At 42.6% G+C, this 60948-nt stretch overlaps 2 protein-coding genes across 20 annotated transcripts in view; both read left to right on the plus strand.

Moving 5' to 3' along the window:
* Positions 1-2035, plus strand: part of LOC138919423 (butyrophilin subfamily 3 member A3-like) — a 22465-nt gene extending 20430 nt beyond the window's left edge. Inside the window, exon 9 of the mRNA XM_070244194.1 lies at positions 1328-2035. Coding sequence (XP_070100295.1) covers positions 1328-1365 — 38 coding nt within the window. The 3' untranslated portion in view covers positions 1366-2035. The remainder of the gene's footprint in view (positions 1-1327) is intronic.
* A 17374-nt stretch (positions 2036-19409) lies between these two features.
* Positions 19410-60429, plus strand: LOC138919426 (butyrophilin subfamily 3 member A3-like). Of its 19 annotated transcripts, XR_011429588.1 has the most exons (14): positions 19448-19615; positions 20592-20667; positions 24008-24138; positions 24385-24732; positions 27652-27807; positions 27986-28006; positions 28096-28122; positions 29001-29027; positions 29498-29524; positions 51445-51506; positions 53931-53957; positions 54611-54637; positions 54971-55129; positions 58673-60429. XR_011429588.1 is itself a non-coding variant. In XM_070244197.1 (10 exons), the coding sequence occupies exons 3-10, from the start codon at positions 24054-24056 to the stop codon at positions 31553-31555; spliced, it is 1221 nt and encodes a 406-aa protein (XP_070100298.1). In that variant the 5' UTR covers positions 19410-19615; positions 20595-20667; positions 24008-24053; the 3' UTR covers positions 31556-32916. The 19 variants fall into 19 exon arrangements, 18 of the variants coding, with proteins under 18 accessions (XP_070100298.1, XP_070100309.1, XP_070100312.1 ...); XM_070244197.1 differs by lacking the exons at positions 51445-51506; positions 53931-53957; positions 54611-54637; positions 54971-55129; positions 58673-60429 and adding an exon at positions 31026-32916 and having other exon boundaries at positions 19410-19615; positions 20595-20667; XM_070244208.1 differs by lacking the exons at positions 51445-51506; positions 53931-53957; positions 54611-54637; positions 54971-55129; positions 58673-60429 and adding an exon at positions 42620-44791.
* The last annotated feature ends 519 nt before the right edge of the window (positions 60430-60948 follow it).

The following is a 60948-nucleotide window of genomic DNA, read 5'->3' on the forward strand; positions in this document are numbered from 1 at the left end:
GACAGATCTGAGGGCACACATCCCCTGTCTTCCTGCAGATTGATCTCACAGAATAAAACTGATTTCTCCCACAAAAACTGATGCCATAATTAATTGGCTCATTTATGTACATCAGGTAGGAGAACCCCATTTTTGTGTGGTGACATCAACATTAAATAAAAGAACTCAGAGATGAGACTTCCCAGAGAAGATGGGATCACAGTTGAATTAAATGAGGAGAGCTCCTTCTAACAGATGACTGAATTGGAATTTCTGAGATCTAACTGCATTTAGCAGGAAATAGAGAACTGACCCAGCTTCTTTCTCCATGGGATAATGTAGAAAGACATGTTTATCAGAGAGAAAGGCAGATATCGGAGTGACATTTGTATAGGCCAAAATACACCAAAGACTGCAGGCCAACCACCAGAAGCTGGGGAAGAGGCCTGGAGCAGATTCTTACTTCTCACTCTCAGAAGGAACCAGCCCTGCTGACACATTGATCCCAGACTTTCAGACTCCAGAACTGTGAGATGATAAATTTCTGTTGTTTACGTCACCCAGTTTGTGGCACTTTGTGCATCTCTGGGAATCTAATATTCACCTGTACAATAATTTGACATAGATGTGTGGTTTGCAGTATTTTATATATATGAGGGGGGAGGGGTGGGCAAGAAAACACTAAGAAATGTTAACCCATGTGTTTATCCTTCTGCATCAGAAAACTCTCTGCTCTGCCTCATGTTCAAATGAAAGGGTTCTTACAGCATTAATATGAAGAGAAACAAGCGCATTTTTAACTTTAAAAATTATTTTTTAAAACCAATGTCAAAAACTGTAATTTGAAAGTAAAGTTTTGAGTCTCAAAACTGTCCTTTGGGCAACAAAAGCAGAGCCCAGCAGGACTTGGGACATAATGTTTATGGCATAAGACGATAATCACAGAACAGGGCTTTTCAACCTGGTCCTGATCCATTAACAGATTGTGAAATCAATATATTTAGTAGTGACTGACATTTAAAATAATCAAATAGAACAGAATAGAACTATAAGAGCATACAGTATATACAAATTTGAATGTGTGTCCTGAGTTATCATATAAAATGTATTTCTTACTGTGGGTCCCTAGGAAAAAAAAGTAAAAAAAGAAAAAGTAAAAAAAAAAGCATAGAGTTTACTAGTGGAAATACAACTGTTACATTACATCATGCTCACAAACAGTCAGCAGATGGCATAACACATTTCTGCATTACTTTCATAAAGTCAAAATGTTTCCCTTCCTGGTTTATTTGTTTTATAATATCTATAACCTGAATAATTATCCACTGTTTTCTCTCTTATCATGCAGATTCAGAAGAGCACAAAGGTCAGGAGAAGAAACTATAGGATGAGACATCTGGCTTTAAATCTCAGCAATATGTTCCTCTCTTGAATGACCTGGGGCAGGTTGCTCAGCTTTCTGAGCCTCAGGTGTCTCATCTGCAGAATGAGTTCATCATTTACGGTTGAAAAGTGTTGTTTTCAAAATTATGTGTGATAATGCCTATAAAACACTGGCACAGTGCCTGTGAAAGAATAAGTTGGTAATCAGCAGTTAATAAAACTAGTTATCCCCATTCCCCACACACCACAGACTATGACACGCACTAAATGGCAATGATCTGACCTTTTTTGGACCCTGATTTGAATAAGTCAATTGCAAAATACATTTTTTAAATAATTGGGGAAATTTGTGTATGACTAGGTTTAGATTACTCAAAGAAACTACAAGATTGTTAATTTTTACTAGGCATAATAAAGGCATTGTGCTTATATAAAAGCACCCTTATCTATTGTAGAGTTATCTTTATGGATGAAATAGTATGGTGTGTGGGGAGAAAAGTGAGGGTGGAGAGATAAAACACTTTCCATCTGGCAAAATGTTAAAGTTGCTGAAGCTGGGGATGGACACGTGAGGGACTCGTACTATTTTCTCTACTTCTGCATATGTTTAAAAGTGTTCATAATAAAAAGTTTTAAAATATACTAAAAATAAAACGACATGAAAATCTTGCTAGAACATTGCTAAGTATAAAAAAGCAGTCCACAAAACATTAAGAATTCATTTGGAAGACAAGTACATGTATTCATTGATCCATTCCACAAATGTTTGCCAAACACCTACTATGCGTCAGGTATTGTTCAAAGTGCCCAGGACAGAGGTGACCAGGACATACATAAGTTCACACTCTAGAATGACAATAAACAAGTAAACAAGATAATGACAGAGAGTGATAAACCAGAGGTAGGAAGGAAATAGAATGCTGATGAGAAAGAGCAGTGGTTATCAGCTGGGGATCGGGGATGAATGACCCTCCAGGGAACATTTGACAACATCTGGAGACAGTTTTGATTATTACAAATGGGGAGGGGAGGTTATGCTACTGGCATCTAGAGGGGACAGTCCAGGGATGCTACTAAACATCCTACAATGTGCAGGACAGCTCCCCACTGTCAATAGTGCTGAGGCTGGGAAACTCCCAAGCAGAATGGGGCTGGGTGCTTGGGTGGTCAGGAATAGTCTGCTTGAGGAGATGATGGTTGAGTTGAACATGAAGGACAAGAAGGGTTAAGCCAGGTGCAGAGCTGAGAGGGGAGCATCCAGGCAGAGGAAGCAGAGTCCTTGGAGCAGGAAGAGATCTCTGTGGGAGAGGGATAGAGAGAAGGTCTATGAGGGGATGTGGCTGAAGAGGAGGAAGCGGGGGGCAGATCAGATAGGGTGTTCCACTAGGGTCCATGAACCAAAATGACCAAGATCACTAGAAACGTCAAATCTCGGGCCCCATCTCAGACTCAGTGAGTCAGTCTTCATTTTAATAAGCTGCCTACCCAGATGACTGATATCCCCCTAACAGTTAGAGAAGCACTGCTCTAGAGTATGGTAAGGAATTTGGATGTTATTTGAACTACAAGAAAGTGGAGGGTATAGGTAGGAGTCTGACATGGTAAAGTTCACTGTATCTGTTGTGTGGTGCGTACATGTTGTGTCTGTCCTGTGGTGGGTACATGCTGTGTCTGTCCTGTGGTGGGTGCATGCTGTGTCTGCCGTGTTGTGGGTGCATGTTGTGTCTATCCTGTGGTGGGTCCCTGGGGCAGGAGCAAGTGTGGAGGAAAGAGACCAATTAGGAAACAATTGCAGCTGGCTATGCCTGAGATGATGATGCAGCTTTGGACCATGGTGGTAACCATGAAGTTGCAGAATGTAATAGATTCGGAATTTCTTTGGAGCTAGGACTTGCTGATGGGTTAGATGCTGGGGTGAGAGGAGGATAGAAGCAAGGATGACTTTTAAGTTTTGGCTTGAGCACCTGGGTGGATGGTAGGAGACCAGGAGAAAAGTATTTCAATTGTGTTTCCTGTGTTAGTGGGATTATGTATGCTCTGTGTGCTTGTGCACGTGTGTCTATTTCTGGTTTTCTGTGTTTGGCTCATGTTACTTTTCTGGTCAGTGCTCTCTCCTGTGGTGGATAGGCTCACTGCCCCCAGTTCGTCTGTTGTCAGCCCTCAGTCATTGCAGTGCCACACCTCATTGACTTTGGATTTGGCCATGTGACTTGCTTGGTCAATGGGATGTCAATGGAATAGAGGCTCTAAATATGCTTGTGTGGTTTGTCTTGGTCCCTTTGATACTGCCATCTGCCAGCACTGGGAGAAGCAGATGTCTTGTGGCTCCTGGTCCCAGAATAAAGAGACCTCTGGGGTTGACAGGAACCCAACCTCCAGCCTGGAATCCAACCTAGTCACCCAAGCCCAGGTGAGCTCACCCAAGACCAGCTGTACTCCAGTCACCCTGCAGACCCACGAAGGAGAAAAGTAAATGTTGATATAATCTCCTGAGACGTTTGGTGTTTGTTCTGAGGTATGATTGCAATAGAAACCTGTCTCATACACATACACCCAGTACAGAGTAAATGTTATTACCGTTATTATTAGTTTTCATAATAGTGGTATCTCCTTGCAACAGATTGTTTGGAGGACTATTTTGGCTGGGTCTGAGGTTCCCCATTTTGTGGATCAGAGCAGCTTAATCATCTTGCTAAGCATGAAGGTGAGGAAGGAACATGAGGAGGAAGGGCTCTTGCTCTCCCTCCCTCAAAGGGAAAGTGTTGAAAACAGAATTAACTCCAGGGCAGGATTTGGATAAAGGATAATCCAGGGGTGAGGAGACTCCCTTGCACCAGAAGACTCCCACCTGCTTCCTGTTGCCTGAAGTCTGTCTGAGGAAGGAGAGAGCCTTCATTCCACAAGGAGAAAGAAGAGACGTCAAATGCATGTAAAAGACTTAGAGCAAATGAATTATTAAAGTAAACAATGATCATAATTTCTCTCTGTCTCTTTCTCTTTTTATTCTACAAATGCTTTGGGCACCTACCCCTGTCTTTCAGGCACTAACTCCACTCCTTCCGGTATGCAAATGTGAAATGGATAAGGACCTTGCCTTGGAGCAGCTTGTCTGACACGGGACGGGGTTAAAAAGTCAGCAGGCCTTGGGCATCTGAAACTGAGTACCAAGAAGAGACTGGACATCCTGCAGTCAAACTTCACAAATTCCACAAAGTGGCCTCTGGTACGGTCTACTTTTGAAGCAAACATAAGTTGGGTTTAAAGGCATGTGCTTCGTTCAGAGCCTGGAGCAGCCTTTACGAGCGCTCTGTCAGTTACCATCCCTGGAGCAGAGACTTATATGCCTGGAGAGCACCTTCCTTTTGGCTAATAATGGTCCCACCGGGAAAAAAAAAGCAGAAGATATTATCTGCAACATTTGTTTGCTTTCCCAGTGTAATCAGAAAGTGGGAGTTGCTCTTTTTGTGTGGTCTGAACACAAAAGTAGAGCTTTCCCTACTAAGGCTGAGAAATCTCCCTCTCCACCACGATTCATGTTTTTTCCTTCCATAATATTGTTATCACTGGTAATCAGTGGTCCAGCCAGGGAATACATTTCCCAGCACCCCTTGCATCTAGGTGGGCCCATGGACTGTTTCTCAACAATGGAATCTGGGTGGAAGTGAGGTGTGTCTCCTCTGGGCCAAAGCCTTTAGGAGCTGGCCACTTTCTCCTCATTCTTTCTTGCTAGATGCAGACACTCTGTACTCTGGGGATGGGGAGTCAGATGAACGGAGTCACACCCATCAAACTTATGTGCCAGCCAGGAGTAACTGCACTGACAATTTCCTGAGCAATAACTCAATTACTGTTGGGTTCAGCCCCTGACAATTTGTAAGATATTTGTTGCAGCAGCTGGCAATCCTTTAAGCAACGTGTATACCTTGCATATTCTAGAATATATAGAAATAGCAACAGTTCTCTAGGAAGGCTGTATCCCAAAATGTTTCCTCACTTTCCCCGGTGTGGTAGCCCCTCCCTAAAAGGCTCTGATGAAAATGGCATCAGAGGAATTGTGTAACATTCACACTGCAATCAAGATGCCCAGGCCTAGAGCACATGGCCTTATCAGCAGGTCTGGGGCTTGGGTGTGTATGTTATGCGGTATCTGGGGAAAAACAGTGCCTTCTGGGGCCCTGAAGCTTATATAATTTTCAGTCCATTTTTAAGGAAAGATACAAAATTATGTGTATAAACTAAGCAGAGGCCCTTGGAACGAGCTCTGAAACTTAAGTTTTATTTGCATCCCTCTAAATCCACCTCTCATGCCTGCAGAAAAGGATGGACAGCAGGGGAGGCTTTCAGGCCAAAAAGAAATAAGGCTGCCTACACATTTTTTCCTCTCTCAGCTAAGATGTTTGGTAGCAATACTGCGAAACCAAAAGAGTTTGCAAGACTGTTTAAACCTCGAGAGTGCTGCTGCAGCAGCGGAGGAACATGGAGCCATGCAAAGTGACTGTGTAGAGGGCTTCTTGCCAATCTTTCAAATGGGATCCAAGGCAGAATTTAATTTATTTAGAAACATTAAAAAATATGACATTTCTTAAACCTGGAGTGTTGTGGTCAGGTCCTGCCCTACACATGAGGTTCTACTTCCACACTGCTCCTCATTTCACCTGGAGTCTCCCCTCAGAGCTCTTCTCTGTCTGACAGCTCCCTGGATGATCTTCACCATTGGCATGAGCCCCTGCTTCTGTGGACAACCCGTCTCTCTCATAAGTTCATGCCTGGCTCTCCATCTGCCTGATATGTCTCTCTAAATGTCCCACAGTCACCTCAAATGCAACATTTACTGAGCAGTCATCATTATCTCCCCCTGCTCTTCCTCCTGTCTCCCCTGACCCAGTAATGGCACTGTCATCGCAGTCACCAAACCAAGACCTTCAAATCATGCCAGAAAACTCATTCTCTCTAGCCCACCTCTAGCAGGTGCCATTTCTATCTGGGGCTGGCTACATAATTTGATGGGCTCATTACATAATGACAATGTGGGGCCTCTTGTTCAAAAATCAGGAAAAAGTGCCTTTAAAACTACTAAAATGTAAAGTTTTTCCCTTTCTCCTACGCTCTTTCTCTCTGTCTCTCTCGACTTGTAATAGTGGCTTTTATCTGCTAGTTATCACTCTTCTAAGGAAAGAAATATTGGGATTTTTAACTATTAGCATGAATTTTACCACTCATCTTTATAATGTGCAATGCTAGTTTTAAAATAAGAGCTAAAATAAGAACATTTGATGCATGTTCAGAACTATTAAACTTGCATGAGTTGTATTTCGTAGCTTGTACATGTATTCCATTCTTACCAGAACAGTGGAAACTCTGCACAAAACTAACTCAACTGTTTTTATTTCTCTTCTTGGTATGTGCACATCTACTAACACTTTCTTTGGTATTGATAAGCAAGGAAGGAACAGAAGGAAAAGGAACTGTGGGTTTCCCCATCTTTTCTTTACCATTTATGTCATTATTTTCAGCATTATTTTTTGGCAAATACAGGGAAGTAACACATGAGAGGGTATGATAGGATTATGTTTCTTAGAACTCCATTGACTTCTTTTTGCATTTGGAGCAAGGTTTTGTTCAAAAGGGAAGCATGACTTCTTGGGGCTATCAGCATTTTATGTAGATATTACATTACTCAGTCATAGATGTAACTGGCTTACCCTGTACACACCCTGAGTTTTGCTAAACTCCATTGCATGTGGATCCACTGGAAATCTGTGCTCATGGAGCATCACAAATGCTATATGTGAATGGAGTGGCAAGGAATGGTGGACATGCATATAGGGCATATATCCTCTGTTGGTCCATTGGATTTCACTTAAAACACGTGAGTTTACTGGACAGCCACGTGCAAAAGGATGAAACTGAGCCACTATCTTAAACTAAACACAAAAATTAACTCAAAGTGGATTAAAGACCTGAATGTAAGACCTGAAACCATAGAACTCCTAGAAGAAAATGTAGGTGGTAAGCTCCTTGACATCAGTCTTGGGGATGTATTCTGGACTTGACACCAAAAGCAAAGGAAACAAAAGCAGACATAATCAAGTAGGACTACATCAAACTAAAAAACTGCAGAGCAAAGGAAACCACAAACTAAATGAAAAGGCAATCTTCTGAATGGGAGAAAATACTTATAAATCTTATATTTGAATGGGATTAATATTTAAAATATATGAAGAACTCATACGACTCAATAGCACAAAAAAAAAAAATCCAATTTAAAAATGGGTAGAGGAAGTAATTAAACATTTTTCCAAAGAAGAGATACAGTTGGCCAACAGGTACATGAAATGGTGCTCAACATCACTAATTATCAGGGAAATGCAAAGCAAAACCACCTCACACCTCTTAGCCCGATCATCAGCAAAAAGATCAGAGATAACAAGTCTTGGCGAGGAGATGTAGAAAAGGGAACGCTTGTGCACTGTTAGTGGGAATGTAAATTGGTGCAGCCACTATGAAAAACAGTTTCTCAAAAAATTAAAAAGAGAACTACCATATGATTCAGCAATTCCACTTCTAGGCATTTACCTGAAGATATAACACTAATTTGAAAAGGTATATGCACCCCCATGTTCATGGCAGTATTATTTATGATGGACAAGATATGGAAACAACCAAAGCACCCATCAATTGATGAATGGATAAAGGAAATGTGTTGTGTATATATATACATAATGGAATATTATTTATCTGCGAGAAAGAAGAGAATCTTTCCATTTGCAACAACATAAACGAACCTCATTAAGCTAGGTGAAATAAGTCAGATAGAGAAAGGCAAATACCATATGACCTCACTTGTATGTAGAAACTTAAAAAAACCCCAAAACCCAAACTCATAGACATAGAGTACAGATTCGTAGTTGCCAGAGGAGGGTGTGGAGAGTGGATGAAATGTGGGGAGTGCATGACACTAGTGAAAGGAGTCAAAAGGAACAAAGTTCCAGTTATAAAATAAGTAACTCCTTATCTCAGCACCAACACATTGCTCCTTGTTAGTATTGCACTGCTGGTTGGCCCCCAGCAGACTCTGGGATCCAAGAGCCTGATTTCAAAGTCTAGAAAGAGTCACTCTTCTCTAATTGTGACAAGTTCCTTAATCTCTTTCTGCCTCACTTCCCATGTCTGTAAAATGAGCATGATGAGGATGGTGGTGATGAGGGTAACAGTGCTTGCCTCTAAGGGTTGTTGTAAGGACTCAGCAGTTCACACGTGTATAAACCACTTAGAATGACATCCTGTACATAGTAAATGGTATTATTTACTGTTGGAATGACTTAGCTGTGAATTCCTGGCCAGCAGGAACTGTGTTCTATTTATTGCACCCCTCATATAATCCCTGGCACACAAATGAGGTGTGCTTATTGAATGAACTTGTCTGCTTTACTTTTTCATTTATTTATTTTTTTGAGGAAGATTAGCCCTGAACTAACATCTGCTGCCAATTCTGTTTTGTTTTGTTTTGTTTTGTTTTGTTTTGCTGAGGAAGACTGGCCCTGAGGGACTATCCATGCCCATCTTCCTCTACTTTATATGTGGGACGCCTGCCACAGCATGGCTTGACAAGTGGTGTGTAGGTCCACAGCCGGGATCTGAACTGGCGATCCCTGGGCCACTGAAGCAGAACCTGTGAATTTAATGGCTGTGCCACCAGGCCGGTCCCTGAACTTGTCTGCTTTAAACTCCAACCTAGAACCTTGAGGAGGAAGATTATAAATCCTTACCTGGCCTATGGCCTTATCCGGGGTCACGAAGGCTCCTGTTGACAGGCATCTATCTTTCCCATGCCCCCTGGGTGTCCTTCCTGGTGCACCTCTCCACCTGGATTTGCTACTTCCACACATACACCTATTTCTAGGTCTGATCGCCTCCCTGGCTCTGTCATTCTCTCATCTCAGCGGCCATGGTTGCTGGATCTTGGAGCTAAGCCATCTCTGCATGCAGAGAGAGGGGGCTACTCTGCAACCCGCTGCCTGGCCTCTCCTGGTGCAGCCTCTGAGCCAGGCTCTTCAGCTCCTATAACCCAACTCTGACAAACTCCAGAGAATAAACATTTCGTATCGTTCAACCTGAGGTGCTAGAAGAAGGGGAAGTAGAAAGGCAAGGAACATTCTGTGTAAGTATGGGGGAAAGCCTGAGAGAGAAATAGAAACCCATATTATCGCTTTTGTGTTACCCTCTTTGGGCTAATAAACTCTTGGTGGGGGAGGGGAGGAAAAAGACCTCCTGCGCCCTGGCCAAGGACCTTTGCACTGTTGTGTGATGGTTCTCAGCTGGACAGCAATTTCTCTACTGTTTTCATTGGCCAAGTGTGGTCATCAGGGGCCTGCACCAATCTCAACTGAGGTCCTGGTTCCCCAGTCAGTGCTTGGGGCCACGGCAGTCTAGGACAATGAAGACAAGTCCTACTGCACAGCAGACATGGTCCAGAGGTCAAGCTTTGTGGTCAGACAGAGCCGGGTTCAACCCTGGCATTGCTGCTCGCTAGCCAGGTGACTTTGATCCAGTCATTCACCTTCCCTCAGACTCAGTTTCCTACAAAAATTGGGATCATAATACCTGCCTGGTAGGTTTGGTGCAATGAGAAGGATAAACAAGAACTCATACCCTGGGGCTTGCTTGAGTCATGGGGATGCACACAGCCCCTAGAACAGGGGGAGCACTGAATAACCACTGGGTGTTATTATTGGGGTCCTAGAGAGAGGGCACAACAGCATTCTGGAGTGTGATCTTTTCCCAGGAAGGAGCAAAGAGTGGTGAACTGAAGGAGAGATTCTGTCTCTTCTCTTTTGTCATCTTCCTCCTCACTTCAGAGAACTCTCTAATTTTCAACTGAGAAGGTGATGGGAGGCTCAAGAATTCTCTACAGAGGGGCAGGTGTGTGTATGTGTCTTGGGTGCCCTAAAGCTGCATATGCACAGCACTTCTCATGCAATAGAAGAAAGGGTCAACAGGGTAAAGAATGGGACATGATGAAGATTTTGGAGGCATGGATGTCCTCCACAGTCACCAACTTTGTTAAGTATGTTTTCACATTACAGTATTTAGGAAAGCAGTGTTGGGTGTAAAGAACACTAGCAGTGAGTTGCAATAACAGTAATTAAGTTTAGTCAGAAAGCTCCAGAGCTGTCACTGTGTTAAAGGATGTAAAGGAAAATAGTTATTAAGCCACCCTGGATCTGGCTGTTTGCTTTGTTTATGTAAGTCTAGGGGGCAGGGATTGGATGGAAGGCTGACAAGGATCCTAGAGTCTCAGCATTCACAGACCCACAGTAGCAGCAGGGTTGAATGAGAACATCCTAGAGACATGTTCTTTCTAGGAAGAATAGCCTACAGCCAATTGTGGGAATGTTCATCCCATTCTTGGAGTGCAGCCTTTCTAGCTGCAGAGGAAATTATTGGGAATGGGGCCTCTCACTTCAAAGCTTTATGAGCAAGGAAGAGGTGGGAAGAGAGGACAGAGGAGAAGAGAAAGAGTTGAGACTAGATGCAGTTTGAAAGGAGACTAGTGATGGAGATTAAGGAGTGCAGCCCACAGAAAGAAGAAGCACCCAGAAGTGAGCACCTGCCCTCCACTGTCTCCCCCACTTCCTCCTCTTTAGAACCAGCCTCTCCTGTCAATTTTGGTGCATTCCTTTCCTGTGCCCAGGCATCCCCTGTCCCATCATAGGCGCCTGCCCTTGCACCATCCAGGAGATGCCTTCATCTTCTATGCATAGATTGGTCCTTTGTAGAAGAATCCTCTCTGCCTGAATGCAAAGACAAAACTGCCAATTAAGTTGTCCACATACCTGGGACGAGGGATTACTTCCCCCTAGGGAGCCTCTCAGAGTAAAGCATGAGTAGTTTAGGGCCAGGGAAAGATCACTAAGCTAGAAATCAGAAAATCAACTAGTTCTGAGCTTGCACAAGTCCATTAAAGCATCTTAGAAAAAGAAATAAAAAGTCTCTAGGTGATTCAAGGTAATTCTCAGTGGAAGGCTCCTCTTCCCACGACTTGAGGAAAAGGGAACAGCATCCAATGATTCCTCCAGATCTCAGATTCAGTTTCAAATTTCAGAGGTGATTTATGCCTCCCTGATTTAAGTCCCAGGTGCTTTTTGTTTGTTTGTTTTTTTCACCAGGACTTTCAAGGTTTCTTGGTTTCCCCACCATCTGGTGGGAGAGAAGGGAGAAAGGCTGGAGTCACTATCCTAGCAAGGCCCTTCCCTGCCTTTGGGTTGGACCAGGGACCTTGGAGATTCCTTGAGGCATCTCTGTATCCCAACACCAGGCTATCATTGGCCGTCTCCTGCTATTCTCTGCAAGAATAACGCTCAGCAATTCCTGCTCAGACAACCTCTCTCTGAAAGATTCCTTGGGCAGCAGCTCAGATTTCACTCTTGCTTCTTCTGGGATTTATCCTGATGGGTGTCCTGGGTTTCATCTGGAAACCTCACCAGGAGAAAGAGTGAGAATGGCTGACCAAAGGTAAAGCAATCAGAAGACAGAGGCAGTGAGGTGCAAGGAAGACTGTGGAACAGGAGGTTGGACAGATGGAAAGGGAGACAGTAAGGATCAGAGGATCAGGGGATGTTTTAATTGAAGTTTTTAATGCAGTCCTTCCAACTCAATTCCTCATACTCTGCTCCATTTCCTTCCCTACCTGTGACCCTGACTGTGCCCTAGAGTTCCTAGTCCTGGGACAGCTCCAAGGACACACTGAATGCAGCCCAGGAAGGGGTTCTCCTAGAGGCCCAGTTGCCCAGTAGATCTGGTTCCTCTGCCTTGAACAGTACTCATTAATATCTTGTCTTGGGGCCAGCCCGGTAGTGTAGTGGTAAAGTTCACATGCTCCGCTTCAGCAGCCCAGGGTATGTAGGTTCAGATCCAGGGTGCAGAACTACACAAAGTTCATCAAGCTATGCTGTGGCGGCATCCCACCTACAAAACAGAGGAAGATTGCCACAGGTGTTAGCTCAGCAACAATCTTCCTCAAGCAAAAAGAGGAAGATTGGCACAGATGTTAGCCCAGGTCCAATCTTCCTCACTAAAAGTAATAATAATAATAATAATAATAATATCTTGTGTTTTTGCAGAGAAACTCCAAGGAGAGCTTAGTAAATTCTGTGCTTCCCTCTCCTCTGTGTAGGATTTGAGACCCTCTCAGGTGCCAGTTATCTCATGAAGTTTCTTTGTTTTACTTTAGGCTGGAGAAAAACCCAGAAAGTGGATGGTGAATAAATTGGAATTTTCATTTTTACTCTTGGACATCATCTGCCTCACGTAATACGTGCCTTTATCCTGATACTTTCCCCTAAAGCCTTGCTCACTCTTATACAATCTGGGCTTAACCCGTATAATCCCAATATCTCTGGCTCACACCTCCTGGATGCACCCAAGGTTTTTAAAACTTGTGTTCAAAACTGAACTCCATACCCTTTCCTCTCACCTGCTCTTTGTCCTGTGCACCCTTGATTCCTCAAGGCTGCCCCCACCCACCCAGGTGGGCTACTTTTCCTCCTACCCCTCAGGGCAAGTCCTTTCTCCTGCTTAGCCCAGGGCCCCTTCTCAGCATGGACCACCTTCCTCAATTTTTCTGGCCTCTTTTATCACAGATCCCTGGGACTCAGTTTACCACAGCCCTTCTCTTCACAGCCATCACCAGCAAACCACTTTGCCTCTTTGATTTCTGCTTCCCTTCCTCCAAGAGCTACTGTTGTCATTTTCCTCTTCAGACTTTTAGTTTAAATAAGGATTAGGAAACAGACAAGAAATTTGGAAAACAATCAGCATGGACAACACATTGCCTTTTAAAAGTTATTATAATATTGACTGTAGTCTAGAGTTTCAGAGTAAACTTGCTAAAATAGACACCTGATTACCCTCCTCTGAGTTCCCAAAGCTCCTGTGACTTCCCATTGCCTCCTTCAGTCTTACTGGGGTGGAGGATGCTATGGAGATTTGTAAATTCTAAAGGAATTTTCAAAATTTTTTGAAAAATTGTCTTAATGTCAATTTGAATCTAAACAAACACAACATAAGCAGACTGTGTCACCTGGTTAACATCTTTGTAATCAATTATCACTGAGTGGTTCCAGTTTCCAAGCTAACTGCTTGTTTATAATCCCATCAGTGACAAATGAACTCCCTACTGACAGATTTTAACTTTTAGTGCTGCATTTTCATATTGGCTCTCTCAGGACTTTGAAGATATATTTTTAGATGTATTCTAGAAATTAGTTTTTGTCTAGACAAGTTTTTCACGTAACTCATTTAAAGAAACACTAGCCTAAAAGATAAAATCTAATCCCTAGACAATTTATCCTTGCATTACAGGCACACAACGGTCCAGTCCTCCTATTTCTGCTCCATCCCTGGACACTCCCTGCCATGTGTCACCCTGTACCGGCCTGACCACACCACCTCCAGTGCCCCAAATTCATTACTGGGTTTCACACGTCTGTGCCCATTTCCTCTGCTCGATCAGCACACCTGCTTGGACCCTGTTTATCCTACGTACTCCAGCAGATGGGGACAAGTTCCTTAACCTCTTTGAAATTCTTCTTGGACTATGAGGCAGGGGCTGTCTCCTTCTATAGTGTGGCTGATCTACATCTACACTTTCCCTCAGGCCTCCTTCGCTGGGCCCATCCATCCTTTCTTCTGCCTCTGATTCTATCACCCAACCTATCTGATCTTCTGCCACTGAGGCCATCAGTCCCCAGACTTCCTCTCAGTTGAACCTCTGGGGGAGAACTGGGCACTGGGGTTGAGGAGCCACTTCTAGGGACAGCTCCCCCAGAGCTCCACTTGAGACCACAGTGGAGGTGGAGCCCTTCTGACCTCTGCTCTCAGAGCTGTGGTCATTTATTTCCCAGTCCTCCAGGGGACTGGACAAAGTAGGGGACAGTTTATAATTCTCCAGGGCTGGGTGGTGCAGAGGACCAGAAAGGACAATGCAACCCTCAGAGTCTTGTTAATAGAGTCTGTTTGCTGTTGCCACTCCAGCTGGAAACTGAAAAATGAAACTTTAGAGACTAGAAATACTGATGACTGAAGACTAGTGGCATGGAGAGTGATCTCTGACATTCATCTCCTGGATCCTCATAAAAAAAAGACAGGCCAATGCCCACAAGCAGTGGTTGTCTTGAATGCCTGCACAACAGAGCAACAGCAGGAAGCTGGATCTGGAAGGGGCTTTGATGTTTTCAGTCTTTTCATTCAAAGACTTTATTTCCTTTTGACCCACATGCGACCCTTGGAGATACTAAATAAAATGCAGAGAAAAGTCATTTCTCCAGGTCACCTGCTGGCCTGGGACTTGATGCTGCATTCAACATTCTTATATCTAATGTCACATCACACCACCTCTGATAATCCAGTCATTCCTTATCAAGCAATTTCCATGACCTTTTCAATGACACTTTTCACCCCAGAGTTTTCAAGATTTCTTTTCTGGGTTGTGAATTTGTTTACTATTCTTTTCCCTAAATAACTTCCTAGCTTTAAAATATTTTACTTCATCAACAGTTAAATGCATATTTTTTAACTTTCTTCTATGCCTATAGAAATACACATACACACAGTTTTTCTAATGAAAATTGGACCTTACTATATATATTGTCCCTTGACATGCTTCTTTTACAACACTAAGCCTTAAATATTAATGTCATATTATTCATAATGAAGATGGTCTTCTTGTTTTCCTGTTACAAATAATGCTACTATAAACATTTTTGTATGTAAATTGTTATGCATAGCACAGAATAAATTTCCGAATGACATTTGCCATTAAGATAAATTCTTGAAAGTGCAATTGTGTACAAAAGGGACTTGAATTCTTATTAAGTATATGCACACACCTACCTATTTGCTACAGGAAAGAAGTCTCTGCATGCATTTTGGTATCAGGCTGATCTCCTGAAGTTAACAGTAGAAGCCTGCCCTGCAGTTTGGCATTCCTTCAGCATCAATCCCAGGCATCTCACTCTCCTAAAGGGAAAACTCCAACCTATCAACTCTGGAAGGAGGAACAAATCTACTTTTGCTTAGCGTATACTTTTATGGCTTATTCTGTATGCAGCACACTTGGAAGAAAATTGCCTGAATTATCTGATTTCATCCTCACACTAAAACCCAAAAAGGCTAATGCTATCATTATCCCTGTTTTACAGATAGAAAAACTAAGGCACAGAGGGGATAAGTAATTGACCCAAGGTCATGCATCTGGTAAAGCTTACCAAGACAACCTGGCTTCAGAATTTATGGCTTAACTACTCCATAAGGCCAGAAACTCCTTATCTGAATTCAGCATGTAGACTGGAAATCAAGCCGGCTATTCTGGGTCAAAGTAAATTGGATCCTCCAGACAAGAATGGAATGGTTCATTCCTGTTGCTATGATTTCCAGCAGCAAAGCTTTTGATAGACTGTGAATGTTTGTTTATTTTTATTTTTTAATTATTTTATTGAGATCATGTTGTCTTATAAAATTGTGTGAATTTCCGGGGTACATTATTGTTTCATTTTCTGTACAGATTGCATCATGTTCACCAACAATAGTCTAGTCTAGATTTTACCTGTCACCATTCATATGTGCTCCTTTACCCCATTCACCATTCCCCCATCAGTCTCCCCTCTGGTAATCAACAATCTGTTCTCCTTATCTACTTGTTTGTTTGCTTATCTTCCGCATATGAATGAAATCATATGGTGTTTGCCTTTCTCTGTCTGACTTATTTTGCTTAGCACCATACCCTCAAGGTCTATCCATGTTTTCACAAATGGCACTATTTTGTCTTTTTTATGGCTGAGTAGTATTCCATTATCTGTATATAACACATGTTCTTTATACATTCATCCATTGATGGGCACTTGTGTTGCTTCCACATTTTGACTATTGTGAATAATACTGCAATGAACACAGGAGTGCATAAATCTTTTTGAATTATTGATTTCATGTTCTTAGGATAAATACCCAGTAGTGGACTAGCTGGATCATATTATATTTCTATTTTTAATTTTTGAGAAATCTCCATACGTTTTTCCACAGTTGTTGCACCACTTTGCATTCCCACAAATGGTGTATGAGGATTGCCTTTTCTCCACATCCTCTTCAACACTTGTTATTTCTTATCTTGTTAATTATACCCTTTCTGATAGGTGTGAAATGGTATTTCATAGTAGTCTTGATTTCTATTTCGCTAATAATTAGTGATGTTGAACATCTTTTCATGTGCCTCTTGGCCATCTGTTTATCTTCTGTGGAAAATGTCTTTTCATATTTTCTCTCCATTGTTGATTGAATTGTTCACCTTTTTGTTCTTGGGTTGAATGAATTCTTTATATATTTTTCAGTTTAACTCCTTGTCAGATGTATGATTTTCAAATATTTTCTCCCAGTTCGCAGGTAGTCTTACTGTTTTGTTGTTGGTTTCCTTTGCTCTGCAGAAGCTTTTTAGTCTCATGTAGTCCCACTTGTTTAATTTTTCTTTTGTTTCCCTTGCCTGAGTAGACACGATATTTGAAAAGACACTGCTAAGACTAATGTCAAAGAGAGTACTGCCCTATGTTTTCTTCTAGGAGTTTTACAGCTTCAAGTCTTTAATCCATTTTGAGTTAACTTTTGTATATGATGTAAGATAAGGGACAGCTAATCTTCAAGAATGAAGCCAAGAACATACAATGGAAAAAGGAAAGTCTCTTCAATAGATGGTGTTGGGAAAACTAAACAGCCACCTGCAAGAGAATGAAAGTAGACTTTGAATTTTTAAAGGATAGCTTCTCAGTGAGTAAGAAAGCAGGAAGCACTCAGAGAAGGGGGTTGTTTCGCCCCTTTGGAGCTGCTGCATACTCGGGAGAAATATTATTGCTGATACCTATGTAGTTGGCTTGATCAAATATGTCTGTTTTCTCAGCTTGATAACTGGCAAGGCAGATTTTTACATTCTGAACTAATTTTTGCATTCTCATGCCACTGTCGTGTAATGTCCACTCTCCTGTTTTACTTTGTCTCTGAACTCAACTCCATGCCTCTCCTCAGCTTCCTTCACAAGTGATTTTATGCCAGCTCTTCTTCAAGTGATCTGTGGAGCCCTACATCCTACAGGTTCCCCGGCACATCTATTCCCTCCTTGTGGCATCAGTAGAGAAGAGAGCACTTTTCCCAGCAGATGCCAGGGAATGGACAGAAGGGCCCTGAGGCAGTGCTTGTCCCTGTCTCAAGCTGCTCCTGAGCAGCAGTCTTTGAGCCTCCTGCTCACACAGCCTCCTGGAGGGAGCCTGACTCTTAGTAGCAGGGGCCAAGTACCTGGGGCCAGACCGTCAATATCTTTGGGAATTGTGAGGCATTTAGGAGCTAGAGATCCCCAGATAAAAATACCCCACTGAGCATTTTAGAGCATATAACTGAAAGGTCCTCCTGCATTTGTGTTGCAAACACAGCACTGGGGCCTCAAGCATTTCAGAACTGTGTCCTTCTACATAATGTGCTGAGGTAACCAGGGGAAAGTTCATTGATGTTTGCCACTAACCTCAAAAGACACTAAATAAATAAATAAGTATTGAAATAAATAAATAAGGATGGATGGAGTAAACAGAAGGATAGATATAACAAAACAGGTAAAGTAAAATATTCACTGTATAATCTAGATAGTAGGTAAATTTGATGCTCATTGAAAAAAATCTTTTAACTTTGCTCTCTGTTTGAAAAGTTTCCCGATAAATTGTAAATAGTCAAGTTGGAGAGGGAAGAATTATATTTTGCTGCTGATAATAGAGACCAGCACTGCCACTGGAATCAACAGAATAAGTGTTTGTTTTCCTTCCGTGGAAAATGAATTCAGATTCAGAGGGCAGCGGTCCAGAGTTGGTCTGGCAGCGTGAATATGCATCCATGCCCCAGCCTCCTTCTGTCTTTATTATTTGTCATCTCAGCATATGGCTTCCATTCTCCAGGTTGCCTCATAGTTTGGAAATGGTCCCTGCACTCCAGCTCCAAGGATCATGTTCTAGGCAAAAGGAAGGATAAAGTCGGAAGGGTATGGACCCCTCTTGGGACAAATAATCCAACAACTTTCACCTACAAATCATTGGCTCAAACTTAGTCCCTTGGTCTGTGCTATCTATAAGAGCCATGGGAACATTACAGTAAGCTCCAAAATTTGGTTTGATTACTAAGAAGAATTAGGGAATAGATATTGCACCAGCAACCAGCCATGTCTACCAAAGCGCTAATTCAAACTGTTGGAATCTAATCAAATTCCATCAGCCAAGGTCACAGCAAAGCCCTCAGAGCTTAATCACTATCTCATGATTACAATGAAATGTCTCAGGAGGCCATGGGCCACAGGTAAGACCAGTTTGTACCAAGGACTCCTAGTAGAAACAGCATTCACAGCTTATCCGAATCTAACCTCAGAGAATACAGAATCCTGCAGGGAAAGAAGAACAAATACACATGAAAATAAAAATGTAGCACAAATAAGGACAGAGTGTGAAGGGAGCTGCTCAGCAACACTGCAAATAAGAATGTTCTGAAAAATATAAGATGTGCCCATCCGTCACTGGCAGCACTGCCTCTGGAAAACTGAGAATTATATGATGTGGTCGTGGGTCTGAAACTTGAGCTCCCCAGGTGCTAAAAATGTAGAGTGGGTCTGGTTTTCTTTCCATTCGTACTTCCATTGGCTCTATGGTAAAAGATGTCCTCCTCCATGTGCCCACCTACACAGATGTTAGCAAAGAGCCACAGAATCATTTTAATTAATGCACATCTTCCTCTCTTCACAGAGTAAAATTTTATAATTTTTCTGCTTAGTTCTGCTGATAAATCTATTGTGATATAAAAGACATAAAACAGGTGTGTATAATCAGTATGAAAGCCTGATTATACACAAAGATGCAAATCAACGATTCAACTGGTAAACACAGAGACACAAGCAGTGTGGAATTATGGTTAAAATTTGTCTTCATTTTGCCCAGTCCAGTCCAGTTTCAGTTTTCATTCTAACCTTCTCCACTGATGTCTGGCCAGCAACTGATAAGAAACACCCATCTGAGCCAATCAAAGAACTAATTCCTACAGAAAGGGACTCTATTACTGCTTCTCACAGTGCGCAGCCTCTCCTCCTTTTCCCTTTCTTCTAGAGCAGACTGTTAACATTAAAGGAAAACTATTGATTCTCTTCATTCCATGGGCTGCGATTTTCAGATGGGAGTGCCAAGGGGTAAGTGAGGGAAATTGGTAAAATCCAGGGTCACAGGCCATGGAAGGAGAGAGGCTAAAATGCTGAGAGTGGGTACAGGAAAGTCCTCACCCCAAGAAAGGGCTTTGGTGCTTGTGTGTGAGGTGAGGGGATGAGGGTGGGGTCAAGAGGCAGTGCAAAGGGTGAAGACCTGCACTGGGAAATTTGGTGGGAGGGAGACAACTTGAATGAAGAAACTTGCCAACTGCGTGTTCTAAGGAACTTACTGTGGTCTGAATGTAGCACAGATCTCTTATATTCTCTCCTGGTCATCTCTGGAAATGTATTCTAAGACTTTCTAAAAGAGATGTGCCTTAAAGATTTATAGGTAAAGATATTCATTACGGAATTATTTGTAATATAGAAAAATTTGATCCAACCTCCATATATAACATATCTTTACATGTACAAAAGATCGAGGTTGAATAAACAATACATTGTCCAATCATAAAGGGATTTCCATACAGTCATTAGGAATTATGCTTTTAATAATAAATTTTAATTTATTTGTGATTGTAACAAAACTGGATCCAATCTGAATATTGAAATTGTATCTATATTTTGCTATTGTAGATTTTACTATGATGAACAACCTTAAACATAAATCTTTGTGTTAACATATGATTATTTTTCTTTAAGAGTAATTTCTAAAAGTAGAATTTCTCAGTCAAAGGATAAAACATTTTTAAGGCATTTGGTATATACATATGGCCAAAATACTTCCAGAAACATTTACGTTCCCATGAATCAAAGTATGGGGTTACCATTACAGATTACTTAAATTTTATTCTTTTATATTTTTCTCTATTTTAAAATTGTTTCTAATTAAGAACAAAAAACAATAAATACTCTAAGAATAAGTGGAAACCTTTTCCCCACTCTGAGTACAGCAGGGCAATTGTTACCAATCATAATAATAATAATAGTAATAATAACAATAGTACTCTCATCTCTCTAGCAGCATAGAAAACAGTTGAAGAGGAGAGGATGGACTGAAAGACAATATTTTGTCTGAGGTTGTGTCCAGGTTTCAGGTAAGGGTCTGAAGGAGTGCCAGCTGCACAGACTTCTGCTCCCGTCCCCCAGCAGTGCTCGGACTTGCACGTACTATGACTACGGGCCTCATGCTGGTTTGTGTTTGGGGAGTTGATATTTTCTAAATAACTAATACACTGCAGGCACTATAATTACTTGTAACAATTTTTGATTGTTAAGTTAAACATGAAAACTTTTCAAATTTAAAACATTCAAATAATTTTCAAACTATAGTGTGCAAGGGACAGAAGTATCTTTTACTCAGCCCCCCAGTTCTCAGTGTAGCATGTGTCCTTTTAGACCTTTTTTAAGGAAACTACATAAACATGGATATACAAATTTGTAGCTTTGTTTTTGTTTTTTAGTAGAATCGTTAGTAGTGTTCTACAATGTCCTTTTCATTCACTTAATATGTCTTGATTATCTGTGTTAGTGACTATGAACTAGTCTTAACTGCCACATTGAATTCCTTCATAGGATGAGCCATTATTTAACTAACCAGTCTCCTATGGGTGGCCAGTTAGGTTGTTGATCGCTTTTTTCATTTTAAAAATAATGCTGCTCTGTCATCCTTATACATGTTTCTCTCTGTACCCATGCAAGTACTTTGCTGGCCCAGATATCTGGAAGTGGAACTGCTGGTCCTGTTCTGCACGTTCTAAAGTTTATATATCACATTGTTTCATGAGTGACTGGAGTTCAAATAGTTTTTGTCACATGACAGATCACACAGCTTGTGAATTATACAGCCATTACCTAGTTTCCACCCCATTTTTGTTCCTACACTTAACACTTAGTGGGCCTGGCACATAGTGTGTCTTCAGTAAATATTTGTTGAATAAATGGATGAAAAGATGGGTGAGACCTTGTCTTATTCCTAGCTCTCCCATCCAATAGCCTTGTGATTAAGAAGTGGTGGTTTCTGGACAGTCACTTTGGCTTAGTGGTTAAGTTCAGCATGTTCTGCTTTAGCAGCCCAGGTTCTAGGGTTAGTGTCCCAGGCATGAATCTACACCATTTGTCAGCCATGCTGTGGCAGCAACCAACATACAAAATAGAGGAAGATTGGCACAGATGCTAACTCAGGGCTAATCTTCCTCAAGCAAAAAGAAGTTCAAAGATTGGCAACAGATGTTAGCTCAGTATGAATCTTCCTCAGCTGAAAAAACAAAAAGTGGCAAGTTCAGCCTCTGACTGACTCCAAACCTCCACCAGGGAGTCTGCCTGGCTCTTAATCAGAGTCTGACAGGGGTGTGATATGAACTTGGTAATGGCCACGGGTTGGGACTTAGAGGAGTCCACAGTGTTGCTCCCCAGATGGACACTACTTCAAGCCATTTGTCAGCACCCATTTCACCTACATCTTCAGGGAAGGAGAGGATACATGGTGGGAGAGGAGCAAGGGAGAAGGGAGGGGCCTATGTTCAGAGATCTCAGTTCTGTCTCTGAGTAATCCACCTAGGCCTGTTCTCAGGATCTCCACTATCTAGGGATGCCACCAACTCTGGAGTGTTTAGGACAGACTCCAACACAGAATACCAATTAGAATCAAGCCTTGCCATCTGGCGAGAGTTTCCCACTTCTCTTATCACCGTGGTTCACAGTGATGCCACAAACCATGCTTAAAAGTTGGTGAAGGTACTTTTCTGAGCCAAGACAGTTGGGAGCACTGGGCAGGGAGTGGCAAGTTGCAAGGGCCCTGCCTCTGAGCTGATAGAACCTCAGTACTTCGTAGAGGCATGAGCTTTGTTGGGCTACTGTGTGCTCCTAGCTTGACTCCTTTGCCCCTTCTTTACAAGTGCCAGCTCTCAGGTCTCTGCCTCAAAACTCACTTCTCTAGCAGTGCAAAGACTAAGACCAGGGTAATTATCCATTACTTGTGAGCCCAGAGGCTGTCTTCCAAGAAACATTGGTGAAGACTGTGGGAAAGGGAAGACAGGAAATGAATAATTTCCTTCCCAGGGATGTTTATCACCCAAAGAACAATTGTGAAAAGAGTGCACTGAGGCGCTTTGAGTTTCAACACTCTTACATGCAGATCCAGGACATGCTTGCTCATTGAAAGCACTTTATTGAAAAACAGGAATAATATAGGCAAGTTAATATAGGCAGTACATTAATACAGGCAAGTCCTACATTAATATAGGCAAGTCCTTGTGGGAGCATAGGAGGACCAACTCTCTCTCTAAGACAAGACAAAAAGAGCAGGTCACTACGGAGACAGACCCTTGTCTTTACAACTTTCTACCTTCCTTTCTGTGGGATGACAACCAATTAATCTGATCATTAACCCAATTTAAAATGCTAGTGAGTTTTGACAGGTTAATATGTTACCCCTCATCCATTCAGTTATTCAACAAATATTTACTGAGGCTTCCATGTGAACCACAAACTGTTCCATGGGTTCATTACACATTAGGACACAAAACAGAACAATATCCTTGCTTTGTGGAGCTTTGATTCAAGCACGTAGAGACAGACAGTAAACACGTGATATATTAGATGGTGAAAATTCAACAGGGGAATAAGAGCAGGCTCAGGGGGATAGGAGCAGTTTCCATAATCCTGTGGTCAGAGAAGTTTTGATGCAAGAACTGAATTCAGAAGAAAGACTTGAAGGAGGTGATGGAGTGAATCTTGTGGATATTGGGGGGGGGGGGGGGGGGAAGATGGTTCCAGGCAGAGGGAAGAGTCAGGGCTGAGGTCCTCTGTCCTGGCCTGTTCAAGGACCAGCAAGAAGGGCAGTGTGTCTGGAACAGACGAGGAGAGTAGGGGATATGAAGTGAGAGGTGCAGGTCCTGGAGAGCCATGTTGGCCACTGTGAAGACTAAAGCATATACGTTGAGTGAAACGGGAGCCACTGGAAGGTACTGAGCAAAGGAGTGACGTGATGTGACCCAGGGAACAATCTGGCTGTTGTGTTGAGCATAGACTGTAGGGGATACAGGTGGAATCAGGGGGCCCAGAGAGGAGGGCCCTGCATTAATCAGAGTGTGATGGTGGAGGCTTGGACCTGACTGTAGAAGGGGAAGTGTGGGAAAGTGGAAGGATTCTGAGCATATTTGAACAGCAGAGCCAGGGATTTCCTGATAGGTTAGGGTTAATGTTTGCACGTTTAACACCACATACATTATATTTATATGTTAAATGTATATATAATTAACGTTACATATTTTTCTGGGTGATTGTCCATGTCAGAACCCAAAGGTTAGGAGACTCTCAAAGCAGACATTTTGGCAGAGGAGGATCATGAGTTACCACATTAGTGACTGTGTGTTTCACCCTGAGTTGACCTTGGGGAGGTGGAGGTTTCATGTGGACTTCACCGTCTTCTTCCAGGTTATAATTTCTGCGTGACAATTTCTGGTGTCTCTCTGGAGAACAGATGAAAATGGGAGGTTTCCTAGACATCCCTCTGCTCAACCTCCATGGCTGCCTCGTCTTGGTCCAGCTGCTTACCCCTTGCTCAGGTAGGGAACATTCTTCTTTTATGTGTCTGAGGTCGATAATTACCTATTAGTGGCCAGTCAGAACCTCTGACAACTTCTCATACCTGGAAGTCCCATACCAAACTGAAGGTGAATGTGCCATTAAGACCTGTTGTACTTCCATGTCCTTCTCTAGGTTTTTCATACCTCACCCTCCCTGCCTGAGACCCCTCCCTTACTCTCATGGCCCCAACTCCCTCTGATGGAGCTTCTCCTTTTACTGACCAGCTCAGTTTACTGTGATTGGACCACCTCGGCCCATCTTGGCCCTAGTTGGTGAAGATGCTGATCTGCCCTGTCATCTGTCCCCAAAGATGAGCGCGGAGATGATGAGGCTGATGTGGGTGAGATCCAGCCTTGGGCAAGTAGTATACATGTTTGTAAATGGGCAGGAAGTAAAAAACGTACAGATGGCAGAATATCGGGGGAGAACTTTGATTTTAAGTGATGGCATCCCTGAAGGGAAGGCTACTCTCCGAATTTATGATGCCAGAGCCTCTGACAATGGAAACTACCAGTGTTATTTCCAAGATGAGAACTTCCTGGAAAAAGCCACGGTGGAGCTGAAGGTTGCAGGTGAGCCTCTAAGTTTTGCTCTGAACTGGTTCCTCTGTGGGACCTGGGCAGAGCGGCAGAGTTCACGCTCCAAATCTACCTCAGATCATCCTGACTGGTCACTAGTATCTGCCTCCACTGCCTTCCTTCTTTGTTTCTCTGAGGCCCTTGGGAAAGACACAGGTTTCCCTCCAGGAAGAATCCCTCCTGTACATATAATGTCAAGTAAAGAACTCTCTCATGCTGGCCACCAGGGTCTAAGCAGGGGAGTAGAAGGTCAGGGATAAGAAGGATAAGAAAATGTCTCCTCTGTGATGGCATACAGCTGTCTGGGTTCAGTTGTGTTCCAGATAGCTTCTGTGGCCCTTCTAGTTGCACGCTGCTGTGGGCCCTGGGAGGCTGACCTGTGGGACAGCATCTGTGCTGCCAATGTTCTCCCACCAAAGGCCCCCAGAAATCACCTAGAGTTGACCAAGTTGTGTTTGTCAATTGTTACAGGGAAGGAGAATGCACACCTTGTGGGAACCATGGGGTGTCTCAGTAAGAGGTTGTTAGAGAAGACTTGGTATAGAATTTGGGCTTCTGTTAGGGGAGTTGGAGGATGGTTTATGGGAGTTGGGCTTTGCTCTGGCTTGGATGTGATCAGGAAGGTAGGTGGTGTGACATTCAGGTACAAAATCATTACGAGTCAGTTCCCTGCTTAGCCTCAGGTATAGTGTGCTGAGCCATGGCTACTGAAAGAGGATGTGTGATCCATGGCTAGTGAAAGAGGATGTGTGATTCTCCGTTGCTGACTTGGGTCTTTGCAGTGAGTATAAGGCACAGAGCAGGGATCCAGTGCCTCCTTCTTACGCCAAGATGTTTCTTTTCCCTATAAAGCTGTCTATGTCACAAATGTTTGCTATTTCCCATGTGCCAGAAACTGAAATAGGCAATGGGAATTGGGGAAAAATGGTAAAGATCAGACCCTTAAGCAAAGACAAACTCCAAAACGGAGAAAAAGTGAGTACAACTCACATCTTAGAGAAAGAACTAATCTCTTTAAAGTATACAACAACCCAGTAGAAAAATGAGCAAAGTTCACAGAAAAGGAAATAACACGAGATGATATCCCATCTCACTCAATAGAGGAATATGTATTAAAACATTTTCCACTTGTGAGATTGGCAACAAAACAAAACTGAGGTGGCAGATCACACATTCTGATTGCAAGATTGTGGGGAGACAGTCACTCTTAGACATTTGCTGGTATAATTTGGCATGTTTTTGGTATAAATTGGCACAACTGCTTTTGAGAGCGATATAGCACTATTTCTCCAAAGTACTTATTTATTGATCCAAAGTCCCACTTCTGGGAATTTATCTGACAGATAGACTTGCATTTGATGAAATGACACATGTAAAAGTTTGTTTCTTGTAGTAGTTATTATATAACAAAAAGGTAGAAATTATGCAAATGTCCATCAGTGGGGAACGTTCATGCAATGGAATATTGCACACCTGGGAAAGAAAACACAGACAATCTCTCTGTACTAATATGGCAGGATCCCCAAGATGAACAGAAAAAGCCAGATCCAGAGCAGTTTGTATAGAATGCTCTCTTTGGTGTAAACAAGAAAAAAAAGACTATTTTCACATTTTTAGAATATGATACATACTTGTGTTAGTGCCTAAAAACATAGGTTCCCTACCCACCACACAAGAGAGGCCAAATAAAAACTAGAACACCAGGCTTATGAGAAGGAAAGGGGTTTTATTTCAGATGATATCAGCTGGGAGACAAGAGTGAGCCCTCAAATTTGTTTTGTTTCATCTTGTCTCCCCGAAAGCGAGGAGACCAGGGGTTTTAAACGTTGATGAGGAATGTGGCTGCTTGTAGGGGGTGGGTGGGCAGTGGTCTTGCTGCTAGGAGCTTTCCCACCAGCCTGCATCTGCCTTGGGAGGCTCCTTACAGGAGGAAGATGATAAGGGAATTTGTAGGTGGGTGACCTTGGCTGTTTGTCTCCATGGTGGATAGTGGATTCTGGAGCCAGGAAGTAAGCAGGGAAAGAGTGCTTTGGTTTTAACCCCACATATGCGTTTACTATAGAGGAACTGATATCAGGGCCAGTATCACTTGCATAGCACTCACTATGCGTCAAACTCTTAAAAACATTAATTGATTCCTTTAACCTTATGAGTGAGTTACTATTACTTCCATGGTACAGATTAGGACACCAGGAACAGAGCAGTTAAGAATTAGTCCAGGATCACACTGCCTGTCAAGTGGGAGGAGCCAGAATTTGAATGGAGGCCCTCCAGCTCCAAAGTTCATATTCTTTTTTTCTTTTTTAAAGATAAGTACTGAGGTATCATCTGTTGCCAGTCCTTTTTTTTTGTTTTTCCCCCAAAGCCCCCAAGTACATAGTTGTGTATATTCCAGTTGTAGGTCCTTCTAGTTCTGATATGTGGGACCCTGCTTCACCATGGCTTGATGAGCAGTGCTAGGTCTGCACTCAGGATCTGAACGAGAGAAAGCCTGGGATGCTGAAGCCAAGCATGCAAACTTAACCACTCAGCCACAGAGCAGGCCCCCAAAGTGCATATTCTTAACCACCATATTAAGCTGACTAATGAGAGGCTAATAAATGAGGGGACAGTAGATGGAGTGGATGGGAGACTTTTTATATTTTTGTTTATATTTGAGCCATGTAAATGTAGCCTATTGAAAAATTAAATTAGAAAAAACATACGATTCTGATACTCAAGCAACTCATAGATTCAGATGTAAGAAGCAGACATTTCAAGATAAGTAATAGTATTACATTATACCAAGTATTTTCTGAAGTCTTACCCAAAGTTCCCTGACACTTTAGGAAGAAAAGGATCATTTAATGTCATGAGATCAACTCTGTGATTCCTGCTCTGGGGATGAGAGGCTAAAGCTCCATTCCATTGCAGACCCCTTCTGGAGGACCATGCCCTGGATCGCAGCCTTCTCGGGGACCCTGTCCATCTTGCTGCTGATTCATGCAGGGATGGGTTACTTTCTGTGGCGACAGAAGAAGGAGAAAGAGAGAGAGCAATTGGAAAAGGAACTGGAAGGAAGGGCAAGAGGTATCAGACCAGGGAGGGAGCTCAAGGCACAGGCTTAGGGGAGGGTGCCCCTGACAACCTCACACTTTCCCAACCCTGGCAACCACCCTTGTCCTGGGTCATTTGTAAGGTTTGTTTTCCAGAGGTACACCCCATTTAATCCCAACATCAGTAATTTTTTCTCTTGCCTATTTTCCAGAGGAGCTCCAGCATGAACTAAGTAAGTTATGATTCCCCCAGAGACCAATATATATCTCCCTATGGCTCCTTTAATCCTCCTAATGACTTTTCACGTTTCTTCCATTGCAGAGTGGAGAAAGATCAAGCACATGGCTCGTGAGTGGCTCTGACATTTTCTCTGAATTCACATCGAAGACTCTGCTGGGATATTTCCCAGCCCTTTTCCTCACCCCTAACTCTGCCCAGGGCTGAGAATATCCTGGATCCCTTTACCAAGGGAAGTAAATAAGGGTGGCTGACTAGGGGCATGCATGGAGTCCTGTTTTTTTAAAGGAGAAAAGGGCCTTCAGTCTATCTCCAAGACAAGACCACAGGCTCTTCAGCCCTCCAAGGGTGCACTTGAAAGGAAAGGAGAAGGTGGAGGATGGAACTCTCTAGATGAGTGCCTTCCCTATGCTGGGAACCTCTACTTGCCTTACATAATCTGTAGGCTGTTGAGAAGAAGAGAAAAAATGTAAGATGTAAAAGAATGAGAAAATCAGAGAAGAAGGAGAGAGAAAAATGTCTCTTAAAAAGAGGAGAGGCCACAGTGGCTGCACTGTCACATTTTTATTACAACTGCTTTTAAAAAATAGTATCTGAGATTTCCTCATTAAGTTGCCCAATTCTTTTCATAAGTAGGAAGGAAATAATACAGCTCAAGACAGATGGATTCTAGTACATATACACATACATGTATACACACGTGACACCTATGACCAGGTATGGGAGTGTAGATACATACAAAATAGATCTGCCGGCTCTCAGTTGGGAAAGCACTTACATGATGCCTGTGGTATCATCAGCATGCAATTGGTGTTCTCAGACTTGATATTCAGAAGAGGAGACGAGAGAATTGAACAGGTAGAGGAGGAAGGTAGGGAGATTGGCAGTGAGGGTCAAACAGAAAGACTAGATGAGTTTAAAGGAAGAAAAAGGACATGACTCAGAAATGACATATTTCAGGTACCATCTCTACCTTTCTTTCATTGCAGGTGGAGAGGATCCTCAGGCCTATGCTGGTGAGTGACCTCGATGTTTTCTGAGTTTCCTGGCACATGTGTACTAAGCATTTAAGCCTTTTCTGTGCTGTGTGACCCAGTGATATTCCCAGTATAAATAATCAGATCTAGACCAGAGGCTCACTTTTTTGTGGGGAATACCAACCTTGCTTTTCTGGAGCCTCAGAGAGGACCTTCCAGATATAGCATCTGGAAGCATCTTGACATTTTCAGCCATGCCTCACCCTGATGACGCACACATCCACACCCTAACAAAGCCTGGCCATGTCACCTGAAGCCCCAGCATGATAGATGGAAGAGAGTCCACCATTTTGAGAGGTTGTATGGCTGATCCAGCAGAGCTGTAGATGAAGGAAGTTGCACATTGGAAGAAACTGAAGAAAGGGAGGAAGAAAAGGCTTAGTAAGGAGAATGGGTGGGGCAAAACCAGAAATAATGCCCTTTCCTTATCTGTCTCTCTTGCCTTTCAGAATGGAAGATGGCCCTCTTCCAACCTGGTAAGTGAATCACTGTATGTTCCCTAGGACAACAGCCTGAGGGACCATATTCCCTTTTTCTTCTCCAACTCTTGAGATTCTGGGAAGAAAAGTCCCCATGACTGGGAGAGTTCTGGGTAGGTCTCTTGAAGTCCTGGTCTCAAAGATGTGCTCATCTCCAGGCCTTCCTGCTTTGAGCCCAGAGAACCAGGGAGAGTTGCTGTCCTGGGTCCACAGATCTTCATGGGAAGGAAGAGGCAAAAAGGGTAGAGCTGAGGGAAGGAGGGGCAGAGTGAACTAATCCTGTAGGGAGATTGAGGATGTGGAACGACCAAGTAGAGAAGGCAATGCACAAAGATATTTGGTTTTCCCAAGCTTCTTATGCCACCTCCTGCTGCTGTGTTCTCAAATTACTTAAGTTTCTGAACTTTAGTTTCCTCTGTTATAAATGATTATCCTAATTCCTATTACATGAGGGTTGAGGTAAAAACTAAATGAGGTAATGAACATGTATAGTTCAAAAACCAACAAGAAATAGATGACATGTTCAAAAGAGGTGGTTGAAGAAGGTTTAGAAAAGTAACTCTTTAGAAAGTTGGGACTGGAGTTAAAGGAAACAAACTAGGGAATGTGAAGGGCCCCAGGGCTCCCAATAGTGAGGAGTTGTCACCACCCCTAGACTTGAAGGAATTGGGAGAAGGAGCAGTTACTGGAGCCCAGAGGAGGCTGTAGCTCAAGGACAGGGCTGCCTGAGAGGAGTCATGCCCTTGTTAGAGAATCATCATCTGACACTGGCAGGGAGGAAATGGGGGAAATAAATACTATGCCTCTCTTTTCTTTCTCTTTCCAATCTTCAGCTAGTACCTCCCACTGGCCAAACCCAACAGGCAACCGAGACAAGGGAACCCCATGATGTTGTCCATCAGGATAGATTCCTGGGGCCCAGAAGAGCATAGAGGAAGGATGAGAGTGGATCTGGGGGCACAGAAAGTCCCCAACATGGCCTCTAGCACAGAAAAGGCATGGAGCTATTATAACATTAGGCACATCCTCCATGCCTCTCTGTGGGCTACATATAAAACATGTGATGTCCATTTCTACCCTAGAGGTTAGTATTTTTATCCTCATTTTACAGAAATTGAGGCTGAAACATATTATATAGCTCGTGTCTGTGCAAAAAAGACTGTAGCAAAGGAAAAGTTATTCAGCTCATGAGTGGTAAAGCAAGGACTGAAACGTAAATCTATGTGACTTTAAAGCACAGTGGGCAAAGTCATTTTGGGGAGGAAAATAGGAAAAGGATAGAAGGAAGGAGACAGCTGGAGATGTCAATTTAGGCAGTCTCTGACCCTCAGCTCTCTTCTCTACAAGATCTCTGGGCCTTTCTTTTGGTGTTGCTGAGAGGGTCACATTCAGGGCAGGCTGGGGACACCTCTCCAGCCAGACCTAGGTCTTGAAAGCTGAGGCTCTGAGGTCTAGGAACACTGGCTGACCCCATGGTCTATCCCCAAACTTTCTGCAGCGAATGTGATTCTGGATCTGGACACAGCAAACTATTATCTTCGTATTTCTGAGGACCGGAGGAGCCTGCAGTGGGCAGACAAACCACAGTTTCTGCCATACTACCATAAGAGATTTGAGTACTTTAGCCACGTGCTTGGATGCAGAAGCTTCACATCAGGGAGACATTTCTGGGAGGTAGAGGTGGGGGACAGGAAACAGTGGTTTGTTGGGGTGTGTAGGGGGAATGTGGAGAGGAAACTTTATGTTTTTATAGCACCAAAGAATGGATTCTGGACTATTAGACTGTCTGATGGGAAAGACTATGGGGCCCTCACTGACCCCCGGACCAACCTGACAATTGTCAACCCTCTTCAAAGAGTTGGGGTTTTCCTGGACTATGAAAATGGTGAGGTCTCATTCTACAATGCCATGGATGGATCTCATATCTACACCTTCCCACACACCTCTTTCTCTGGGCCTTTGTACCCTATTTTTGGTATTTCAACATTGGATCCCATTGCCTTGACCATTTGCCCAGCACTGGCTTGAGTGCAGAGTTCCCTTCTTACTAACCTAGTGTCTGACCTTTCCCTGGACACCCTAGTGACTCTGGGTTCTGTTGATGGGAGTGGGGACCCTCAGGCTGAGGTAACATCCTTGCTTCCCCCTGCTCAACCTGGAGCTGAGGGCTTCCTCCTTAATAGCAACATATCAGAACAATAAAATACTTAAATGAATACACTCTGGGAATCACTTCAGTAATATTAATTCCAGTATTCCATGTGACTTGAGTTTGTTACCACTTTATTGTCTCCTTTCTATAGATAAGAACATGGGGCTGCAGAAAAGTGAATTAACTTTCCAAAGATGACTCAGCAAGTGAAGAACAGCTGAGATTTGAACAACAATAACTAACATTTATAGATGCTTAAAGTGTCCTGGGTGCTGTGACAAATGCTTTAAGTGAATTTCACTTATTTAATCCTTACAACAACTCTGTGAAGTTGTATCATTTCAAGAATGTTGAAAGTGAGACAGGGCCAAGTTGGGTATCGTATATAATTCAAACAGAAAGTTGTGTTGCCAGGAAAGTTTTGGCACCTGTCCCACTCCCTTGCCTGTTTTCCTTTCAGGACCCATTGCCCTTGTGGAGAAGGGACTGTGGGCTGCACTGAGTTTCCTTTCTCAGGTCACCCCAGGGTAAGGATCAGTATAGATGACTATGGAGGCCACACTCCACTTGGTTCCTCCAAAGTCGACTGTCGGAGCCATAGGTCCGTCACTTCATTGGATTGAGTCTTCAGGGTGACTTGGTCCAGAGAATGAATTCAAAGGGACTGCATCATACAGGATGTGAAGGGACTAGAGGCCAAACTCTTAACTAATAATGGGCATATGTGTATGCACTCTCTCAATGTGATGCTTGATAATGGAGTCAAAACCAATCCTCCTACTTTGAAGATCTCTAGGAAGCCTAACTTAGCACCTAAAAATCATCTGTGGAATAAGAATTTGGGAGGAAGGAAGCTAGATGAACTTTAGTGACAGTTTTATCACACTGTAGACTCCATCTCCAGGAAAGGGATATTTCCACTCTTGATCATTCATTGATGTTAACATATGTTCCTTTCAACTGCTGGATGCTGGGGAAGGACTGCTCTTCATTATCATCACTATTATTGTTCACTTCTGTATCCACTCTACCCAGCATGTGGTTGCCAAGTTGCATTTGTTCAATGAATTTATTAATAATCTTCAGTCTTCAACTGAGCCTTTTCTAGATTTTAATCCCCCACAGTTTATTGACTACAGTGTCACAATTGACCTCACTGCAACTTTTTCACAAAATCCTTATTGTATTAATTTTCTATTGCTGTCATAATAAATTATCACAAATTTCAGAACCTAAAGCAACATAAATTAATTATCTGACATTTCTGTATGTCAAAAGACCAAGATGGGTCTCACTGGGCTAAAATCAAGGTGTCTGCAGACTTTGTTCCTTTCTGGGGGTCTTCCGGAAGAATCCATTTACTTGCTCATTCAAATTGTTGGCAGAATTTTGTTTCTTGCAGTTGTAGGACTGAGGTTGCCACTCCATCCTGGCTGTCAGCTGAGGGCTATTCCCATCTTCTAGAGGCTGCCACCTTCCTTGATTTATGTCTTTCTTCCTCCATCTTCAAAGCAACAAGGGCAGATTGAGTCCGTCTCAATCTTTAGATCTCTCTTCTTCTTCTGTTGAATCTCCTTGTCTCCTCTGCCTTCCTCCACTTTTAAGAATTTATGTGATTATATTGAGTCAACCTAGATAATCCAGGATAATTTTACTAAGAATCCAGGATAATCTCCCTACTTTAAAGCCCAATATCTTAATTCTATCTGTAAGGTTCCTTTCGCCATGTAATGTATCATAGTCACAGGTTGCAGAGATGATGGTGTGGACTATTTAGCTTACTACACTTATCATAGTTACAGCCTCACTCGCTCTGAAATAGGAAGAGGCCTCCATCCTGGGAGGTCCCTGTATAGAACAAGGACCTCCATGATTGAAGATTCCTGTGAATTTCTGGGAAATTTGTCTGTAGCCCTTTATTCACTTGCTAGACTCAGGTATATACGCCAGAGTGCACTTCTCCAAAAAAGATAATTCACACTGTCTAATACAATGTGTGGTGAAATTTCTTATCTCCTAGTTTATGTTCCCAAAAAACTGATTCTGAGTCAACGACTTGGGTCCAGGTAGTCTATTTGGGAAATGAGCCCTTGAAACCCACATTCGGGAGTAATTAAAAGGGAAAAAGCCAACTAAGTGAAAAATGGCATTCAGGGTATGTTTATTTTCATTATCATGTGGGAAACTGGACTCAGTCCCACTCAGGACACTCTGAGAAACTATGTGAAATTGTGGACTATACCTCAGAACCATCCTAGCAGGTGTGGGGAGCCTGGGCCATGCACCACAACTCTCAATCCACATTGGTTGAAGGTTGTCCATGAGGGTGTTAACTCCCATGCACTTGCAGATTGGGTTATGGATATGAAAATTAGCAAGCATCATTAGTGTTGGATAAAGCTCTCCAGTGGAGAAGAAGAAAGGCAGGCACCCAGGAAATTCCAGTGGACCAAGGGACTATGGGTTTGGGCATCAACAGCATTTGTTTATAAGTCTTGGCCTCTGAATATATAGTGAACGTCTGTTAAGACCTGTCTACCTTCCATCCACCCTCATCCGTTTAGCAGTGGTGAATTCCTGTCTTCCAATACATGTCCATATAACGTGGCCCAACTGCCCCCTGACATAGACTGCACCTGGGATGGACATCTGACCCAGACTACACCAGAGGGAAAACTTTGCACATTTTGACGGAATGATTCAGTGATATGAAACCAATTGTACCTAGTTAGTAGCAGGTATGCGTGGGAGCTGTGGAAAGGCATTTTCCATCCACAGTGTGGTCTAGGGAAGTAAAAGGAAGGTGATCTACAGAGAGATTAGACAGAAGCAGACATGCAGAGAGAAGGGTTCGAGATGGAGAGAGTTGAGCAGCTTTCCCATCCTTGGTTCCAGTGCCTTCAGGCCCCAATTTTATTCCTGCTGTGTGTTCTGTGAAATTTGTTCTCTTGTGACAAGGTAAATATACTGTTTACTATTGCTGTGGCCTTAAATATTAGCAACTTAACACGTCCATTTTCTTATGCTCATTGGTTCCATGAGTCAACAATTTGAAATTTCAAGAGGACAGAGCAAGAATATTTTTTCTGGCCTCCAAGATGTCTTGGCCTCACTTGCAAGGAATGTGGTGGTGACTCAAGGGAGGGGACACACCCTCTAGTTTTATTCCCCTTACGACAGAGAATGATTGGGTCAGGTTGTCATGATCTGAAGTGGCACACCCTGGTTGGACATGGTTTCCTGCTGAGCTACCTTGTGGGCAATGGGTCCTCCTCATGCTCAAAACACATGTGTTCCCCTCTGGCTCAGGTCAGCTTCCACAGGGGCTGAGGCCTGGCTTCACTGGATGCTTCTGGCTCAAACTTCCCCGGAACCCCCAGGTCTTATTTTCTTTAGATAGAGGATGTAGGCAGGCCAGGCTCTTATACATTCACAGCCCTCTCTTCTATCCCTTCCCGAGAGCAACCCAGTCCTGGGAGGAAACCGTGGAGCCATTGCTAGCATGTTAATTGCATAGTTTTTAGTGGAATGAGAAGTGAATTGGAGGCCTCCAGGGGCAGTATTTAGGCTCTTGAAAGAAATGTGAATAAATGTGTCTCAGGAAGATTATTCTAGAAGAAATCTGAACAATGGCCTGATTGGGGTCTGTGGGGCATGGGAGGGGAGCATTGTGCGGGTGAAGGAGGTGTTGGACTCAACCAGTCCTTCTACTAGCAGAGGATGAAGCCCAACTAGAAAGTATTTGTTTGCTGCCATCTTCCTGCCCCACTAGAATGCCACCTCTCTGAGAGAAAGGGGTTTTTCTCTCAGTATCCTCAGCATCTCTCCATCAATAGTTTTTGAATGAATGACAAGATCTACATTCTACTACTGCATCTGCTGTCATACTTCATTTTCAACCCCTCCCTGTGTTCCCCCTTATCTCTCCACTGCCCCCCACAAGCTGAACTTGAATAATATTCCTCTGGCTTTGGAAAGAGAGTTGCTTACTTTTACCTCATCACCTCCCCAACCCCCAAAACCATCCTTTACTCTATACACACCCCTACACAGAGACCTTTCCTCCTGGCTAGAAGCAATGCCACAATCCGTGGGGAATCTCAAGGTTTTGTAAAACAAAAAAAAAATGAAAAGTGTCTTCATTCTGAAAACTGAAAAAAGGAAATGAAAAGGCCAGATCATCTCAGAAGGCTATTTGCAGTTCTGGGATTTTAATTCTTGTGTATACCACCTAGTAGCTGGTGAGAAAGTAGGCTCAGGGATATCATTGCCTGGCTGATCCAAAGCTGACCAATTCTGAGCTCTAAACCATTCATTGGAAATATTTGGACTTTGTGATTGAAAAGTGGATGGGGTCCCAGGTCTCGCAACCCTGCACACTGAGACTAATTGGAGACTAAGAAATTTTTTTTCTTTGCTTTCTGGGCACTTTGTTCTCTGATTGTGACTGTGCCCATGAGCAGGTTAGAAAGAAAAGGGATAAGCAGAAAATCATCTTTTGAGAATCAGAGAAGAAAAGAAACCTCAGAAGTTAATTCTAGAAGGTAGGAAAGGGAAGAAAGTGCTACAGCTCCGGGGTGCCGGTGGTGGGGACTGTAAGTGGAGGAAGGGAACCTGATGAGGGGACAGGTCGGGTGTCTGGGAGAAGGGAAGCTTCCTAGTGAGGAAGTTCTCCATGACTGGTTCTACTTCTGGTCTCCCAGCCTGATTCCTAGGGAGGAGGAAGTGGAAGCAGGGAGAACATGGAAGAATATGAAGTGACAACTGAAGAAACTCAACTCTGGCCGAAGAAGTGAGCCAAAGAGGCTGGAAAACTGCCTCCCTGGTCCTTGTATTGTTGGCTTATTCTATGGAGTGTTTAATGAATCAATCTATCAGGAAATACCTGAACTGGGAGAGGAGAGGTGCTGCCCAAGACAGAAGTTGGGGTTCTGATGATACCGGCACAGGTTACAGGAATGTTAGACCTAGATCGGAACTGTGGTGTCAAGTCTCCATGGATGATTCCTCCGTGTTTGTGCCCCTAAGTCTCTGGTCCCTGCCTCTCCTGGGTGACTCCTCTTTGGTGCTTATGGAGCCAGCTGCTTCCCTGCATTTATCCCTGCCGGGCTCCCTTCTCTTCTTCCACGTCCTCAGCTTGTTTGCACTGGTCTCAGGTAGGGTTCATGCCACTAGCTCCTATCAGCTTCTCAGAAAGGAAAATCGACATTTCAGTCTGAAAACCTTGCAGTCTGAAGAAGTGCTGCAGTTGTGTTCACTCATCCTTTCCTTCTGCACATGCTCACTGAATTTATACCAGAGTGGTCCCATGGAAATATGATGAGAGCCACATAGGGCAGCTGCATACACAACTATAATTTTTTTGGCAGCTACATTTAAAAGAGTAAAAAAGAAACACATGAAATAAGTTTTAATAATATATTCTGTTTAACACCAAATAAGCAAAATATTATTGTTTAAATATTAATTAAGGTAAAATATTAACAAAGATATTTAATGTTTTTATTCTAAATTTTCAAAATTGTGTGTAATTTCATTTACAGCACATTTCCATCGATACTAGCTAGTGGCTACCATACTGCACAGCTCACGTTTATCCTCCACTCCAGGCACTGTGCTGGATTGGGGAAGGAAAGAAAACCTCTGGAAGCACAGGGTCAGTAGGGGGCGCTCAGTGTCTGCTTCTCAATGTTTGTTCAGGAAACATTAGCAGCCTCAATAGATACTCCTATTAGATATCTACTGCTGATGACCAGCCACAGCCACTTGGGGCCAGAATCCTCAGCTCAGGAAGCCCCTGTGGTCTTAGAAAGAATGTGTCTGAAAGAAAATATTAGAAATAGAGACAGAATCTGTCTGTGCCCTGGAATATGCACTTCTTTTCTTGCCTTGGATATTTGATGGCTGGTGCCGCGGTCTAATTCTACCCTTTTGTTGAACAGACTAGTTTACTGTTGTGGGGCCAGTTGATCCAATCCTGTCCATGGTGGGAGGAAAAAGCATGTTACGCTGCCACCTGTCACCTGAGAAAAGTGCTGAGGACATGGAGGTGCCGTGACTCCAGTCTCGCTTCTCCCCACAAGCAGTGCTCGTGTATAAGGGCAGGCGAGAGAGGACAGAGGAACAAATGGAGGAGAACTGAGGAAGGACAACCTTTGTGAAGGAAGAGATCAGCAAGGGGAGCGCGGTGCTGATCATCCACAATGTCACAGCCCACGAAAACGGCATCTACCACTGTTATTTCCAAGAAGGCAAATCCTAAGATGATGTCACCATGTGCCTGATGGTGGGGGGAGGTACTTTCATTTTGTTCTGTTGCTTTTTCAAAGTTTGACTCCTGTGGAAAGTTTCTCCCCTAACCTCAGGCCCTTGGCAGAGCAACAGATATTTGCCTAGAGTCCCCTTTACACAGGGAGGGTGGCTTTCTGCTGCCCAAGGGCCAAAGGAGTGGGTTTGCCCTGCTAAGCTGTGGGCATCACCTCTTGAGAAGCACACAGAACTCAGCAGTAGCCTTGAACAGGGAGAATGTTGGATCTCTACAGATTATTATTATGTTTACTTCTCCAAGATCTCTGAGGATGTTCCTCAGTAACACGTTTTAGAATTAGACATTTTTATTGTGAAATTCAATATGTATACAGAAAGACTCATAAAACATTAATGTTCAAATTACTGAATTATTGTGAACTATAATCCATATAACCACTACTCATATCGACACATGGAACATTTCCTATAGCCGACCCATGTTAGTTTACTAAGGCCGCCATAACAAAATACCACACACCAAGTGGCTTAAACAACAGAAATTTATTATCTCACAGTTCTGGAAGCTCGAATACCAAGATCAAGCTGTGAGCAGGTTTGGTATCTCCTGAGGCCTCTCTCCCGAGCTTGCAGATAGCCACCTTCTCCTGTGTCCTCATGTGGCCCTCCCTCTGTGTCTTCACATGGCCTTTCCTCCATGTAAACATATTCCTGGTCTCTGTGTATCCTAATTTTCTCTTCTTACAAGGACATCAGTCAAATTGGATTAGGACCCACCCTAACAGCCTCATTTTACCTTAAATACCTCCTTAAAGGCCCTATCTCCAAACACAGTCACCTTCTGTACTACTGGAAGGTAGGGCTTCAACATAGGAATTTTGGGGGTGCAGTCCACAACATGCCCCTTCTCAAAATTCCCAAGTGAAACATGTTACTAGGAGAGGAAGTGCTCTGTAATAGGAAATATTTACTTTAGTCCTTAACAGATACTACAAATTTGTTATCCAAAGAGTTTGTACCTCTCTCACCATATAGTATATGATGCTCCTTAAATTTTTCATCAAGTCCACAAAGAAGTTTTTCACATGTGATTTCAATCCATTTCTTCTTTCTACTCAGTTGTTTTCCATGGCTGTGAGGATCAAACACCACCCTTGACCCTTTTCAACCTCTCTTCCCTGCTTTTCTCCTCAGCACCCATAACCTCCCTCCATAGAACACATTTTATTTTTTTTTTTATATCGACTATTATGTCTCTCCCACTAGAAGGTAACCTTCATAAAGGATTGTATTCTATTTTGCTTCTGCTGTATTCACATCTTTAGCACAGAACCTGGAGCATAATGGTTGCTTCAGAGATATTAATTAAATGAAGTCCTGGATCTGCTCCATGAGCAATAAGTGGTCATCATCCCTGAGCTATCTCTAGTCTACACCTGAGGTCTGTTTATTTAACTTTTCCCCATGAGGCTCTGATCAGTTCATGTTCTTAATCATATTTGAGGTGTGCATTAATCAGGATAGGCTAGGTTGGCCTCTGTAATAAGCAGCCCTCAAATCTGAGTAGGTTAGCATAACAAAGGTCTATTTCTAACACATGAAACATGTCCTCCGTGAGTATGGTGGGCCCAACCTCACACAGACCTCCTTTAGGGCCCTGGAGCTGTGCGGTTCACCATCACAGAGGGAAAGAGCCCACAAATCACTCACTGGCTCCTAAAGCTTCTGCCTGTGAGGGGCTCATGTTATTTATACTCACATTTTATTGACCAAAGCAACTCACATGGTTGTTCCTCACTGTTCAGGAGAGGGGACATACAGTCCTAACCATGTGCCCAGGGGAACTGAGAATGTTGGTGGACAGCTCGAAAGAGCACCCTTTCAGGCTTTTGCTACTGGACATTCTTTTAAAGCTTCATAGTCCAAATCACACCAGAACCAGTCAGCATCTGACTCACGCCGGCAGTTATTCACCAGTATACCTCTAGCATCCAGCAAATTGCTTAGCCCCTGGTAGGTAATTGGTAAATAGCTATAAAATGAATGAGTGAATAAAACGATTTATGAAATCAATATTTCAAAGCAGGAAAAATTTATCCCTGAGATCCCTCTGATCACAGACATTCATAAATTCATTTAACAAATATTTAAGAAGCATCTCCTCTGTCGAAGTCACCATTTTAGAAACTGAGGATAAATCAGAGAACAAAATCCCTGAAGATCCCTGCCCTCTGGGGCTCCCATTCTAGACTGTGCAGAGAGCAATATATGAAGTAATGAATTAAACTGTATTTATATCTGATGATGATGAGTCCTATAGACAAAAGAAAGCGGGGGTGGGGTTGAGAGAGATGGGGGCATGGAGGTAATGTAGTTATAAACAGAATGGTCTGGAAAGCTTCACTGAAAAGATGACAGTTGAGTAAAACCAGAATGAGGGAGTGAGCTGTGTACCTCTGGGGCTGACTGAGAGGATCCAGTGTGAAATCTCATCCAGCACAGCACCTGTCACGTGGCTTCTTGATGGGGAACCATGTACTTGATCATCCAAACTGTACACTTGGGAGAGTGAGCAGAGGCACTGTCAATAATTACACCAGGACAACTGGAATAAACAAGGACTACCCAGCAGACGACAACATACGGACATCTCATTGCTTGATAAATATTAATTTTGTCTTCTTTCCCTTTCCCCAAATATTAATTGTAGTGAGAATGACTCACGTGTAAACAGAAAATTTCATGGAAATATGACTAAGTACTAAGCCTGTTGGCCCCACATAGAAAAAAAGTGAGAATTCAGCCACAAGGAATTGGGCAAGGCTTCAAATAGAAGTGGCATTTAAACTGGGATATCTAGGAGTTTATTAATAATGGCTTTAAGGTATGACCTCACTCCTGGAGTCAGTTTATTATACTTTAAAAGAAATGTTTGAAGACTGCAAAAGCCTTGAAGATACACAGAAATCAGAGGCATTTCAGTCCATCAGACCAGTGGAAGTGAAATTTGAGGACAGTGCAACCTTCTCAGGGGGTCTCCAATCATAGCTGGTAAGAAACCCCATCTTTGTTACTCAGAAGGGCAACCTTGCATCTGATTAATACAAAAATGTCATGAAAGGAGTGTTTCTCAACCTGGTGTCCTGACTCTGTTCACAGCAACACTGCAGAGCTGACAACGTGGGTATGTACATGGCAGGAACCCTCCACTCTTTCCCTGTAAACATGACCCTGTCCTGACCTACCCCACTCTGAATTCAGTTGTGTAGAATTGTTTGTTTGTTTGTTTATTGATTTTTGTTTGGTTAACAGCCTGGCTGGTTTTGTCCTTAAGTCTATTGCCTCCTGCTTGCCCTTATTGAACCCCATGTAAAATTTTGTAGAATTTCTTTCTAATTTGCAACACTATTTTGAGTCAAATCTGGTGTCAATTTCTGTGTGAGCCTTTCGATATGCAACTTTTTTTTGCCTCTCCTGGCAAAAATCAAGCAGAGCAGGAAGTCCTAAGACTTAAGTGATTGCTTTAATTTTGTCTTTGGTATAATTTGTTGGATGAGCTTAACAAAGGAATTTCTTAAAAACAGTTTGGATGATGTGCAGGGGGCAGGGACACAGTGGTGTTCATAGAAAGGGCCAGTCTTTCCTTGTTTCATGCAAACTCGAATTCTCTGGTTCTTCTACTGAGGACATTCATTTATTTCTGTTTATTTTTTCAGAGAAATTTCAGGAGGAAATTTCAGCTATTCTAGCTGCAGAGGAAATTGTTGGGATTGGGGGCTCTCACTTCAAAGCTGTAGTAGCAAGCAAGAGCTGGGGGAAGGGGATAGAGGAGAAGAGTGAGTTAGGACTAGATGCAGTTTTGAAAGTGATTAATGATGGAGTTTAAGGAGTGCTGCCTACAGCAAAAAGTCCTCCCCAGAAGTGAGACTGCAACCCTGCCTTCCATCATCTCCAACACTTCCTCCTACTCTTCAGATACTGCCTCTCCTGTCCATTTTGATGCATTCCTTTCCTGTGCCCAGTAGTCCCCTTTCCCATTGCAGACCCCTGCCCTGGCATCACCAAGGAGATCCCTTCATCTTTTATGCATGGAATGGTCGTTTATAGAGGAAGCTTCTCTGCTTGAATGCAAAGGCAAAACTGTCAATTAAGTTGTCCACATACCTCGGACCAGGAACTCTTTCCACCTAGGGACACTACAGTTCTCACTCTCAGAGTTAAGCAGAAGCAGCTTGGGGCCAGGGAATGTTACTAGGCTGGAAATCAGAAAAACAACTAGTTCTGAGCTTGGACAAGCCCCTTAAAGCGTCTTAGCCAAAAGAGTAAAAGCTGATTCAAGGTAATTCTTAGTGGAAGGCTCCTGTTCCCATGATTTGGGGGAAAAGGAGCAATGTTCACACATTCCTCCAGATTGCAGCTTCAATTCCGTATTTCAGGGGTTTGTGCCTCCCTGATTTAAGTCCCAGAGGCTTTATTTGATTTTTCACCATGACTCTCAAGATTTCTTGGTTTCCCAACCATGCAGTGAGAGAGAATTGGGCAAGGCTGGAGTCACTATCCCAGTCAAGCCCCTCCCTGCCATTGGCTTAACCAGGAATCTTGGAGAGTCATTGAGGCATCTCTGTGCCACAAGAAACCTGCTGTATTTGGCCCTTTGCTGCTTTTCTCTGCAGGAATAATGCTCAGCAATTCTGGCTGAGGCAGGATCTTCCTGGAGGACTTTTCTTGGGCGTCAGCCCAGAATTCACTCTTACTTCTTCTGGGACTTCTCCTGGTGGGTGTGCTGCTGGGTGTCATCTGGAAACATCGCCTTGAGAAAGAATGAGAATGCCTGACCAAAGATAAAGCAATCAGAAGACCAAGGCAATGAGGTCTAAAGAAGGCTGTGGAACAGGTGGTTGGACAGAGAGAAAGGGAGAGGACAAACATGAAGAGGATGAGGGGATGTTGTAATGGAGGTTTTTAATGCAGTCCTTCCTCACTGACAACCACCAGCCCCGCTCCATTTCCTCCCCATCCTGTGACCCTGACTGTGCCCCAGTGTTCCTAGTTCTGTGACAGCTCCCAGGACTCACTGCACACAGCCCAGGAATGGGTCTCCCAGAGGTCCCTTTGCCCAGTAAACCTGTGTCCTCTGCTATGGACAGTACTGACTAACTTCCTGTCCTTTTAGAGAGGATCTCCAGAGACCTCAGTAAGTTCTATGCTTCTCTCCTCTGTAGGATTTGAGATCCTCTAATTTGCCAGTTATCTCATGAGATTTCCTTCTTCTACTTCAGGCTGAAGAAAAGCCCAGAAAGTAGATGGTCAGTAAACTGGAATTTTTGTTTTTATTCTAAGACTTCATCTGCCTCATTTAATAGGTGCCTTTAACCTGATTCTTTCCCCCGAGGCCTTGCTCATTCCTACTCAATCATGATTTAACCTGTATAATCCCAATATCTCTGGCTTACACCTCATGGATGCCCTAATGGGTTTTAAAACCTGTGTCCAAACCTGAATTCCTTATCCTTTCCTGTCACCTGCTCTTCCTCCTGTGCACCCTTGATTCCTCAAGGCTGCCGCCAGCCACTCAGGTGGGCTCCTTTCTCTCCTACCCCTCAGGGCAAGTCTTTTCTACTGCTTAGCCCAGTACCCTTCTCAGCTTGGACCAACTCCTCCAATTTTTCTCTCTTCTTTTCTCACAGATCCCTGGGACTCAGTTTCCCACAGCCCTTCTCTTCACAGCCGTCACCAACAAACCAGTCTACCTCTTTGGTTTCTGCTTCCCTTCCTCCAAGAGCTACTGCTGTCCTTTTCCTCTTAAGATTTGGAAGACTTCATACTAAATAAATGTCAGGGAACAGACAAGAAATTTGGAAAACAATCAGCATAAACAACACACCACTTTTTAAAAGTTATTACAATATTGATGACAGTCTAGAGTCTCAGAGTAAACTTGCAGAAACAGACATCTGATTACATTTCTTTCAGTTCCTAGACCTCCTCTGGCTTCGTATTCTCTTTGGCAGTCTTTCTGGCTAGGGGATGCTACAGAGATTTTCAAATTCTAAAATAATTTTTACTTTTTTTAAAAAATTGCCTTAACATTATTTTTAATCTAATAAACACAAGCTAAGCAGACTCTGTGTCACCGAGTTAATATCCCTGTAATAAATTATCACTGAGTGGTTCCAGTTTCCAAGGTAACTTTTATGTTTTAAATCTCATCAATGACAAATGAACTCCCTAATGACACATTTTAACTTTTTGTTTTCTCATTTATTTTCACTTACTTTTAGAGATTTAATGTCCTCACTTTTCATTTATTTTTAACTTGTCTTTGAAGTATAATACACTTAAAGAAAAATTTCCATGTCATAAGGTTGTAGATGAATACTTTTTCATAAACCAAACGTGCTGCGTAATCAGCAACCAGATCAAAAACCAGAACCTCACCCATAGCCCAGAGCTGCCCCGTCCTGTCCCTTCCAGTCACACTCTCCCCTGAGGATAACCGCCCCCGACATCAACAACTACTTGTCCAAGATTTCATACTTAGATGAGTGGGATCATACAGTTTATACTCTTTTGTGTCTGGATTCTTTTGCTCATCATTATGTTTGTGATAGTCATCGTACTGCTGACGCATTATTCTGTTGACAGAATTCAAGTTGTTTCCCATTTGGAATGGTGATATTATGAACTTTTCAGTGCATGATTTTTGGGGAACATAAATATGAATTTCTTTGGATATATATTGCCTTCAGTTTTTGATATGACATTATGACTGGATAGTTTCTTGGGAAGACTTCTGAAAATGCGTAACTTAATTTTTATAGAATAAATGATTTGCTATTAATAAATATCACTCTACCTCATTTATTTTCAAAATTGTAGCTGCTGCTGCTAACATCAGGCACAAGCCTCTAGCCAATCTCAGAGATGGTGGCATTGCCTGTAGTCACATCAAATGACTTACCTAAGCTTGTCGCAAAGAAAGAAAATAGAAGAGAAATTTAATACTGAAGAGGAGGTTTATCTGTTTTTGAATGCCCTGTCAAAGCTCTGTCTACTCTGTCAGAGTGGTACCAGTTTACAGGTCAGCAGTGACTTAAGAAGTTCTCCTTGGAAACCTGAATGACCTGGAAACTGATTTTTGATTCATTTCTATGGTGATTTATCACTTGTTATGTGTTGAATTGTATCCTCCAAAATTTATATATTGAAGGCTTAAGCCCCAGGACCTCAAGATGTGACTTAATTGGAAATAAGATCATTGCAAATGTAATTTGTTAAGATGAAGTCGTTAAGGTGGGTCCTAATCAGGTATCACTGGTGTTCTTATAAAAAAGGCAAACTTGCACATGGAGACATGCAGATAGGGAGAATGGTATGTGAAAATGAAGGCAGACATCAGGGTGATGCTTCGATAAGCCAAGGAATGCCAAAGATTGACCACAAATCACCAGAAACTAGGAGAGAAACAAGGAACACAGCCCTTTCTCACTTCTCTCAGAAGAAATTGTTGATGCAAATAATTCATAACCACCACCCTATAAATCAAAATTGGAGTGAGTTTATTATGAGCTAGAGTGAGGATTATAACCCGGGAAGGCCTTAGAAGGTGTTCAGAGAAGTATGCATTTCAGTAGACTCTTATATCTTTTTAGAACGAAGAAGATACATTAAACACAGCCAGGACACATTTTCAAAGAGGTATTCAGTTGCAAATTAGCAGGTCAACATGACCATGATGCCAGGAAAGGGACTAACCCAGGCATTACCAATAGGGAGTTACCAATAGGGCGTAGGAGAGGAAGTCTGCATTCTGTATCCTTACTTTAATGGATAAGCAGATGTACAATGTATGTTTGATAGGCCATAAGTCAGGCTTTCTAGTTCAAGCTGAATCAGTTTTGAACTCAAATAGTTACCCCATGTACCTCAATATGTGAAAATCTCTTATCAAAATCAACACCAAAAACACCTTGATGTTGGACCTCTAGCCTCCAGAACTATGAAACAATACCATTCTGTTGTTTAAGCCTCCCAGTGTGTGGTACTTTGCCACAGCAAACTAATACATCCTCCTTTATAACGTGGACCCTGGGTCATTGCCAATTTGCCTGATCCTTAATTTGACTCTTATCTTGGGCTTTGACAAGTGACTCTTACAACTGTGTGATCTTGGGTAAGTCATTCAATCTCTCTAAACATCAGTGTCTTCCTCTGTATAATTAGGATAATAATCATACCTACATCATAGGATTATTGTGAGAATTAAATAAAATCTGCATATAAAGAACTTCTTACAGTATTTCTAAATCATAAATTTTTTAAATATTATCTATCATTATTACACACTAAGTCACAACCTCAATAAATTCCCAAAACCAGAACTTGCACAAACCATATTCTCTGGACCACAGAAGCACGCACAAAACAAGTAAATAAAAATAAATTCTCCTTAACAACAAATATGGAAAAGACGTGAAACTGTAGTTACAGACTATTTGAAGATAAGGCAACTATGACATCAAAATGTCTGGATATAGCTGCAAAATAGTTCCTAGATAAAATTACATAGCTTTTAAGGGTCTTGGTTTTGTTCTGTTTTGCATTAAATACAATATTTTTTTTTTTATTTTTTGAGAAAGATTAGCCCTAAGCTAACATCCACTGCCAATCTTCCTCTTTTTGCTGAGGAAGACTGACCCTGAGCTAACATCTGTGCCCATCTTCCTCTTCTTTATATGTAGGTCACCTGTTACAGCATGGCTTGGTAAGCAGTGTGTAGGTCCGCACCTAGGATCCGAACCAGCGAACTGGACCACCAAAGTGGAATGCACAAACTTAACCACTACATCATTGGGCCAGCCCCTAAATACAATATTTTAATGCAAAATTTTTCTTTGTGTGCTGAGATTCCAAACACTTCACCTGCTACATTTCCACGCTCTTCTTTGTATTTTTTTAAAATTAACTAATTTAGTTTTTGCAGCACCAATAGTCTACTTTTTATGTCACCAAGCACATGTGCTCCTTTAGCCATTTTGTCTTCCTCCCACCCACTTTTCCTCTGGTAACCACTAATCTGATCTCTTTATCTATGTGTTTCTTTGTTTATCTTCCACAAATGAGTGAAATCATATGGTATTTGTCTTTCTCTGTCTGACTTATTTTGCTCAGCATAATACCCTCAAAGTCCATTCATGTTGTCACAAATGGCATGATTTTGTCCTTTGTTAATGTCTGGGTAGTATTCCATTGTATAAACACACCATATCTTCTTTATCCATTCATCAATTGACAGGCACCTGGGTTGGTTCCACATCTTGGCTGTCACAAACAATTCTGCGAGGAACATAGGGGTGCATAAATCTTTCTGAATTATTGATTTCATGTTCTTTGGATAAATACCCAGTAGTGGAATAGCTGGATCATATGGTATATCTATTTTTAATTTTTTGAGAAATCTTCATACCGTTTTCCACGAGTGCACTAGTTTGCATTCCCACCAACAGTGTATGAAGGTTTCCTTTCCTCCACATCCTCTGCAAGACTTGTTATTTATTGTCTTATTAATTATAGCCATTCTAATGGGTGTGAGGTGATATCTCTTGGTAGTTTTGATTTGAATTTCCCTAATATTAATGATATTGAACATCTTTTCATGTGCCTGTTGGATATCTGTAAAGCTTCTTTGGAAAAATGTCTTTTCATATCCTCTGCCCATTTTTTGATCAGGTTGTTCATTTTTGTTGTTGTTGCATTGTGTGAAGTCTTTATATATTTGGAAATTGACTTCTTATTGGACATATGATTTGCAAATATTTTCTCCCAGATGGTGTGTTGTCTTTCATTTTGTTGATGGTTTCCTTTGTCATGAGGAAGCTTTCTAGTCTGCTGTAGTCCCACTTGTTTATTTTTCTTTTGTTTTCCTTGTCTGAGTAAACATGATACTTGAAAAGATGCTGCTAAGACTGACGTCAGACAGAATACTGCCTATGTTTTCTTCTAGGAATTTCATCATTTCAGGTCTTACTTTCAAGCCTTTAATCCATTTAGAATTAATCTTTGTGTATGTTGTAAGATAATGGACAGCTAATCTTCAGAAAAGGAGCCAAAAACATACAATGAAGAAAGGAAAGTCTCTTCAATAAATGGTGTTAGGAAAACTGGACAGCCACCTGCAAAAGAATGAAAGAAGATTGTGAATTTTTAAAAGGGAGTTTCTCAGTGAGTAAGAAAGGAGGAAGCACTCAGAGAAGGGGGTTGTTTTGATGCTTTGCAGCTGCAGCATGAACATGGAAGAAATATTATTTCTGTTAACTATGTCGTTGGGCTTATCAAATATGTCTGGTATCCTAGCATCATGAACATCAGGGCCAATTGTTACATTCTGAGCAAATTTTTACTTTCTCACCCTTTTGTAATGGAATGCCCACTTTCCTTTTTTAGTTTGTCTCTGAACTCAACCTCATGCTTCTCCTCACTTTCCTTCACAAGTGATTTTATGACTGCTCTTCTTGAAGTGATTTGTGGGCCCTACATCCTACAGGTCCTCCAGAACATCGATTGCCTTCTAGTGGTATCAGCAGAGAAGAGAGCACTTCTCTCAGCATGTGTCAGCGGGTGGACAGAGGGGCCCTGAGGCAGTGCTTGTCTCCTTCTCAAGCAGTTCCTGAGAGGCAGTCCTGGAGCCTCCTGCATACACAGCCTCCAGAGGGAGCCTGACTCTTACTAGGAGGACCCAGGTGCCTAGGGCCAGACTGTCCATATCTTTGGGGATGGTGAGGCATTTAGGAGCTAGAGATACTCAGATAAAAATACCCCACTGATCATTTTAGAACATATAACTGAAAGGAACTCCGACATTTGTGTTTCAAACACAATGCCTCAAGCATTTCAGAAATGTGTTCTTTTACTTGATAAGTGTGCTGAAGTATCCAGGGGAAAGGGCATTGATGTTTGCAAGTTACAGTAAAGGAAATTAAATAAATAAATAAATAAAGATTGACGTAAATAAATCAAGAATGATGCATGGGGAAGGAACAGAAGGATAGACTAAAATAAAGCAAGTATAGTGAAATGTTCACTGTTGAATCTGGATAGTAGGTATATTTGGTGTTTGTTGAAAAAGTCTTTTAACTTTGCTCTATGTTTGAAAAGTTTCATGATAAACTGTTGATAGTGGGGGTTGGGGAAGGAAGAATTGTATTTTGCTGATGATAACAGAGACCAGAACCACCTCTGGCTTCAGCAAAACAAGGGTTGTTTTCCTTTTATATAAAATGAATTCAGAGAGCGGCAGTCTAGAGCTGGTCTGACAGCTCAGAGATGCATCCATGCCCCATACTCCTGTCTTTGTTCTCTGCTATCTCAACATGTGGCTTCCATTCTCAAGGTTCCTCATGGTCACAAAATGGTCACTGCATATCAGCTCCAAGGACCATGTTCTAGGCAAAAAGAAGGAAGATGTAGGAAGATTTTGGACCCTTCTTGAGAAACACAACCCAACAGCTTCCACCTACAAATCATTGGCTCAAACTTAGTCTCTTGGTCTCTCCTAACTGTAAGAGGGATGGGAACAGTGCAGGACCCCCGCGATCCCCTCCCCCCCAAAATTGGGTTTGATTACTGAGAAGAAGCAGCAGATATTGTACAAGGAACCAGCCGTGTCCACCACAGAGCCTAAATTCAAACTGTTGGAATTTAACCAAATTCCATCAGCTAAGGTCACATCAAAGCTCTAGGAGTTTTAATCACTGTCTCAAGATGACAATAAAGTGCCTGGGGAAGCCCTAGGCCACAGGTGGGACCCGTTTGTCCCAAAGGCACCTAATACAAACAGCATCCACAGCTTATCCAGAGTCTAACCTCAGAGAATACAGAATCCTGCAGGCAGAGTAGAAATAAATACACGTGAAAAATACAAATGTAGCACAAATAAGGCACAGAGGGTGAAGGAAGCTACTCAGCAACACTCCAAATAAGACTGTTCTGTAAAATGTAAGACATGCCCATCAGTCACTGTCAGCACAGCATGTGAAAACTTGAAAATTGTATGATTTGGTCATGGATCTGAGCCTTGAGTTTCAGAGGTGCTAAAAAGGTGGAGTGGATCTGGTTTTCTTTCCATTCACCCTTCTATTTGGCTCTGTTGTAAAAGATGTTCTCCTCTGTGTGCCTACCTAGGTGCACACTGCCACAGAAACATTTTAATTAATGCAGGTCTTCCTCTCTTCACATTAGAATCTTGTAATTTTTCTCTGTATTTCTGATGATAACTCTATTATGACATAAATGACATAACATAAGTATATAGAATGAAGTACTGATTATACACAGACATACTCTTGAATGACTCAAATAGGTAAACAGAGAGAGACACAAATAGTGTGGGAATTAGAGCTGTGATTTTTCTTCATTGTGTTCAGTCCAATACAGTTTCAGCTTTCATTCTAACCTTCCCCAATGGTTTCCATCCAGAAACTGATGAGAAACATCCCTCTGAGTCAATCAACAAACTGATTCTTCCAAAGAGGGACTCTGTTACTGTTTCTCACAGTGAGCAGCCTTTCTTTCTTTTCCTTTTTTTCCAGAGCAGACTGTTAACTATAATGGAGAATTATTGATTACCTTCATTCTGTGGGCTGAGGTTTTCAGACTAGAATCCCAAATCTAACTGAGGGAAATTGGTAAAAACCAAGGTGTAAGTGGGGGAGATTGGTAAAATACAAGGCCACAGAACGTGGAAGGAGAGAGGCTAAAAAGCTGAGAGGGGGTACTCACCCAGAGAAAGGGGTTTGGGGCTTGTGTGTGTGGTGAGGCGATGGGGGGGTCGGGGCAGGAGGCAGTGCAAATGGTAAGGACCTGCATTGGGAAATTTGGTGGGAGGGAGACAACCTGAATGAAGAAACCTACCAACTGCATGTTCTTAGGAACTTATTGCTGTCAGAAAGGAGCAAATGAGTCTTGCAGCCTCTCCTGATCACCTCCAGGAATGCATTCTAAGAGATTCTAAAAAAGAGATGTGCCTTAAAGACATATGTAAAGATGTTCACAATAAAATTATTTGTAATACAGAAAAATCTGAACTAACCTCCATATACAACATGCACATACATACAACAGTTGAAGGATAGATAACAAATTGCCCAATTATAAAGGGATGTCCATACAGTCATTAGGAATCATGTTTTTAATAAAGGGTTTTATTTATAATTGTAAAAAAATTGCATTCACTTTGGATATTTTAATTGTATCTACATTTTGCTATTGTAGCTATTATGATGATGAACAGCCTTAAACATAAATCTTTACGTTAACACCAGATATTTTTTGTGAAATTTCTGAGTCAAAGGATGAAACATTTTAAAGGCATTTGATATATGTACATATATATGTAAATACGTAGCCGAAATATTTCCAGAAATATCAACATTCTCAAGAAACAAAGTATGTGATTACCATAACAGATTATTTAAATTTTATTCTTTTATATTTTTCTCAGTTTTAAAATCATCAGAAATACCCTCCTAAAGCAGGAAAAGACTGCCAAGATTTCCATTGCAGGTCAGTACCCTCTTAGGCTCAGGCATACTGTATTGAGCTGCAGCTATTGAAAGTAGGATATGTGTTTCTGTTGCTAATTGGGTCTTTACAGTGAATATAAGGCACAGAACAGGGATCCAGAGTCCTCTTACTCCAGAGATGTTTTTTTTTTCTCATAAAGCTGTTTATGTCATACATTTACTCAGTATTTCCTGTGTACCAGAAACTGTGATAGGCAATGGGAACTATGGGAAAATGGTAAGTGTCAGACCATTAAGCAAAGACAAATGACAAAATGGGAAAAAAAATATGTACAACTCACATCTTAGAGAAAGAACTAATCTTCTTAAAATATAAAACAACCCAGTAGAAAGATGAGCAAAGGACATGAATTATTCATTCAGTGAAAAGGAAATAACATGAGATGATGTCCCATCTCAGTCAGTGGAGGAACGTTTATTAAAACATTTTCTACTTGTGAGATTAACAGCAAAACAAGACCAAGATGGCAGATAACACATTCTGATGGCAGGATTATGGGGAGACAATCACTCTTAGACATTTGTTTTTATAAGTCGATGTATTTTGGATATAAATTGGCACAATTTCCTTTGGGGCAATATACTAGTATTCTCTAAGCTACTTATTTATTGATCCAAAATCCCGCTTCTGGGAATTTCTCTGACAGATATACTTGCATTTGTATGAAATGACTCATGGAAAAGCCTATTTCTTATAGCATTAATTATAATAATGAAGTTAGAAACCATCCAAATGTCCATCAATGGGGAACTTTTTCTTTTTGGTGAGGAAGATTGGCCCTGACCTAATATCTGTGCCAATCTTCCTCTATTTTGCACATGGGTTGCCATTACAGCATGGCTTTATGAGTGGTGTAGGTTTGTGCCCAGTATCTGAACCTGAGAACCCCAGGCCACCAAAGTGGAGCACATGAACCTAACCACTACACTACCAGGGCAGCACTGATGGGGAACTTTTGTGCAATGGAAGATTGCAGTTCTGGGAAAGAAAACACAGACATTCTCTCTGTACTAATATGGCAGGATCTCCAAAATGAAGAGAAAAAACCCTGATATAGAAGTTTGTGTAGAAGTATAAAATGCTATCTTTTGTATAAACAAGAAAAATTAAGAATATAGTTCTACCTTTTTTTTTTTTTTTTTTTTGGTGAGAAGGTTTGGCCCTGAGCTACCATCTATTGTCAATCTTCCTCTTTTTTTCCTCCCCAAAGTCTCAGCACGTAGTTGTATACCCTAGTTGTAAGTTCTTCTATGTGGGACACCACCACATCATGGCTTGATGTGCGGTGTGTAGGTCCCTGCCCAGGATCCAAATCAATGCATGAACTTAACCACTTGACCACGGGGCCAGCCCCTATTTCTACATTTAAAATTTAATAAACACTTGCATAGCACTCACTATGTGTCAGACACTTGATAAGCTTGAATTGCTTTTGCCTTATGAGTGAGGTACAATTATTGCCTCATGTTGTAGATTACGACACCAGGAACAGAGCAGTTAAGTAATTAATCCAGGATCACACTGTGAGTCAAGTGGAGGAGCCAGAATTTGAACTCAGCCCCTCCAGCTCCAAAGTTCACATTCTTAACCACCATATTAAGCTGACTAATTAAGCTAATAAACATGGGAGGGGGGGAGGGCGTGGATGGGAAACTTGGATGTCTTTTTATATTCTTTTTGATATTTGTACCATGTAAATAACCTATTAAAATTAAATTAGAAAAGACATGATTTTGATGCTCAAATAACTCAGTCACATGTGAGAAGCAGATATTTCAAGAGAAGTAATAGTATTACGTAATAGTAAGAGTTTACTGAAGTTTTACCCAAAGTGCCCTGAGACTTTAGGAAGAGAAGGGTCATTTAATGTCATGAGATCAACTCTGTGATCCCTGCCCTGGGGGTGAGAGGCTAAAGCTCCATTCCATTGCAGACCCCTTCTTCTGGAGGGCCAGGCCCTGAATAGTGGCCTTGGCTGGGACCCTGCCTGTCTTGCTGCTGCTTCTCTCAGCAGTAGGTTATTTCCTGTGGCAACAGGAGAAAGAGAAAGAGAGAGAGCAAGTGGAAAAAGAGTCAGCACAGACAGAAAAGGATCTGGAATGAAGTGCAAGAAGTATCCCACCAAGGAGGGAACCTAAGGCCCTAGCCTATGGAAGGGACCCCGAACATCTCATCCCCTGCCCACCTGGGGCATCTACCCCTGCACTGGGTCACGTGTAAAGTTTGCATTCAAGAAGTGTCCCCTGCTTGATCCCCATAACAGTATTTTTTTTTTTTTTCTTTTTATATCCAGAGCAGCTCGAGCATGAACTCACTAAGTTCCCATTCCCCCAGGGACCCATAAATGTCTCCCTATCTCTCCTTTAAGCATCTTAATGACTCTTCATATTTCTTCCATTGCAGAGTGGAGAAAGATCCAGTACATGACTCGTGAGTGGCTCTCATATTTTCTCTGAATTCCCATCTAAGACTCTCTGCTGGGATATTTCCAAGCCCCTTTCCTCATCCCTAACTGTCCAGGGCTGAGAAATGTCAAGGATCCACTTATGAGAAAAGAAATAAAGGTGGTTGATTGGGGGAAAGTATGGGGGAGTGGTGTTTTCTGATGGAGAAAAGTGCCTTCTATCTTTCTCCAAGAGGGGCCCATAGACTCTTCAGCCCAGCAAGGCACCATAGGATACCCAGGAGTGCACTTGAAAGGAAAAGAGGAGGAGGGGGATGGAACTCCCTAGATGAAGTGCCTTCCTTATGCTGGGAACCTCAACTGGTTGCTTTACATAATCTGTAGGCTGCTGAGAAGAAAACAAATAAACCCAGGAATGGGAGTACAGATACATACAAAACAGATCAACCAGTTCTCATCTGGGAAAGCACTTACATGGTGCCTGTGGTATCATCAGTATGCAATTGATATTCTCAGACTTGAAATTGGAGGAGACAGGAGGGGAGAATTGAACAGGTAGAGGGAGAAGGGGGTGGAGTTGGGGTCAAAAAGAAAGATTAGATGGGTGCAAAAGAAGAGAAAGGATATGACTCAGAAGTGACATAGTTCAGGTGATATCTCTATGGTTCTTCCATTGCAGGTGGAAAGAAATCTCAGGACTATGCTGGTGAGTGACCCTGATATTCTCTGTGTTTCCTGGCACATGTGTACTAAGCATTTAAATGTTTTCTCTGCTGTATGACCCATTCGCATTCCCACTAGGAATAATCAGATCTAGCCCAGCAGCTCATTTTCTGTGGGGGACGCCAACCCTGCTTTTCTGGAGCCTCAGAGAGGACCTTCCAGATACAGCAGCTGAGCATTTTCAGCCACCCCTCACCCTGCTGACACACATGCACACACCTTGTCAAAGCCTGGCCATATCACCCGCAGCTCGCTCCAGCACGATGGAGGGAAGGAAGTCCACTGTTTTTGAAAAGTTGTATCCCTGATTCAGCAGAGCTGTGGATGAAGGAAGCTGGACATTGGGAGAGACTGAAGATGCGGAGAGAGAAAAGGCTTCCTGAGGAAAATGGGTTGGAGGAAAAACAGAAATAATGCCCTTTCCTTATCTGTGTCTACTGCCTTTCAGAATGGAAGATGGCCCTTTTCCAATCTGGTGAGTGAATCACTGTATGTTCCCAAGGACAACAGACTGAGGGACTATATTCTCTTTTTCTTCTCCAACTCTTGAGATTCTGGGAAGAAAAGTCCCTGTGACTGGGAGAGTTCTGGGTGGGTGATTTGGGGTCCTGGTCTCAAAGGTGCCCATCTCCAGGGCCTTCCTGCTGAGAGACCAGAGAACCAGGGAGGATTGCTCTCCTGGGTCCACAGATCTTCATGAGAAGGAAGAGGCATAAAGGGTGGACTGAGGGAAAGAGAGGCAGAATGAACTAATACTGCAGGGGGAGTGAGGATGTGGAATGACCAAGGAGAGAAGGCCACACACAAAGATCTTTGCTTTTCCCAAGTTTCTTACACCACCTCCTGCTGCTGTGTGTCCCCAAGTTACTTAATGTTTCTGAACTTTAGTTTCCTCATGTTTAAATGATGACCATAATTCCTATTATGTGAGATTGAGGTAAAAATTAAATAAGGTAGTGAATGAGTATTGGTGAAAAAACCAATAACAAGGAGATGGTATGTTCAAACTGGGTGGTTGAAGAAGGTTTAGAAAAAGAACTCTTTACAAAGGTGGGAGTGGGGTTAAGGGAAACGAACAAGGAAATGTGAAGTGTCCCAGGACTCACAATAGTGGGGAGCCCTCACCACCCCTAGGCTTGAAGGAATAGAGAGAGGGAACAGTTACTGGAACCCAGAGGAGGCTGTAGCGCAAGACAGGGCTGACTGAGAGGAGTCGTGCCTCTGTTAGAACGTCACCCTCTGAAATTGACAGGGAGGAAATGGGGAAATAAATGCTGTACCTCTCTTTTCTTTCTCCTTCCAATCTTCAGCTAGTACCTCCCACTGGCCAAACACCACAGGTAACCAGAGGCAAGGAAGCCAGTGATGTCGTCCATAGAGGATAGATTCCTGGGGCCCAGAAGAGGGTAGAGGAAGGACGAGAGTGGATCTGGGAGCACAGAAAGTCCCCCAAATGGCCTCTAGCACAGAAAAGGCATGGAGCTATTATACCCTCAGGCTCTTCCTCCATGATTCACCCTGGGCTACATGTAAAACATGTGTTGTCTTTTTCTACACAGAAGGAAATTGTGGCTCAAAGATACTATATAGCTTGGGTCTATAGAAAAAGGGACTACAGAAAAGGAAAAGTCATTCAGCTCATGAGTGGTAGATCAAGGATTGAAATGTAAGTCTATGTGAGTTTAAAGCACAGGTGGACAGAGTTCATTTTGGGGAGGGAAGTAGGAAAAAGACGGAAGGAAGGAGCCAGCTCAAGATGTCAGGTTAGACAGACTCTGACCCTCAACATTCTACTTCACTGAACACATGACCCCTGGGGCTTTCTTTTGTTATTGTTGAGAAGGTCATATTCAGAGCACTCTGGGGACACCAGGCTCTGGACTCAGACTTCCTCAGCCAGACTCAGGTCTTGAAGGCTGAGGCTCTGAGGTCTGGGAACAATGGCTGACCCCATGGCCCATCCTCAAACTTTCTGCAAAGGATTTCATTCTTGATCCAGACAAAGTAAACCCCATCCTCCTTGTTTCTGAGGATCAGAGGAGCCTTCTCTGGGCAGACACGTGATGTAATCTGCCAGACAACCCTAAGAGATTTGATTGGCATTACATGTGCTTGACTGCAAGAGCTTCACTTCAAGGAGACATTTCTGGGAGGTGGAGGTGGGGGGCAGGAAAGAGTGGTTTGTTGGGGTGTGTAGGGAGAATGTAGAGAGGGAAAAAATGGGTTTATAGAGCACCTAGAATGGATTCTGGACTAAGGGGCTGTCTGAGGGGAATGACTTTTGAGGGTTTCACTGACTCCCAACACAAACCTGACAATTGTCAACCCTCTTTGAAGAGTAGGGGTTTTCCTGGACTATGAAATTGATGAGGTCTCATTCTACAATGCCGTGGATGGATCTCATATCTACACCTTCCTGCACACCTCTTTCTTTGGGCCTATCTGCCCTGTTTTCAGTATTAAGGCACAGTATCTCACCTGAGAGTGGAGTTCCCTTGTCCCTGACCTAGAACCTGACCTTCCCTGGAACCCCAATGACCCTGGGCTCTGCTGATGGGAATAGGGACCCTCAGGCTGAGGTAACATCCTGACTTCCCCCTGCCCACCCTGGAGCTGAGGGCCTCCTCCTTAACAGCAACACATCACAACAGTAAAATACTTACTAAATACACACGCTGTGTGAAGCACTTCACTAATATTAATTGCATTATTCCAATTATATAAATTTGCTAATAATCTTCACTCTTCAACTGAATTTTTTCTATATTTTAAACTCCCAGAGTTTATTCACAACAGTTTCACAGTTTACTTCACTGCAACCTTTTCACAAAACCATTATTTTATTATTTTTCTATTGCTGCCATAAGAAAGTCCCACAAATTTCAAGACCTAAAACAACATAAATCTATTATCTCACATTTCTGTAGGTCAGAAGTCCAACATGCATCTCACTGGGCTAAAATCAAGGTTCCTGCAGGCTGTGTGCTTTCTGGAGGCCCTAGGGAAGAATCTGTTCCCATGCTCCTTCATATTGTTGCCAGAATTCAGTTTCTGGCACTTGTAGGTCTGAGGTTACCATTCCTCGCTGGCTGTCAGCTGAGGCCTATTCCCAGCTTCTAGAGGCTGCCACCTTCCTTGATGGTGGTCCTCTTCCTCCATCTTCAAAGCAGCAATGGCATCTTAAGTCCCTCCTATTCTTTGAATTTCTCCTGGCTCTTTTTCCACTGAATCTCTTTGATTCTTCTGCCTTCTTTTACTTTTGAGAACTCACGTGATTAGATTGAGTCCCCCCAGATAATCCAGGATAATTTTACCAAGAATCCAGGATAATCTCTCTACTTTAAGGTCCAAAACCTTAATTCCATCTGTAAGGTTCCTTTTGCCATGCAATGTATCAATTCACAGGTTGCAGAGATGATGGTGTGGACTATTTAGCCTGTTACACTTATCATGGTAAAAGCCTTGCTCACTCTGAAGGAGGAGGAGGCCTCCATGCTGGGATGCTCCTGTATAGACTAAGGGCCTCCATGATTGGAGATGCCTGTGACTTTTTGGGAATTTTATCTGTAGCCCTTTATTCACTTGCCAGACTCAGGTATATACGCCAGAACGTACTTCTCCAGAAAGGGTAATTCTCACCGTTGGATGTGATGTGTTGCAAAATTTCTATGTAATCCCATCTCTTAGTTTGGGTTCCCCAAAAGCTGACTCTGAGTCAAGGACTTGGGTTCGGGTAGTCTATTTGGGAAGTGATCCCAGGAAACCCAAGTTTGGAAATAAATATAAAGAGAAAAGCCAACTAAGTGGAAGTGGCATAGATGGTGCATTAATTTGCTAGTTATCATGTGGGCAACTGGGATTTGTCCCACCCAGGCCACTCTGAGAATCCATATGAAATTGTTGGCTATACCACGGAATCCTCCTAGCAGGGGTGTAGAGCCTGGGGCATTCATCCGCAGCTTCCGTCTTCTATTGGTTGAAGGTTGCCCATGGGATGTTAACTCTCCTGCACTTCCAGGTTGGACTGTGTATGTACAAAGGAGCAAGTATTACTGGTGTTGGCGAAAGCTCTCAGTGGAAAAGAAGAAAGACAGGCACCTGGGAAACTGTTACCTTGCAGGGAACTGTCTACCTGAAATGGATCAAGGAGCTATGAGATTGGGCATCAACAGCATTTGTTTTTAAAGCTCTGTCTCTGAGAATTTACTTAACGCCTCTTAAGACCTGTGTGCCCTTCCTCCACCCCCATCCATTTAGCAGTGGTGAGTTCCTGTCTTCCAATACACGTCCACATAATGTGGACCCACTGCCCCCTCACATGGACTGGATCTGGGATGGACATCTGACCTACTAGGTCAGAGAGAATACCTTGTACACTTTGATTGAATGGCTCAGTGATATGTAACCAGTTACACCCAGTTAGTATTATGCATGCATGGGAGCTGTGGGAAGGCATTTTCTGTCCACAGTGTGGTCTAGACAAGCAAAAGGAAGGAGATTTACAAAGAGATTAGACTGAAGGAGGCATGCAGACAGAGGGGTTCAAGATGGAGAGAGTTTTGACAATGTTCATATCCTTGGTTCCAATGCCTTTGGAGGCCTGGTTTTATTCCTGTTGTTTGTTCTGTAAAATTTATTCTCTTGTGAAAAGGTAAATGTACTGGTTACTATTGCTGCAGCCCTGAAAATTAGCCAGTTAACACAACCATTTTCTTGCGCTCATTGATTCCATGAGTCAGCAATTTGTAATTTGAATAGGACAGAGTAGGAATGTCTTGGAGGGAATCCACAGCTGGAGGTGACTCAAAAGAAGGAACACACCCTCTAGGTTTATTCCTCTCATGACAGAGAATGATTGAGTCAAGTTGTCATGAACTGAAGTGGCACACCGTAGTTGGACCTGGTTTCCTGCTAAGCGACCTCAAGGGCAATGGGTCCTCCTCTTGCTCAGAACATATGTATTTCCCTCTGGATCAGGTCAGCTACCCCAGGGGTTGAGGTCTGGCTTCACTGGATGTTTCTGGCACAAACTTCCCCAGGACCCCTGGGCCTCATTTTCTTCAGATGGAGGCTGTAGGTAGACTAGGCTCTTAGACTCTCACAGCCCCCTCTTCTGTCCCTTCCCAAGAGCAACCCAGTCCTGGGAGGAAACTGTGGAGCCAGCGCTAGTGTGTTAATTCCACAGTTTTGAAATGAATCAGAAAGCATTTAGGTTCCTGAGGAAAATGTGAAGCAATGTCTCAGGAAGATTATTCTAGAAGAAATCTATACAATGGCCTGATTGGGGTCTGCAAGACATGGGAGGGGAACCTTGTGTGGGTGTAGGGGTTGTTGCACTCAACCGGTCCATCTACTGGCAGAGGATGAAGCACAACTAGAAAGCCTTTGTTTGCTGACATCTTCCTGCCCCCACTGGAATGCTACCTCTCTGAGAGAAAGGGGTTTTTTCTCTCAGTATCCTCAGCATCTCTCCCTCAATGGGTTTTAAATGAAGGACAAGACATACAGTCTACTACTGCAGCTGCTGTCTTGCTTCATTCTCTGCCCCTCCAACCCCTCCCTGTGTTCCCCCCTAACTCTCCCCTGACCCCCACAAGCACAACAAGTTGAACAGGATTCCTCTGGCTTTAGAAAGAGTGTTGCTTATGTTTACCTCATCATCACCTCCCCATCTCCTAACCCAGTCCTCTACTACATACACACTTTGGTACACAGAGATCTCTCCTCCTGGGTAGCAGCAATGCTTGAATCCTCAGAGAATATCAAGGTTTTGCCAAAAAGAAAAAAAAAAGCAAAGTCTTCCTTCTGAAAACAGAAAAAGGAAATAAAAAGGCTAGATCATCTCCAAAGGCTATTCACAGCTATGCAATTTTAAGTCTTAAAGATTTTTGTGTCTTCTACCTAGTAACTGGGAGAAGGTAGGCTCAGGGATACCAGTGGCTGGTGACCCACAGCTGGACAATCCTGGGCTCTACATCATTCACTGGAAATCTAGGGACTTTGGGGTCACAGACTGGACTTGTCTCAGGTCCCTGCACACTGTGAGTTACAATAGGATAAGAAAATTTTTTTCCCCTGCGTTCTGCAGTTTATTCTCTGATTGTGACTGTGCTCATGAAGGGGTTAGAGAGAAGAGGGATAAGGAGAAAATCATCATTTGAGCATCAGAGGAGAAAAGGAAATGCAGAAGTTAATTCTAGAAGGTAGGAAAGGGAAGGGAAGTGTTACAGCTCTGGATTGTGGGTAGGGCGGTTAGTGGAGGTAAGGAAACTGATGACAGGAAAAACAGGGTCC

The sequence above is a fragment of the Equus caballus genome, chromosome 20, assembly GCF_041296265.1.
Source record: "Equus caballus isolate H_3958 breed thoroughbred chromosome 20, TB-T2T, whole genome shotgun sequence".
Classification (NCBI taxonomy): domain Eukaryota; kingdom Metazoa; phylum Chordata; class Mammalia; order Perissodactyla; family Equidae; genus Equus; species Equus caballus.

Excerpts from the sequence above, each read along its gene's own strand:
- LOC138919426 (XM_070244197.1), top strand. The coding sequence starts at position 24,054 with ATGAAAATGGGAGGTTTCCTAGACATCCCTCTGCTCAACCTCCATGGC. Across the intron at positions 28,123-29,000 it reads AAAGATCAAGCACATGGCTC|GTGGAGAGGATCCTCAGGCC; the intron begins GTGAGTGGCTCT and ends CTTTCATTGCAG. Across the intron at positions 29,028-29,497 it reads GGATCCTCAGGCCTATGCTG|AATGGAAGATGGCCCTCTTC; the intron begins GTGAGTGACCTC and ends CTTGCCTTTCAG.